General features: G+C 37.3%; 3 protein-coding genes across 6 annotated transcripts; all 3 read right to left on the bottom strand.

The window, feature by feature from the left end:
• Positions 1 to 16693: 16693 nt before the first annotated feature.
• LOC138892200 (uncharacterized) lies at positions 16694 to 17161 on the bottom strand. The gene has a single exon (XM_070175905.1). The coding sequence runs from the start codon at positions 17159 to 17161 to the stop codon at positions 16694 to 16696; it is 468 nt and encodes a 155-aa protein (XP_070032006.1).
• Positions 17162 to 26539: 9378 nt separating this feature from the next.
• Positions 26540 to 38160, bottom strand: LOC104102041 (uncharacterized). Of its 4 annotated transcripts, XR_011407765.1 has the most exons (14): positions 37864 to 38160; positions 37174 to 37787; positions 36544 to 36704; positions 35572 to 35632; positions 35056 to 35121; positions 34856 to 34941; positions 33940 to 34003; positions 30331 to 30543; positions 28963 to 29028; positions 28629 to 28708; positions 28424 to 28547; positions 28058 to 28117; positions 27890 to 27951; positions 26540 to 27304 (listed from the first exon to the last, which is right to left on the bottom strand). XR_011407765.1 is itself a non-coding variant. In XM_070174827.1 (12 exons), exons 1-11 carry the CDS (start codon positions 38003 to 38005, stop codon positions 28433 to 28435), a joined length of 1668 nt encoding a protein of 555 aa, XP_070030928.1. In that variant the 5' UTR covers positions 38006 to 38160; the 3' UTR covers positions 26540 to 27304; positions 28424 to 28432. The 4 variants fall into 4 exon arrangements, 1 of the variants encoding a protein (XP_070030928.1); XR_011407766.1 differs by lacking the exon at positions 27890 to 27951; XR_011407764.1 differs by lacking the exon at positions 28058 to 28117.
• A 27837-nt stretch (positions 38161 to 65997) lies between these two features.
• LOC138892199 (uncharacterized) lies at positions 65998 to 66590 on the bottom strand. The gene is made up of 2 exons (XM_070175904.1): positions 66440 to 66590; positions 65998 to 66347 (listed from the first exon to the last, which is right to left on the bottom strand). Exons 1-2 carry the CDS (start codon positions 66588 to 66590, stop codon positions 65998 to 66000), a joined length of 501 nt encoding a protein of 166 aa, XP_070032005.1.
• Between the last annotated feature and the right edge of the window lie 5499 nt (positions 66591 to 72089).

The raw sequence follows: 72089 nt of genomic DNA, 5'->3' as shown, positions 1-72089 counted from the left end.
TCTCGTGAGCCTTCCCCAGATGTTAATCCTTCAAACCATGCCGACGATGAAGCTTCTAGTAGTGAATATGGAGGTAATGCAATACAAAACACTCATTGAATGATGTTTGAACTTTTAAGTTAAAAACGTTTTGTTGTTGGGTATGATGTTTTGTTAATATAGTTTAGTGGAGATGGAGATGATATTTTGTTAATAATAGTTTTGATAGTTATTATTGTTGTTGTTATTGTTATTATTATTGTTGTTATTGTTGTTGTTATTGTTGTTATTGTTGTTGTTATTGGTTGAATGGCAGCAATATAATGATGTCATTATAGGTGATTAGTTGTTGGTAGGTGGTGAAGCTATAAAACATCTCTATTCTGCCTAAATAAATACCCGAAAAACCGACTGCCTACCAACCGACGTCGGTCGGAAATGTTCATTTGATTTCCCAGAAATTTAAATTAACCTACCGACTTCGGTCAAAAATGTTCATTTGATATCCCAGAATTTAAATTTACCGTTCGACTTCGGTCGGAATATTTGATTTTAAATATTAAATATTTTAATAATACCGACCGACTTCGGTCGGAATCTTTGATTTTAAATTTAAAATATTTTAATAATTCCGACCAAAATCGGTTGAAATTGAACAAATTTTTAAAAAAAATGAATAACTAAAATTCCGACCGACGTCAATCGCTAATGTAAAAATAATTAAAAATTATTTTCAAAAATACCGACCGAATCCGGTCGGTAAGATTATTGTGTCAGATAATTGGTCAAAGTGCATTGACAATTACCGACCGACTTCGGTCGGAAATATCGACCGATTGCGGTCGCTCCCTAATTGCGACTATTCTTTTTTCGACGAATAGAAAACGGTCAGAAATCGGTCGATTTTTGTTCGATTCCGGCTTCTGAACACTTTTTGACAGTTTTTTAGTAGTGAAAACGATTTTCCTAAGCATAGCATAGATAGTAAATAGAACTCAATTGTTGGCCAAACAATTAAGTAATTAAGCAAAGAATTAGATAAACAACCAAAGACGATAACTCGAATTAATGTAATTAATAAACTTCAGTATTCATAACAACCACAACCCTAGAATACGAAGTTTAGCTCCCCATAGACATGGTATCAAAATAACAAATCATCCAAAGAAATGTTAAGATTACTAAGTTTGATGGAAGAAAGATGGAATCTGATGAATTCCGGCCTCCACGGCGGCTCTATGCTCTCCCTTGGTCCAAAATATGTTAGCTCTTCTCCAAATTAGGTTTAGAACCCTTTTATACATGTTGGGAATGTGTAAGATTAAAATCACCAAGTCCCAGCTGAACTAGGACGAAATCTGCCCTTGGGCGTCACGTTTTGCGCCTGGTGCGAACCTGGACAGTGCATATTTTATTTTGATGTCAACGGCATTTTGGTTTGTGCCTGGCACTAACCTGGGCACCAAAGTCATACTTCCTTCAAATTCTTCCATTTTTATTTGGTAATAATATTAGGGACCCCCTATACTTGACGACTTTTATTTAGTTCCCCCTTTTATTATACGGGATCCTAAATACCTCCCTTCGCTTGATTTATTATCTTATAATAACCCCTTTGTTGAGGTAGTGGGTATATCGTGTATATACATGTTGTACACGGTGGAAAACATGTCTAAGTGGCTGTCCACGTAGATATTGGCGTGCGTTGGACTCCACCGTTTAATAAAACTCATTTCCCCCAAAATTAGTCGAGTAAAAATTACAATTCTAGAGTGTTCTCTTAGACTTTATCCAGTTCTCTCTCAAATGGTTCTCTCACTTCGCACTATCTGGTAGAGAGGGTTTTGGAAGTGTTGAGTTCTCTCACGTAGATATTATCGTAGTGGTTTTGCTGATTTCTCACCGTTTAATCTACTGCTTTTTGGTTTCGATTTGTGTCTATTGGGGTCTACTTTAACCGATGAACATCAATAGCCTTTAGTCTCTGTCACAAGGAATATTGTTGTTTGAAATTCCAATTAGGTAAGTAGTTCTTTATTGAAAATGGTTTAATTTGCTGGTGCATTTTACCTGCATTTGATATTGTTTGCACAGATTAGGGTTTCGATTAGGGTTTCGATTGTAGAAATAATGACTTAGGATTTTTTAAATTGAAGGTAGTTAGAATGAATTTCTACATCTCATGCATGCATGGCTACTAGGTTTTTTAGTAACAACCTCATAAAATAAGGCTTAATCTTTTAAATACTTTATATGTATCTCAAATTGTCGGCTTGTGATTTTTTACTGTTAAAAATTGGGGCTTCTTTGATAAATACTTTATTATCCTATTTCTAATTGTCGGCTTTTGCTTTTTGATTATTAAAAGTTGGTTCTTTTCTTACACACAGTTTTATCTTTGTTTCACATTGTCAGATTGTATTTTTTTAAGTTGGGGCATTTCTGTAAAATCCTCTTATGTTATTGTTTGTGGATGTAGAGTAATCTATAGCTTCAAAGTATTTTAACCTAAGGTGGAAAATTGGAGGGATGATGGTGAGTGAGGTGGGGCCTGTCTATATTGGGGGTAGGACAGAACATGTTTTCAATGTTGATAAGGATCATTTGTCAATTCCTGAACTGCCAGATTATGCTAGGAGTTTTGGAATTACTAAGTTAGGAAAGACCTTGGTGGTTCCATCTAAGGGGGTAATTTGGTTGAATTGAAAAATGATAGGGACATATATGGCCTTTCATTATTACTGTCTGGTGGAAACACAATAGACATTTATGTGGGTGAAGACTCAATTATGGAGGAAGGGGTCCTACTGGTTTGTCTAGTAGTCAAATAACAAGTATAGATACCATTTAAGTACAGTGGGTGAGCCTTTTAATGCACCTGTCAGCATTGAAATAGGCAGCTGTGAATCTGATTGTCTTCTTGCTCCATCTACTGTTTCTTTAAATATTGGAGTGGGTGAACAAGATGCATATGTGAATGAAGATGGGTATTCTTCAATAGACTGGACAAATACAGATGAAGAAGAAAGTGCACAAGACCTAGCTATTGTAGAGAACATTGCACAAGACCTAGCTATTGTACAACAATCTGCAGGTAGTGAAGAAGACTCCGAAGATGATATTGCAGGAAATGATGGTGCTGAATCTGACCAGTCTATAGATAATGGAAGTGATGTACGTGAGGAGTTTAGGATTGTGAAGCAAGATGTGAAGCAATTCAAGAAACAAAAATAGGAGGGGCAGAAAAGGCAAGAAGGGAAAAGGTGGTGGTTATCTAGTGAAGTGGGGCTGGATGAAGGTTTTGAAGATATAGATAAAGAGAGGAGAACTCTGAATGGTAAAGTATTAGCAGATGAGCCATACTATGATAGTTTTGATTGTGATTCCTTTGATTCTGATGAAGAGCCTGAACCTGTATCTGATGATGAAGGTGAAGGAGGACAGTTAAATGGTAGAATAAAGACTAATAGGGTAATTTATTATCCAACATGCAAGATTGTGACGTGGTAGTTGGGTTTGTTATTTGAAAAAGTGTCTGAGTTTAGGACAACATTAACAAAGTATGCCTTGAAGAAGGGAGTTGAGTTAGACAAGTATGTGAATGGGCCTACTAGAGTAAGGGTTAAATGTAAAGGTGGCTGCCCATGGTTGATCTTTGCTAACAAGGAAGGAAAAAGTGAAAACTTCACTGTCAAGACCTACAATACAAGACACAAATGTCATAGGACCAAAACAGCTTCCTTTGTAACTCAAAATATCTAGTAGTATACCTTAAAGATAGAAGTATCTCACAACCTACAGTCAAAGGGTCAAGATTGGGTAAGGAAAGATCTAGGTGTGTATGTAGGCAAGGTTGTGTGTTTAAATACAAAGAAGTTAGTGTTTCAGAAAGCTATGGGAGATCATGTGGTAGAGTTTAATAGGATTCATGACTATAGAGATGTGTTGCTCCAAAGTAATCCCGGTAGCACATGTGTGGTTAAGTTGACAGACACAGAAGATGGGAAGAAACAGTTCAACTCTTTCTACATTTGCTTTGATGCTATGAAAAGGGGATTCTTGTAGGGTTGTAGAAAATATATAGGTCTGGATGGGTTCTTTATTAAGGGAATTTGCAAGGTCAGCTCCTAGTAGTTGTTGCCAAAGATGGAAACAACCATATGTTTCCAGTGGCATGGGCAGTAGTTACCCAGGGGAAAAAAGAGGCATGGAGATGGTTCCTGAAGATTGTGTAAGAAGACATTCACTTGGGAGATGGTTCACAGATCACTATCATTAGTGACATGCAAAAGGAAAGTCTTTTTCTATGGTAGTTTTATATTGAATTTGCATTTTATTACTATTATTATGTTTCTAACTACATGTTATTTGTCCTTGAATGATAGGGATTGATATCTCCAGTTGATGAAATACTACATGAATGTGAGCATAACATGTGTGTTAGGCACATTTTAGCAAATTGGGCATACAAATGGAAAGGGATAGAAAGAAGGAAAAGATATTGGGTTGTGTTAGGGCTACTTATGAGGCAGATTTTAAGAGAAAGCTAGATGGTCTAGCTCAGCTAGGGAATGGGATTGTTGAAGTGTCACGACCCCAATTTTCCACCTTAGGATGTCGTGATGGCACCTAGTCTCTAAGACTAGGTAAGCCTAATACATGCTGATTTAATAACAGAATTGAACAATTTAATCATTTATCATACATCATTAAATGACATACATAGCCGCAAGCGGCCAATAGTTATACATTTTCCAAAACCGGTAGTACGGAGTCATAAGCACTACTAAAACACACTAGAATTTCTAAACACTACACTGCTTTGAATTACAATTTAACATAAGCATAATGAAGTAAGATGGTGACTTAAAGGCCTGCTAACGTGAAGATTTTATACCTTGAAGTATCCCGCCACGCAGAAGCAACTCTCAACAACACAATCAGAATACCTGAATCTGCACAAAAATGCGCAGAAGCATAGCATGCGTAGCATGAGTATACCACAACGGTACCCAATAAGTATCAAGCCTAACCTCGGTAGAGTAGTGACGAGGCTAGGTCAAAACACCTACTAGACATAGAAACATGTTCAAGATATATATAAGTTAACAATGGAAATAATATCAATGTAAGACCAACGGCAGAAAAATTATTGATTTACAACCAACAATGAAGTAATAGAAACATAAATGACAGCAAGTAGTAAACGAGTAATAAAGAAACAATATAATCAAATACCGATGAGATGTAGTTGAACTCAAATAAGGAATAAACGGATGACAACTCAAATAATGAAACTGCCTTCTAATGCATGGACTTACAACAAGAATTACCCCGAGGCACCACACCTCATAAACTACAAGTCATGAACCACAATTTCCAAATCTTACACATATGGCACCTCGTGCCTACAATAATAATCACCTTCGCATGGCAAAGCTCACGTGATACCATGTACTTTGAAACTGTAATAAATATTAATTTAGATGAACGAAAGATATATTTAGACATCATAAAACATAATAACAATCTTGAATAAGGTAAGGTGTCAAATGAAATAATGAGTTTATTTTAGAAATCAAGTAAAGTAAAATAATATACAATTTGTACGAAACAGAGTATAAGATGGGTTTAGTTTAGAAATCAATAAAATTGAGTAAAAGTATCATTTTTAAACAAAGCAAAACATAAGTTAAACTAACGAATTAAATATAGAATTTGTTAAAGAAAAACATGATAACAATTTTAAATAAGGTAAACATCTAATAGGGTGATGAGTATAATTTGAGAACCCAATTATAGTAAAAGTGTGACAACCATTTAGAATAATAAGGCACTGAGTGAGATAACGAGTTCTATCTTAAGAGGCACATAGAATAAAGCATGTTAACAATTCTTTTATTTAAACCATTATGTTACCAACAACTCAACAGAATATGACTCCACGCAATTAAATTCATATTGACAATCAATTCACCAAGTTATAATGGAGGCACATATTGGCATGTTAAAGTAACACAACAAATCACGTAGAATGCATGACTCACACAAGAAACCACAATCGTTCCAACACCAAGATAACAACGAATAACTAAATACAATCAAAATGCGAATGAAATATTGAAGAAAGAACAATGACCGTTCAAATCAACAAGTTGTTCAAACATAGAATGTACAATAAAAATCAGAACTGAGGTACTGCCTCATATTCACATTTCACAATTTCAATTACAATATTTTTTTATTTTACCGCGTGAGCCTTACATTTAGTTTTGAAAATCATTTTTGTTCGAAATAGTTACACGCATTTTAGCCCATCTTATCTCACCGTGTGGCTTCAAGTAGTTCCCCTACTAGCAACACGTGTATCAAGGCCACCTTATCTCACTGTATACATATCAACCACTAGCCTTATACCACCGCATGTGTATCAATATCACAACTTGCACCACAAGTGCCCGTATGCCACAACTTGCCACAAAATCAACAACACCAACATTTCCACAATAAATATCCCATGGCTCAACCGCAATGTGTACAGGAATTTTAACAATAACAAAATGAATGAGAATGCTCAACAAGGAAAGGTATCTCAACAATTAACAACTTCGCCTCAATGTGATAATGGCTATTACAACTTCAACACCAATAACTCAACATGATGATATTCCACGAAATAATAACTTCAATTAAAAGTGATTCAACAATTAAGATGTAACAAGACAATAAGGAAGTCAATAACTTCAACTAAAGCATATAAGAGCAAAATAACAGGTAAGAGGTAGAACAAGTGCTAACAACGTCAAATAGAGCATGTAAGAGTAGATTGGTAATTGGAGATATAACATGTTATGACAATTCAATTAAAGGCATGGAAAGAGTGTAGACAATGTAAACCTGCAAATACCACATATAGCCCGTGCACCCACTCGTCACCTTGCGTACACGACTTTCACATAATACAAATAGCACAATCAACCCAAATCCTAAGGGGTAGTTTTTCCCCCACACAAAGTTAGCCAAGATACTTACCTCGACTAGGCCAACTCAACCCTATGAAATAGCTTTTCCCCTAAAATTCACCTCCACGCGGCTTAAATCTAACCAAAAATAACTTAATAACATCAAACAATGCAAGAAACCAATTATAATAAATAGAGCTATGATCTTTACATTTTTCCCAAAAAGTCAACAAAAGTCAACATTAGGCTCGCCATGGATTCTGAATCCAAACATACCCGAGCAAAGCCCGAACCAATACAAGATAACACTAATAAAAACCAACTCAATTCGAGTCCGATAGCTCAACCAATTTTCCAAAATATCGCTCTTAGGTGTTCATAACCCAAGAGTCCAACCTACACTAGTTCGGTCTCATACCTCCAGAAATACTCCTCCAAAAGTCGCCAAATTCAAATATGTTATTCTCCTAATATAGGAGAACAAAACGCCAAAAGGAATCGGGAAATAAGCGCCTCTAACTCATTTTCAATTTTTAAAATTTAGGACATAACCCTAGGTCTTGATTTAAAGAATTAAATGAGTTTTCAATTAAAATCAAGGATTAAAGCTTAAACCAATGGAATGAATCAAAGAAAAATTCATAGGTTATGGTTTAGACCTTACCCCATGGAAGAAACTTGAAGAACATCCTCGAATTCTCCCAATCCCAAACTTTCAAGATGAGAAAAACCCCAACAACATTAATAGCCAAAAACACTCAGCTGTTCTGCCTCGTTTCTTGTGCGAAATGATCCTGAAACTCTCTTTTGATGTCTCCAATGGATTTCTCGTACAATTTCAGTCAAGTTAAGCTTTTGAATCACTCAATTTGACCTTATACTGAAGGAGATATATTGGTTTCAATATTTGAAAATAGTGCAGATTTTTAAATACGAATTCAGTGGCAATGTCGTAATTAATATGAAAAATCTAGCAACCCGATTCTTAGCAAAATGACCATAAATTCCGCATACGATGTCGAAACTTAATGATTTCAGTTGCTATGGTTCCAAAATTACGATACGGATATAATGGTTTAGTCAAAATACGAATCAAAGGTTGTTTGCTCAATATGGTAACCTTTATGCTCAGATCGACGTCGAAACCGAAAACAATCACCATACAACCCAAACTTATTCAAAACTCATCGGAATTTAACCAAACATTGTGGACATATCCAAAATCATCATACAAACGTATTAGAATAATTAAAACCCGATTCCAAGTACATTTACTCAAAAGGTAAACCTTGGTCAACTCTTCCAACTTAAAGCTTCTAAAATGAGAATCATTCTTCCAAATAAATTCCGGATCGCTCGAAAACCGAAACCAACCATACACGCAAGTCATCATACATAATATGAAGCTACTCAAAGTTTCAAACTATCTAATGAAACACGAAAGCTCAAAACGACTGGCAGGTCGTTACATTCTCCTCCACTTAAACATACATTCGTCCTCGAACGTGCCAAGAATCATCCCAAAGTCATCAAATCGCCATATACCCTTACCATACACATAACTATGGGTGATCCCACATCACTCCAATCTATATAAGCAATACAACACCACCTAATAAAGGATTTTTACTTCAACCTTAGTCCATAAACCTTAAAACCCAAATCCCCAACATTTGGAACTCATATATAACATGATTCTTGCATCTATGCACCGTATAACTCTGAACAAGTTATATCAATCCATAACCACATCTCAAGACATAATCATATGATATACTACATAACTTAAATACTCATAGCAATAACTTCCGACCGCAATAGTTGCTCGATAACTAACTCGACACCGGTAACAAACCTCATATCAACTAAAAACTTGTTCTGAACCTTCGTACACTGCCAATGATGAAAGAAACATACAGAAACTCATAACCACACATCAGATTAATAAGTCGTGGAGTTCTCTTTCCTGATAAGAACCATAGCAAAAATCTAAGCCGACTAGTGACACAATTCTTGCAAATATACCATAATCAAATCTGATGGAACTCATTTCAGGCCCAATAAGCTCACCTCATCCAATACAAGCTACTCGACTGACCTGTCATACAAATCCTACTTAGAGCCACATACCATGCAATCCGCGTACCAACGAATAATAACTCAAATATACCCAATGGTGGAAAGATAATGGAAATGAAGAAACCATCCCACCAGCTCAACAGATACCACCACAAAGCGCAATGCTACCAATCCACAACAAAAGGGGACACATAACACACGAAATAAGCACAAAGGATCATATCCTAACATAACATTATTGCGATCCATGACCCAATTCAACACTGGTCCACCTCGAATACGTCGAGCCATGATACTCATAATCAACAACCATAAGCATATCAACATCAAACACATGAAGCGTATGACCATAACTATGGAGATATGGACATTACTATATACCAGAAACAAGAAGACCATAACCAAGGCACAATTAACCATTCAACACCCCAAGAGAAATCCCACTCGAATTTCTCTACAAAGCCCAAACATAACCGCATCGGTGTGCAGATAACCAATAGATCACAACCCATCGCTAAGAGAGTAACACATGAGATATATCAAAACACGAATGTGATCCACCCTAACCGATAACATACCCCTCCATAGTATTGTGCTGACTAGATAAATCTGACCCGATTTATAACACACATCCTTATTAGACCTACTGGTAGTCTCCAAATCAATTTTTATCCTTCCGAAGTAGGTAGATAGCCTCCGAAAAGCCCACAATAACATATCTATAGTACATACCATCAGTTGCCAACCTCTTAACATACCTTCACCGTTCACAACCATGAAACAATCTGCCTCGAGAACCCTCTTAGTCTTTAAATCCCTAGAATACTAGAATCTCCAAATCTGATCCCAATTGCACTACTCAAATAACTGACATTTTCCTCCCATACTGTCAATCGATGAGAAGTACTTTTATAATTCTTTCATACCATAAAGCAAAATCTGGACATCAGCAGTCGATCAACCAGGCGATTACCGTAATACCAGTCAAGCATCTGCAAGTCGAAACACAATGCGCCTTCTGGAGTGCACACCCTTCTTAGGTGGTATCAAATAATGCTAGCATTCTTCTAAAAATCTGAAATCGTCCATACTGTTTAGAACTTGTGACCCCATCCAGGCGAAAATCGTAACACGCAACATGTTCCTTATGCCGGTAGCAGACATCTAGCTCAAGCCGTGGTCGACACTATCAATAACTCTTCGAGGCCAGTCTACACACCACCAAGCCATCAGAACTAAATGTCCCCAACTCAACCAAGTCACGCAACCCATCAAACCCAAAAGTAATTCCATAAAATGCTTGTGAAGCATTACCACACCAAAAGACCAGTTACCTTTGTTGCTATGCTGATCCAACACCACCGACCTGACCCATTTCTTCTAATCCTCCTCGACTTATCTTCAGATCAACATTTTCCCTTATCGGTACACAATGATCCTAAGTCAAAGCTCGCTGTAGAAGACCCTAGCACGAACCACGACATCCAAAAACCCATAAATCGTTGTATTTCCTCTGAAGCACCCAACAATGTTGCAACCGAGATACCCACTCCGAAGAGACCTTCTATAAATCTAAAGATATTTCTCTAAACTCTTGATACTGGAATGTAGATTTAGCAATGATACAGATATATCGCAAGTTCCAGCACCACCCATGAAAATCTCATATCTTAGTCATGTACAATTCCGGGGAACCCCTCAATACTGCATATATACCTCAGACCCAAGACTAATATTACACTTTCCCATGCAATCTGATCGTCGATAGTAGACTCCCCCACTTGGCGCGGAGTCATAGGGCATAACATCCGATGATCCACATTACCAACCTTCATAAGCTCGTACAGCACCAGTTAGATATATGAACCAGTTGCATCCCACAGTTGAACAACTGAAGATCTACCAACACGTCTACGTCCTTAGTATGGACAATACCTCGTGACAATGATCGAGCATCTATGGCACCCTCGTAGCTCATTCACAACATTACAAACCATTGGACCATAGCTGATACTGAGCGCGCAACATCATATACTAGTGGATGTAAATGGATATAAGATATATGCTTCAAGCTGAATCAATGTCGCACGATAAGGAATGAAAGGAGTGGTTCCTAATAGTTCTGTAGCCTCTCGAAGATAAGTACAGACGTCTTCGAACTGATCCGCAAGACTCTACCAAATTTGCTTATGACTCGTAGTACCTATAAACCTAGAGCAATGATACAAACTTGTCACGACCCCAATTTCCTACCTTAGGATATCGTGATGGCACCTGGTCTATAAGACTAGGTAAGCCTAACACATGTTGATTTAATAAAAGTATTGAACTATTTAATCACTTATCATAAATCATTAAATGACATACATAGCCGCATGTAGCCAATAGTTATACATTTCCCAAAATCGGTAGTACAGAGTCACAAGCACTACTAAAACACACTAGAATTTCTAAACACAATATTGTTTTGAATTACAATTTAACAGTAGTATAATGAAGTAAGATGGTGACTCTGAGGCCTGCGAACAAGCAGGTATACCTTGAAGCCTCCCGCCGTGCAGACGCAACTCTTAACAACACAATCAGAATACTTGAATCTGCAAAAAAAAATGCACAGAAGCATAGCATGAGTACACCATAACGGTACCCAATAAGTATCAAACCTAACCTCGGTAGAGTAGTGATGAGGCTAGGTCAAGAAACCTACTAGACATAGAAACCTGTTCAAGATATATTGATAAGATAACAATGGAAATAACATCATTGTAAGACCAATGGCGGAAAAATTATTGATTTACAACCAATAATGAAGTAATAGAAACATAAATGGCAGCAAGTAGTAAACAAGTAATAAAGAAACATCATAATCAGGACACCCTATGAGATATAAATGAACTCAAATAAGAAAAAAACGGATGACAACTCAAATAATCAAACTGCTCCCAACGCATGGACTTACAACAAGAATTACTCCAAGGCACCACACCTCATAAACCACAAGTCATGAACCACAATTTCCAAATCTTACACATATGGCACCGCGTGCCCACAATAACAATCTCCTTCGCACGGCAAAGCCCACGTGCTATCATCTACTTTGCAACCATGATAAATACTAGTTTAGATGAACGAAAGATATATTTAGACATCATAAAATATAATAATAATCTTGAATAAGGCAAGGTGTCAAATTAAATAATGAGTTTATTTTATAAATCAAGTAAAGTAAAATAATATACAATTTTTACGAAACAGAGAATAAGATGGGTTTATATTAGAAATCAATAAAATTGAGTAAAAGTATCATTTTTAAACAAACCAAAGCATAAGTTAAATTAACGAATTAAATATAGAATTTGTTAAAGAAAAATATAATAACAATTTTAAGTAAGGTAAACATCTAACAGGGTGATGGATATAATTTGAGAACCTAATTATTGTGAAAGTACGACAACTATTTAGAATAATAAGGCATCGAGTGAAATAACGAGTTCTATCTTAAGAGGCACATAGAATAAAGCATTTAATAATTCTTTTATTTAAACCATTAAGTTACCAACAACTCAACAGAATATGATATAGTGACTTTACGCAATTAAATTCACATTGACAATTAATTCACCAAGTTATAACGGAGACACAGATTGGCATGTTAAAGCAACACAACAAATCACGTAGAATGCATGATTCACAAAAGAAATCACAATCGTTCCAACACGAAGATAACAACGAATAACCAAATACAATCAAAATATGGATGAATGATTGAAGAAAGAACAATGACCGTTCAAATCAACAAGTTGTTCAAACATGGAATGTACAATGAAAATCACAACAGAGGTACCGCCTCGTATTCACATTTCACAATTTCAATCACAATCTTTCCTTATATCACCGCGTGAGCCTTACATTTAGTTTTGAAAATTATTTTTTTCCGAAATAGCTACACGCATTTTAGCCCACCTTATCTCACCGCATGGCTTCAAGTAGTTCCCCTACTAGCAACACGCGTATCAAGCCTACCTTATCTCATTGCATGCGTATCAACCCCTAACCTTATACTACCGCATGCGTATCAATATCACAACACAATCACAACTCGCACCACAAGTGCCCATATGCCAGAACTTGCCACAAAGTCAACAACATCAATACTTCCACAATAAATAGCACATGGCTCAACCGCAATGTGTACAAAAATTTTAACAATAACAAAATGAATGATAATGCTCAACTAGGAAGGTTATCTCAGCAATTAATAACTTTGCCTCAATGTGATAATGGCTATTACAACTTCAACACCAATAACTCAACAAGATGATATTTCACAAAATAACAACTTCAATTAAAGGTGATTCAACAATTAAGAGGTAACAAGATAATAATGAAGTCAATAACTTCAACTAAAGCATATAAGAGCAAAATAATAAGTAAGAGGTAGAACAAGTGCTAACAACGTCAAATAGAGCATGTAAGAGTAAATTAGCAATTGGATATATATAACAGGTTATGCTAATTCAATTAAAGGCATGGAAAGAGTCTAGATAATATAAACGGGTCAAATACCACATATAGCTTGTGTACCCACTCGTCACCTTGCGTACACGGCTTTCACATAATACAAATAGCACAATCAACCCAAATCCTATGGGGTAGTTTCCCCCACACAAAATTAAGTAAGATACTTACCTCAACTAGGCTAACTCAACCCTCCAAAATAGATTTTCCCCTAAAATTTGCCTCCACACTAATCAAATCTAACCAAAAATAATTTAATAACATCAAATAATGCAAGAGAAACCAATTACAATAAATAAAGCTATAATCTTCATATTTTTCCCAAAAAGTCAACAAAAGTCAACACCAGACCCGCCTTGGATTCTGAATCCAAGCTTATCCGAGCGAAGCCCGAACCAATACAAGCTCACACGAACAAAAATCGACTCAATCAGAGTCCGATAGCTCGACCAATTCGCCAAAATATCGCTCATGGGTGTTCATAACCCAAGAGTCCAACCCACACTAGTTGGGTCCCATATCTCCCGAAATATTCCTCCAAAACTCGCCAAATTCGAATATGTTGTTCTCCTAATATAGGAGAACAAAATCCTCAAAAGGCATCGAATAAATGCCTCTAACTCATTTTTAATTTTTAAAATTTAGGACATAACCCTAGGTTTTGATTTAAAGAATTAAATGAGTTTTCAATTAAAATCATCGATTAAAGCTTAAACCAAAGGAATGAATAAAAGAAAAATACTTAGGTTATGGTTTAGACCTTACCCCATGAAAGAACTTGAAGAACATCATTGAATTCTCCCAATCCCAAACTTTCAAGATGAGAAAAACTCAAATATCATTAATAGCCAAAATATGCCCAGCTGTTCTGCCTCGTTTATTATGCCAAACGATCCCGAAACTCTCTTTTGATACCTCCAATGGATTCCTCGTAAAGTTCTATTCAAGTTAGACTTTTGAATCACTCCATTTGACCTTATAATAAAGGAGATATGTTGGTTTCAATATTTGAAAATAGTGCAGATTTTTAAATACGAATTCAGTGGCAATTTCGTAATTAATATGAAAAATCTGGCAACCCAGTTCTTAGTAAAATGATCATAAATTCCCCATACGATGTCGAAACTTGATGATTTCAGTTTCTATAGTTCCAAAATTACGATACGGATATAATGGTTTAGTCGAAACACGAATCAAAGGCAGTTTGTTCAATATGGTAACCTTTATGCTCAAATCGACGTCGAAATCGAAAACAATCACCATACAACCCAAACTTATCCAAAATTCATCGGAATTTAACCTAAATTTGTGAAAATGTCCAAAATCATTATACAAACTTATTAGAATAACTAAAACCCAATTCCGAGTCGGTTTACCCAAAAGTCAAACTTGGTCAACTCTTCCAATGTAAAACTTCTAAAACGAGAATTATTCTTCCAAATATATCCTGAACCGCTCGAAAATCTAAACCAACCATACACGCAAGTCATAATACATAATATGAAGCTACTTAAAGTCTCAAACCACCGAATGAATGCTAAAGCTCAAAACGATCAGTCGGGTCGTTAGATTCTCCCCACTTAAACATACGTTCGTCCTCGAACGTGCCAAGAGTCGTTCCAAAGCCTTCAAATCGCCATATACCCTCACCATACACATAAGCATGGGTTATCCTATGTCACCCCAATCTATATAAGCCCGACAATACCACCTAACAAAGGATCTTTACTTCAACCTTAGTCCATAAACCTTAAAACCCAAATCTCCAACATCTGAAACTCATTATATGACCCGATTCTTGCATCTATGCATCGTATAACTGTGAACAAGTTGTATCAATCCATAACCATATCTCAAGACATAATCACATGATATACTACATAACTCAAATACTCATAGCAATAACTTCTGACCGCAATAGTTGCTCGATAACCCACCGGTAACAAACCTCATATCAACTAAAACCTTGTTCTCAACCTTCGTATAGTGTCGATGATGAAAGAAACATACAGAAACTCATAACCACCCATCAGATTAACAAGTCGTGAAACTTTCTTGCCCGATAAGAACCATAGCCAAAATCTAAGCTGGCTAGTGACACAATTCTTGCAAACATATCTTAATCAAATCCTATGGCACTCATTTCAGGCCCAATAATCTCACCTCATCCAGTACAAGCTACTCGACTGACCTGTCACACAAATCCTACTTAGAGACACATACCATGCAATTTGTGCACCAACAAACAATAACTCAAATATACCCAATGGTGGAAAGAGAATGAAAATGAAGAAACCATCCCGCCAGCTCAACAGATACCACCACGAAGCCCAATGTTATCAATCCACCACACAGGGGGGAAACATAACACACGAAATAATCACAAAATCAATCAATTATCATGTTGATTTGGCGGTTCTAAAAAATACTTGTTTGACTTTTCTTGAACGTTTCTTCAATAGATTTTATCAACGAAGGCCTTCATCGACCTTTTTTGTTAGCTGTTGCAGACCGGTGGAACCACCACGGCACCACCACCATCGCGCGCTAAAAATTTGTCTCTAAAAATTACAACTTCGTCTTGAATGTGAACCAAAAATACTTGGAACGTTAATGATACTTCTGTTGCATCGACAGAAAGGCGTTCTACAAAATTGTTCTTGAAAATAGAAGATGAAGGTTAATTAACAATTGAAAACCCATCTCTGCAACTGCAAATTGTAATGAGAGGAGAGGTGAATGGGTTTAGAGATAGAAATGAATCCTGAAAAAGTGGGCTTTAGCTTTTAGATTATTGATAAGATTTTGTTGAATGGACTAAAATGTCCTCAAATTTAATCCGGTGGCAATAACTAATGAGGATATTTTGGGGCATTCAAAGATTTATACAATGTAGTATGTTTGCAAGACTAATATATATATATATCTTTTTGCTTTCTTCTTTTTCGAATATTGCTTTCCTTTCTTTTCTTTTCTTCATTTCATTTCCCTACAAAATATGCAGAAGCAAGTAGTAGATTGTCTGCTACAGGGCATCCAACCTAATTTACATCGTCAAAGAACTGTGAAATATTTTATCTCCTCTTTTTGACAATCAAGAAAAAAGTTCAACAACTTGAAAAAGAATAAAGAGAAGAAAAATGTGAAGAATAACATTAGAAAATGTCAAGGATATCATCAATGGTGTTGTTACAAAGAGGGCACAAGCCTCTATTCAACCAAAGCTTTCTTGAACAAATCCTACAATAAGTATGTCCGCATGGAATAAAAGCCGCGCCTTTATTCCTCTCCATGCACACGCAACACACCGCATCAATGCCGCCCCCTTCTTTATTGTTCATCTCATCTTTATCGTCCATTTCCTCGAATAATCTCATCAACGTCTTGAATTGCATCGTGGGAGTCACGCTCCCTATTCGCTCCGCCGCCAACACCATCGCCAAATTCAGCCGTCCTTCTATCATGAGCTCTTCTTCATCCCCGTAAATTTGGGTTTCCTCCTCTTCTTCTTCGACGTCTGATGCTCTCATATTCCAAGAAGGCCCACAACAAGCCAGCCCAGTAAATCCTAGCCGTTTCTTCAAGATCTTCCATAACGTCTTCGGCCTGTTATCACCGTTCATTTTTCTTCTCGTCAAATCTCTTTTTTCTCCGAAGGTTTGTTTATTCCGTTCTATGTTGATATTATATTTTTTTGGGCTTGGAACCCAAAATTTAATAGGAGAAAGACAAAATGAAAAATACTAATCAATTACACCTCAATTCCGAATTAATTGGTTTGAATCTTTTGATCGTTTAACCTAGCCTGCTGTGATCCTTCTTCGTTGGAAACCGAAAATAAGATAAAGTTTTGAAGAGAAGGGCATTACCTACGTGAATGACAAAAAGTTTATGTATATGGAAGAAAAGCTTGGGAAAATGATGAAAATTTGATGGTTTTTTGTTTCTCCACAAAGAATACAAAAAGTATTTCTTCTTCTCTTCTTCGTATGTTTTCTTCTTTTCCTTCTCTGTGTGAGCAGGAGGAGAAGAAGGAGATTGATGAAGAAGAGGAAGAAGATTAAAATGGAGGAACAAAGAGAAGGCTATGTATGTATGATTATGAAGAGGTTGAAGAACTTTGAAAATAAAAATGGGAAGATTTTGTGGTTGGTAAAGAGGGGGTTACAGCTCATGCATGGACTGAAAAATGAGAATTTGGCAAAGGTTTCACCATTAGAATAAGGGGCATGTGGTGAGTGGTTTAATGGATTTTACGATACATAAAACACAAATTCGGATCGTGACATACAATTACTTTTTTTTAAAAAATTATATAGAACTAATAGGGATACAAAATTGAACTTGGGAAAAATTGTTTTTGTTTATAACTTTTTGTTTCTGATATTTGACACAATTAACATGTGAAAGAGAAATCGACAACAATCATATCTCACAATAATTAGAGCATCTCTACATTAATATTAAAAGGGAAATATAACTAGCTAAAAGGTAAAAGCTAATGTCAAATGCTCCATAAATCACACTGTGCATGAGTTAGTAGCACATATGAAAAGGTAAATATTTTATTTGATCCTTTTTTTAACAAAGAAAATACCAGTTTTGACCCAAAAAAAGTAGCTTCGCTTTCTCAAAAGAATGTATATATAATAATATCAGAAGAAATAAATAATCTCAAGACATTAACAGCAGGAAAATAACAAATACAAAGTCAAATGAATGTCACATTCTTTTTTTTTTTTCATCCGTAATGAATATAATATTCTGATTACTGATCGATAAAGAAATTGTCATATTCTGATTCAATGTAAATTAAACTTTCATAACATTTGGACCTAAGTTTCTAATAATTCGATCGGCCAAGGTCTCATTGACAAGAAAAATAACTATTAATTGTTTGATGACTTCAATTGTCATTCTGTCAAAGATTGTTCTTGATTGACGGACTGAAAATATGACCATTCTTAAAATATAATTGCTTTATCCTATTACAAATTTAACAAAAAGATTAATATTTTTCTCTTCTTAAGCCGTCTCAAGATGAACTTCATAGTACATGATATATTTTTTTTTAATAGTACATGATATAAAAGTCTCCTTATGCATATGCATTATATAAACAAAATTACATGAAATTCATACTTTTCCCTTTTTCAAAATTTTTTGATAAGATATTTTAGGTCTCTACAAAAAAGGTTGAAGTCCATTGCTTTATGTTATGAATAATGATTTTTCAAAGAGAGCGTTCTATTAGAAAGGGAGTAACTATTTTCTCTCAAATAAAAGGAAAAATTGATCAATCATCTTTCTTAAACCATATGTGGAGCTAGCTATGCAACACTCACATGGACAAAATTATAAATCAAACAAATAACCACATAAACTCTAAATGAAGGAATGTCGTTTGGTGGAGTTAAACTTCAATTATTGTACTGTAATTCTAATCCTTGCTAAACTTAACTGGACTGAGCTAATTATAACTAAACGTTGTACTGCTTAGATTAGGCTGAATTGGTAATTACTTCAAGACAGTAATTGCTGTAATTATAGTCGAAGAATTTTCGTTTGTGGTTTTGATTTGAGTGAAAACTAATTAAAGCTGTAAACTGGAGCCCAAAATTTTTGAAAATAAGCATGCTTGAACCATGATTATTATGATTGGATTTCATTTCTCCAAAGAAATAAAGAACTCTTATGAATTATGAACCAAATGCTTAATTTGTCATGATACAAGTCAAGCCTCAGTTTTTTGACAAAATTGTAATCATCCAAACATGAGGGTCCCAACTCCCAAGGGCCCTGCAACCATTAGGCATGTCTAATCATTGCTCAAAATTTTCATTTTCTCAACATATTATTAGTAATAGTTGCAAGATCATTGGATTTGAACTTGTGAAACTATGATAACTTTGGATATACTTGGTATCAAGAGGTCATTTCTTTAAAAACAGAATTTTGATAAATGGGTTATCTCAAGAAAACATTTTTTTACTGCTTGGTTCGACATAGGAAAATATTTTCGAAAATATATATAGAGAGAGAAGACTGATAATTATAATATTAGCATACATGATAGTGTTTTGATAAAAAGGTTTATTATTAAGATTGATAATATTGTCCAAACAATTAAAATTGTGATTTAAAGTTAAGAATTACGATACTTATAAAGGAAAATAACTTCTGCCCAAAAGAGGGAAAAATTATTGGGCTACTTTCATTAATAGCAGACTATTAAAAATATAATTGTAACGATCCGACGGGTCGTTTTGAGCATTTACGCTTTTTCTCGGTAGTTTGAGGGCTCGAGTATCTCCGCATGATGTATTATGATTTGCGTAAATCGTCAGTGTTGGTTTTCAAGTTATCCGAAATCGATTTGGAAGAATGAACTTCAAGATTTAAGCTCTAAGTTGGAAGAGTTCACCAAATTTGACCTTTTAGCATTTGATCTCGGAATGGAGTTTCGTTAGTTCCGTTAGCTCCGTTGGGTGATTTTGACTTAGGAGCGCGTTCGGATTATAATTTGGAGGTCCGTAGTCGAATTAGTCTTGAAATGGCGGAAGTTGAATTTTTTGGGAAGTTTGACCGGGAACGAACTTTTTGATATCGGGGTCGGATTCCTATATCGGAAGTTGGAGTAGGTCCGTAATATCAAATGTGACGTGTGTGCAAAATTCGAGGTCAATTGGACGTGTTTTGATAGGTTCCGGCATCGGTTGTAGAAGTTGAAGTTTTAAAGTTCATTGATTTTTACTTGAGGTGCGACTCGTCGTTTCGAGGTTGTTATGTGTGATTTGAAGCCTCGAGTAGGTTCGTTTCGTCATACAGAACTTGTCTGCAAAATTTGGCGCCATTTGGAGTTGATTTGATATGGTTCGCACGCTCGGTTGCGATTCTAGAGGTTCTTGAAGTTTACTTTGATCTTCATGCGTTTTGGCGTCCGATTCGTGATTCTAGAGGTTATTTTGATGCTTTGATCGCTCGAGCGAGTTCGTGTTATGTTTTTAGACTTGTGTGGGTATTTGATTTGAAGCCTCAGGGGCTCGGGTAAGTTTCGGATTAGCTTCGGAGTGTTTTGGTAAGAACCTTGAGTGTTGTTCTGGTTTCATCACATTTGCGATGTTTTGGTCGCAAATGCGACTACCGCATTTACGAGGTAGTGTTCGCATTTGTGAACATGGACTGCTGGGGACTGGATCGCATTTGCGATGAAGTTATCGCTTTTGCGAAGCCTGAAGAGTTTCGCATTTGCGAACTCTATATCACATTTGCGATGAAGGCCTGGTCTGTCAGGGGTCGCATTTGCGATGTTTGTACGCATTTGCGGAGGTCGCATTTGCGAACCCCTTGTCGCAAATACGACATTTGCATCCTGTTAAATGCTGAGAATTTCGAGACTTAGCTTCATTTTGTTATATTTTGAACCCTAACTTCGATGGGAGACGATTTTGTGAAGGAATTTTCATACCAAATCATTGGGTAAGTACCTCTAATCAATTCTCAACTACATTTCATGATTTTACATAAGATTTAACATCAAATTCATGAGAATCTAGGGAAAGTTTTGAGGATTTTGTCAAAACTTTGAAAAATAAAAATTTAAGATTTGAGAGTCGAATAGGACTCGAATTTGGAAACAAAATACATATTTGGACTCGTGAGGCTATGGGTATTCAAGACCTACCCTTGGACCCGAGTTTTGACCGGATGGGCCCGGGGGTTGATTTTTGTTGACTTTTTAGAAATTGTATAAAAATCACAGCTTTATTAATTGAAATTATTTTTCCTTATATTGTGTGATGTATTTAAGTCGTCTTTGGCTAGATTGAGCCGAGCGGAGGTAAAATTATAAAGGAAAAGCTAAATTGAGTATTGAGTTAGCCGAATTGAGGTAAGTGTCTTGCCTAACTTTGTTGAGGGAATTTTTCCTACTATTTGATATTGTTTGCTACATGCGGGGGTGATACATATATGAGGTGACGAGCATATATGCATGTGCCAGGGTTAACCATGCTCGAGGGTAAATTATGTTATAAATTGTGTCTTGTAGAATCACGTGACCTTCTTGCATCATGCCTTACTTGACTCCTAGATACTAAGAACATAGTATTAAATGTTAGAAACTAAGACTTAGCTTATTATAACTTGATCAAATTTGATGGAATTCTGAGAATATATTGGTGTGTTTAATTCGGTCATCAATATGCATAATCATTAATACATTGATACGGCCGATATTCTTGAGATACTAGATTCTATACTTGTGTTGTAAATCATTTGTGAGATTTGTTGGAATACTTGAATAATAAGGTTCTTGTGGGTTTATTGAACTATTGTTGGCTTGAAAAGTTGTGATTGGGATTCATTTGGAATATTCGTTTAAACACTCTCCTTGACGATATTTATGCTTCCTGCCTTGTTTGTCATTGATATACATATGCTTGGTAAGGAAGAGTGTAAAGCACAAAGGGTGATGTCATGCCTTTGTTTATACATTATAATGTGAGGGAGAGTGTAAAGCACGAAGGGTGATGTCGTGCCATATTATTGAGAGTAAAAGCACGAAGGGTGATGCCGTGCCATATTATTGAGAGTAAAAGCACGAAGGGTAATGCCGTACCATATCATTTGTGAGTAAAACCATGAAGGGTGATGCCGTGCTATGTTATGTGAGTGTAAAGAACGAAGGGTGATGCCATGCCATTTTATTTATATTATCATGCTTTAAATTATGATGAGTCCATGGCACGATGGGTGTTTCCGTGTAGGTGAGGACGAGGGACATGCATTATGTTGTTATATATTTCCTTTGTGTATACGTTCATGGTGTTACATTGAGCTGTTATTGTTGTATTTATGGTTCTTATGTGACTTGTCCTTAATGACATGTTCTTGTTCTTTATCTTATTTGTTATTGTGTTACTCATGCCTTCTACTTGCTAAACTTGCAAATATCATGCCTACTTCCTGTTGTCATAATTATATCTTTGTCGTATCTATTTTAGTTGCACTTTGTACATGCCTTCTACCGTATTAGTCATTCATGCTTCTACTTGTTAACGCATAAAGATCATGTGTTCCCCTCTTATTCGTTATATTTGTATTTATGCCTCCATCATGCTAGTTAGTTGAAGTTACATTTCTTTTCCTGATTGTTATCATCGCCTCTATGCTTTCCGCCTAGTATGTTACTGATGCCCTTATGTACATTCTCGTTCATTATTGCTACTTGCGTATTTCCTACTTTGTCATTACTATTATCGGCATTTCTGCCATCCGGTTGGTACTGTTGTATGTATATTTGGTGAGGATGAGATAAATGCACGAAGGATGTTGCCGTGCAATTGGCTTGATATCAGAGTATATTCCTCACGTTATGAAAGTTATGGGGTGACTATTGTGGTTTATTGGTTTCGCTCTATGGAAAAGATTGGTTGAGATATTGGAAACTGTTGAATTGTGATCTCTTTTAGTACTTCGTTACTGTTTTGTACATTCGTTTCGTGTACTCTATCCTGTTATACTGTAGTATAGTTCTATTGCTAGATTTCGGTACATATTTTTATTAGTGAGCATCTTTTTACTAAAAAGTCTCGTCACTACTTCGACGAGGTTAGACAAAATACTTACTGGGTATATGGGGTCGGTTGTACTCATACTACACTTCTGCATCTTGCGTGCAGACTTTTAGAGTGGAGCTGCTGGTGATGTCGGGAGCTGACCCTGAAGATGTTCGTGCATTCCGGATATAGATGTCACTTGTCCTTGGTGGCTTTAGATTTTGTTAATCTGTTTATGTAGCATTCAAACAGATCGTGTAATTATTTGTATCAGCTTTGTAAATTCTAAGTTTTAGAAGTTCATGATTTGTACTACCAGTTTTTGGGTTAATTTATAAATGTCCAGATAATTATTCACTATTTTCCTATAATTTCATTTGGATTGTATTGTCTGTTAGTTGGCTTACCTAGCGGATCAAGTTAGGTGCCATCACGGCTAGTAATTTTTGGGTCGTGACAATAATACAAAAAATTAGCATTAATTAATGATTAACAAATATGGCAGTAAAATATTTATACATATAGCAGATTTATTCAATTCAAATCAGCAAGAATCAAGCTGCTTAAAAAGGCAGTTCTAGAATTTAATATTTTGCAAAATGGACCTTTTTATTCAACTTAATCCTTGCAAAATTATATATCTGTATATTCTAATGAACTAAAATACATATATTTCGTGAAAAAAATATAATGTATATTTGTGATATATTATAAATCATGTGTTTTTTTTAGGAAAAATCATGTATATATGCATATGTTATTTATACACTTATTTATATTTAAATAGATATTATTAATATACCATTTATATTTTGCACTAATATAACGTGCATATTTGTATAAATTATCTATATATAAACAATATATGTGACATATTTTTTTCTATATTCATATTAGTGGCATGTTAATATTTTAGATTAAATTTTATGTAAGGTATTTGCTAGCAATATACTTTGAATAACATCAATATAATTATGCATTATGATGTATATATATATATATAAGTTATATATGTAGTATAAATACATATAAAAAATATATATGACATATTTATGGAATATTTACATTGTAAATTATCACAATATAATATACTTGAAATATATTAAAGGTATATTTTGAGTTAAAATAAAATTGTACAAGAAAAAGTTTAAAACTCAAAAAATTAAATACTAAAATTCTCATTGTGCGGAGGGAATTATTTTTGAGATATTCTTCTTTCAGAATCTTTGATATATTTGGGTAAGTGTTATTTATGGAAGAGAAAAAAGAAATTATGGAAGAGTGAGGGAAATGAAAATATAGTAAAAAGTGTATTAATGTAGAGGGATTCCTTAGTTAATGGAGTTATCAACGTGAAAGTGCTAAAAAGGAAAAAAAATATGCCGCTTTTGGAATAAACAAAGTCGACTACTCATTTATGAGAATAGTTTTTAAAAAAGGAGCAATCATGTAAAAATCTCGAAATTTATTATTTTCCTTTCCAGAAAATAAGTCCTTTTTTTTTGTTCGCAATAAATATTTTTTTCATACCAAATATACCATTGAACTCCACAGGCGGGACATCTTTCTCCGCTTCATTTCGAAAAGTTTAACTATAATTCGTTTCAATTCTTTGTCTTTCTTTTAGGGGTGTACATGGGTCGGGTTGGTTCAGATTTTATCAAAATCAAATCAAACCCATTATATCGATTTGGATTGGTTCGATTTTGTCGAATTTTTAGGGTTTTTTAGTTACATGAATATTATTTCAATCTTGCATTATTAAAGTTATAGATAAAATTTTGATAAGTGAATATATGTTTACTAAAAATTAAAAAAAAAATAACAAACATATGATCTATTAAAGTGATCTTACGGGAGAATTTTCTTTAGTAACACATATTAGTTTATTTTCTTAGTCGTCTACCAATAATTTTTGGTTGATGTACGCTTTCAGGATTAACCAAATTTAATAATTAAACATAAAAATCAATATGATACCTAAATAATGATATGTTCTATGTAATTTTAGATTATCGAAATACCACTTCAAATTCGAAAAACATATAATACATCTTGACATATGAATATAAAAGAACAAATAAATGATTGACGCATTCCAATAGCACATAATAAGAAAGTGATACAATTTATTATTTAAAGTAAATAAAAATAAATGCACTTTATAGTTCTATTAAATATTATATCTCATGAGAGGATCTCAAATATTTCTAGACATCTTTTAAATAAAATTCTATATAAAGTCTTAAAATTATATATTTATATATCGGTTTGGTTCGGATTTTTTTACTCAATACCAAACCAAATCAAACCAAACCTAGTTGAGTTTTTTAATCGGTTTGGTTTGACTTTTCGATTTAGTGCTATTTTCCAGTTTGGTTTGTACACCCCTACCTTCTTTCTGTTAATAGACTAATCAAGCCTAGTAGTAAAATTGTATAACTTCCAAAGACAATAAAATCCAAAATTTTGAGTATTTAATGTCTCAATTGTTATTTTGAGAAACATTTCAACAACGCTACAAGAAAAAATTGCAAGAGTTCCTCTTTCTCTTTTCCTTTTTATTTTTTCAATTCGACTTCTGTGAACTTCTTTTGACTACCCAATTATTATGAATAATATCAACTCATGACTTATTGTTCTAGAGTAGAAACATATCGGAAATCAGATGTGTATTCTTATTTACTAGCAATTTAAGATTCGTGTTTGTTTCTTTGTGAATGATTTCTGTAGGGAAGGATTTTATTTTTTTTGGTTTCTCACCCAATGTCCGGTACCCGCATTAGAGCCCGATTATATCCAGATTCGCACCACGTAGGGCTCCATTCAAGGGGAAGCGCTCCCTATCAAGGATTTTTCCATACCCAGGGCTCGAACCCGAGACCTCTGATTAAGGGAAGAGCAACCCCATCCGCTGCACCACGTCCAAATACTTATAACCTTTGCTGCTTTGCTTCTCTGGACAGATTACCATTTTATTCTGTTCCTATTTCCTCCTTGTTCAGCAGAATTTGATTCGCATTTGTCCTTACCATGCTCCTTAACACAGCTACAAATTTTGTTCTTTTTTTTCGTAATGGAAAAAACTGAAACTTGTAATACTATTATCCTGTTGTTTCTAACTACTTAGATATTAATTTCTGAACAATTTCAATTGTTGTATGCTTGATCCATCTCTGGGGCTGTCATATTGAATTATTGACTGTCGAAACGCCAATAGGACAACTATATTAATTCTTTTCCTCAACCAAAATCAAGTTGCATAGGGAGAAATATGTTAAAGTGGTAAAGAGAAATATGCTAAGAGTGAAGATAGCTAGAACTACAGTGGCTCCAGAGAAGCAAGAAAATACTCTTAACAAACTGCAAAGCCAAGATTTTCCAATCCTCTTCCAGATTACACATACGAGAAATAAGAACGAATTATATCAGACCAAAAGAGAAATAAGAAAGAATTATATCAGACCAAAAGAGAGTATAACGCATTGCTTACAAAACCATCTGGCCAGCTTACCTATCAACTTTATAACTTTCTCAATATATTCAATGATCTATAAAAGAACTAACGAGCACCCTTAAATGAAATATTAGAAGGAAAACAATGTTCCCAACTTGCTTTTTCCCTAGCAGATTGAGAAAATTAGATGTTCTACAACAATAAATCTCAACTTTCTTCCCCTACATGCATAAATGCAGTCCTTCCTAATGGTATTTGTGAAGCCATTAGTTGTGGAAGCACCAAAACAAAATGAGCCTCCACGGGTTGGAGAAAGGTTGTTAGAGTCTTGGTATATATTCCTTTCATAAATCAATGGTAAACACTATTCATGGATGCCCGTGTAAGTGAATCGTTGCAGGCTGATCTTCAAGGTAACAGTCTCTCTCCCTTTTTCCACACAACGCCCGAAAATGAAATAATAGAATCTCCCATACCAATTGGGAGGAGTAAATAAAAGAAATAAATGAAAAGGCCAACTTCAAGTACTGAAGGGAGACCACCAGCTCCAATAAGAAAAGCACCCACGAGTGACTTCAAAAATGTACAATAGCTCTGGATGTCTCTAGGTGTATTCTTCATCACTCAAATCTATGGTGGAGATGGAGATGTTACATTCAACCGAAGATGGGGCGAGCTTAAAGGATCACAGACGATGAATGCGAACAATATAGCACTGAGAAAATGTAACAGCTCCAACCAACAGTGCACTGCACAAGTAACTCTAGCTCAAAGAATATACGACAACAACAACAATAAACCCAGTGTAACGCGACATAGAAAAGAGAGAATCCCAGTATTCTAGAAATCAACTGTAAGTAAAAACCAACGGTGAAGCACAACTTCAAGCCAAGAAGAAACTAAAATACCTAGAACCACAACAAGCATATGAAAAATGTCACTGATAAAAGAATCATAGCAAGACTAGTCATAATTAGTGTTTAAAAGCAAATTATTCTCAATTTCCCAAGGGGAAGGCCGGTTTACAGCATAATATGTCAACGAAACAATATGTAGTTTTTATTATAGCACTAGGGCTTTGGAAGCCAAGAAGCTTTAGCACAACTATATTAGGCAATATGTGAGAGATGGTTTTCCTTCTTGGGAATTCTAATCAGTTCTGTAGAAGGAAGAAAGCAGGAATATCCTCTCTTCTTCCTTCCTTCAAACTTAACCATTGGCATTTGCAATAACACATGTTTGATGGATATTTAGATTCAGTGGCAAGCTCTCAACAGAAGACTAACCACTTATGCAGAGAAGGGTACTTATGAGTGTTTCCAAGATTAACTTACAAATTATTTAATGATGAAAGGACAACTTCACCATTGTAAGCATGAGCTTGACCCCAAATTACCTGAAATGCAGCAATAAAAAGCTCTTATTTACTTTTGATATCAGATGAAAGAGTTATGTTCAAACTAGAGTGTCGCTCCAGAAAACAAAAACTATTGGAGTCTAACCTTAAATAAAGATATATCCATCAAAATGCTTGACCAACAGTAACTAATTCACCACAGCCCCTATTAGACCACATGTCGCACATGGTATGTTAGCCAACAAAAAGCATAAGGAAAACAAACTTAAGGTTGAATACCACATTTAAATATACAATTGAATAACAATAGCCATAGCATTCTACATTGCTTTCTTACAACATTCTTAGTGAGCAGGTGAATTACTACATAAATGTATATCAGACATCATTGACTCAGTGATTCTAAAATATAAAGAAGTGAAGTAATAACATGAATGAGACTATCCCATAGATAAATATTCACAAGACCCTTGACCAAACAAATTTTAAAAGTTTCATTAGCAATTATTACCTTGATGAGCTACTTGTATCCTACTTCTAACATCAGATGGCGATAGCTGCGCCCCCGTATGACTCGCTGCCAAAGATGCTGGAGTGAATTCTTTAAGTTCAGTTCCATTCGCTTTTGAACAAGCCTGTATTGAAATGAAAAGACTAAACATATGGGAGCTTCTACGTTTTTCCAAAGCCAGGCTGAATGTAAGTACAAATCTTACCATCTTACAAGGCATCTCTGAATACCCCGAGAAACAGGACGAATGAATGATGGATCCCGTTGTGAATACAGCAGACCGACCTAAAAAGAGTAATCATAGCATTTAGATAGTGTAATAGGCAGAGCATTGATATTTTGATTCTTTTGATATCTTTTCTTTCCCCTTTGGACAGGTCTTTAATTACATCTTTTTGCCGCACAGTGCCTTTACAAATTATAGCAAGAATATTGTGCAGCAAATATCCATAGCAACCACAGGGATAAAAAACAGAATCAGGACAAAAATGAAAAGCACAGATCCTGATGAAAAGGTGGAATTGACTTATACATAGTACCTCTATTAATGCAATAGCAGAGGGATCATCAAAGATTTCAAGACTACAATCAGCTAGATAGTTTACCTGCAAATTGGAGCAAAGTAAAAAAGCAAGGAAAAAAGAATGACTATGTTTTGCTTCATCCGAAAAAAAAAAAAAAGAATGACTAAGTATCTATGATGCTAATGGCTCTAAAAGCGGTAATCATATTATATCTACAAAATTTAGGTGGCAACTTTTGGAATGTCTTCTTTCCCAATCACAAAAGCACAAATACATGGCATCAACTTTTGTTTTTCATTTTATCCTTTTACACAGCAATTTACCTAATAAGAAACCAGTGTAAGGCCGTTGATCACATAACACATTACATAAGGAGACATGTGGACCATCACAAAGAGAATGATTCATACTCCTATATTTTGCTGTTATATGATGATCCATGCAAATTCATACTTTTCACAGGTTTTGATAAGTTATAGCCTGTTTGGCCAAGCTGGAAAAATCAGGTTATTTTGAAAAGTACTTTTTTCAAAAGTGCTTTTTGTAAAAGTACTTTTGGAGAGAAGCAGTTTGTGTTTTGGCTAATCAATCCGAAAAGCACTTTTAAGCAATAATGTGTGTTTGGCCAAGCTTTTCAAAAAGTGTTTTTAAGTATCAAATTACGAATAAGGACATGAATAGATTTACTTACTAGTTAATATTATAAGTAAATATATAATCTCAAAAATTTGTTATTAAAGACAATTAAATCTTTTCATTTTATTTAAGTAAAATATGAAAATAAAATTAAAAAGCACTTTAATTCTTTTAAAATGATTTAAATATATTAAAAAATCATTCAACTATAAACGCATTCGCCTCTGAAGTCGCTAAAAATAAGAAGAAATACTTATACATTAATATCCTAAGTATTACGTTTAAAATAAGTAAGGTTATTTTGGTATATACTTTATTTTGTTAAGGGTATTTTGGGTAAGAAGGAAAGTCAAAACTGCTTCCGGGAAGAAAATACTTTTTTTCTGCTTTTCTGAAACTGTTTCTACTTCTTCCCAAAAGCAACCCCCCCCCCCACCCCCCCCCAAAAAAGCTTGGCCAAACACCTTGAATTGAGAAGAAAAAAAAAAACACTTTTGGCCTTTGGAGAAGCTTGGCCAAGCCGGCTAATAGACTAGTAAGCATCGCAAAGAGGCATCATTTACATGATTTCTAAGTGAAAACATAAAACAAGAGTAGCATGCAAATAATAGATCCACGGTACTTGCACCAATGGAAAGAAATGAACCTCTTTAAATTGAATAATTTAGTGCAATGCTCATATGATATTAGACAGTTACAGCTAGCACCTGCTTATATGCTTATAAAATAGAACAAGATGAATGATACCCCAAATTCTGCATTCACGAGAGACTGAACAAAGTCCATAAGTTGAATTTTAGCCCACTGACAACACAATACAGGATCATCAGAAGATGGAGGGTGTCTCCAGGGAGCACCAAAACATAGCTTGTCCTTCAGAATTCTTCCACTTCGTGCATCAACTGCAAACTTCTGTAGAAGTGACAATGCTCTATCCATGGCAGGATTAACTACTGTTACCTACAGTACAGATAAGAATAGCAGATGAGGGCTTAGACTTCATTGAATATTTTAAATATTTGGCGGTTCTAGTATGCTGCACTTTCAGAATGAAATTTTGAATATTGTACAAATTTAAGAAGTCTGCTCCATTTCATTGCAGTGCTTACACACCTACTGATGACTTGGTTATTCTCTTAATTACTTATGAGCCCCAATCCAGAGCGTTTCTGCATTTACTTTTCTGACTATTGTTTTAATTCAATTAAAAGTCCTAATTCACGTGTCCTTCCAAATAAAGCACCCAAACTAGAGAAATTTCCTCAACTACTCATGATATCCCAAGGATGCAAATTGTCAAAACTCCATGAAATTCAGGATAGTCTCTCTATAATGTATGAGATTGCATTTTGGATCAAACAAATCAAGATGCAAGGCACAACTCTCTCTAGGTTATGCAATACATAACTGTTGGACATTTAACCATACAACAACAACAAACAAACAAAAAAAAACAATAACAACAAACCTAAGGTAATCCCACAAGTGGGATCTGGGGAAGGTAGTGTGTATAGAGACCTTACCCCTACCTTCTGAAGGTAGAGATCTTGGACATTTAACCTTATGAAAAAGAAACCATTTTGACTTGGTAGATATAAAAGAAGATCAACCAAGTTTCTTGACATAATATATTTACTCATTCATATCAATTCTCTTCGCATGTATCTTGCCTATTCCTACTTGTAGAGTTGTGTACACTATGTAATGGGAGACAATACTAACGGTAATGTGCCAATAAGCTTATTATTACACTAGGTCCATAAAGTAGAAACTCAATAGCTTGCATGAAAGCTAACTTTTGACCTTATACATGAATACAATACGGAAAACAAAATAAGACTTGCATAGTGACTCATCTGCAAGCTCAAATAGTTACAAAGTCCAACGCACCTACAGGCTAGCGGGAGAAACTGAAGCATGCCTTTGCTTTTTCAAATGAACTCAAAAGGTGCATCCTGATCAAAACCAATAGGTTTAAGATAATCCCAAGATTCAAAGGTGAGGTGTTGGAGACCATTGAGGAGTTTCAGGAGAGGGGAGAATTTGAAAAAAGCCTCAACGCATCTTTGATTGTCATTATTCCAAAACGCAAGGGTGCAATGAGCACCAGGGATAACAAACCTATTAATCTAGTGGGCAGCATCTATAAGATTATATCTAAGGTGCTTTCCAATAAACGTACGAAGGTTTCGGACGAGATTGTGTCTACTTCGCAAAATGCTTTTGTGGAAGGTAAACGTATACTGAATGCAACATTGCTGGCAAATGAAGTGGTAGATTCTAGAAGAAAGCAAGGAGTGTCAGATACTTTGAGCAAATTGGATCTTGAGAAGGCCTATGACCATATGAACTGTGAGTTTCTGGATCTTATTATGTTGCAAATGGGCTTCAGAGTAAAATGGAGAAAGTGGATCAAATTTTGCATTTCTACAATTGAATAAGGTAGTCGATTCTTGTGAGGCAGTTTGAGAGGCTCGAGACAGGGTGACTTGTCATCTCCTATGCTTTTTATTTTAGTTATGGAGGCTTTGAGTAAGATGATGGATAGAGCAGTGGCGGGCGGATATTTAAGACGTTTCAGTGCAGCAGTTGGGACATGGTACCGTGCGGATTTAACATTTATTGTTCGCGGCTAACACTTGGGTTTTTGTGATGCTAATAAGACTCCGTTGGAATACTTGGGACATGTGCTAACATGGTTTCAGGTGGTGTCGGGCCTTAAAATCAATCTGAGTAGTGCGAGATCATACCAGTTGAAGAGATGGAGGATGTTGAGACTCCAGCACACGTTTTGAATTGCAAGGTTGGGGCTCTTCCCACTTCCTACCTTGACTTGCCACTAGGTGTTTCAAATAAAGATCAAGTTGCATGGAATTCGGTAATTTAAAGGGTTGAGAAAAGGCCTGCAGGTTGGTAGAAAAGATATTTTTCCAAAGGAGGAAACTAAGTGTTTCTCAAGAGCACATTACTGAGCATTCCCACATATTTCATGTCTATGTTTCAGGCCCCGATCAGTTGGAATGACTTCAAAGGAACTTTCTACGGGATTCAACAGATGGGGCGAGGAAGTTTCACTTGGTGCAGTGGGAGACTGTTACGTCTCCCAAGTGCTGGGGTGGGCTTGGTGTTAAAGATTTGAGGGCTTTCAATAAGGCCAATGGTTGTGGAGATTTGGGATAGAGGAACATGCTTTGTGGAGAGAGGTGATAGCGGAAAAGTACCAGGTCTTGAAGGGCTTGGAGGACTATAAAATATTACTATGCCTTATGGATGCGGGTTGTGGAGGAACATTCTGAAAGGATGGGAAGAGTTCAGCGGTTTTGTGTCTTTCAGGGTAAGGGGTGAAAGGAGGGTAAAATTTGAGGGACAAGTGGGACAATACCTTGTGACTTGCATTCCCAAACATTTTTAGAATTTCATGCCAAAAGGAGATGACAATCCAACGAGTCAGAATGATACAAGATAGAGAAGACTTTTTGGGATTTGAGGTTTACAAGGATCTTTCAGGATAGGGAAGTAACAAAATTCAAAAACCTAGTTGAGTAGTTTCATAAACATGGAACACTACAGGACAACCACGATGTACGGAGGTGGGGCGGAAAACAACAGGGTATTTTCTGTTAAATCATTTTATGAGAAACTTCTGGTTAGGGAGGAGGCTGCATTTCCACACAGATCAATTTGGATACCTAAGGTTCCGAGAAAATTGTGCTTTTTCACATGGCGAGCTACAAGAGGGGTGATGTTCACGGCCGAAGGTGCTTTATATGTAAGGGCTTGGGTGAAGACGTTGACCATCTCCTTCTTTATTATCGAGTAGCCTCGAGGCTATAGTGCGAAATTTTGTGTTTGTTTGGAATGAATAGGTGATGGCAGGCACCATGAAGAGCTCATGTTCGGTTGGAATTGCAGTAGGTGGATGAGAAGACGCGGGGTTTGGGATGTTGCTCTATTTGTGCTTATGTGAGTTATACGGAGAGAAAGAAATAGGAGAGCTTCTGAAAGATATGAACTTTGTTCAATTAAGAAATAGCCTTTTATCCCTTATTTCCTTTTGGTGCACCCATAAGGATCCTTTTGGCATAGAAGATTGGGTGTCTTTTGTAGTAACCATATCTTTCTATAGGTTGTTCTACTTTTTGATTACTTCTTGTATACGGGTGTTTTGTACCCAAACATTTCGATAAAATTCTTACTTTATTATGAAAAATCGAGATTTGGTTTTACTTTGGTCTTTTGATTTAAATTTATCTGCCTCACAAACATCAGCTTGTATACTTTTTAAGATAAAACCTCCACCACTGAAACAAGTTAAAACCAAATGCAATGGAAATTGTAACTTATTCTGGAACTTACTTGAAGATATGCCAAGTATGCATCCACGATATCCTCAAATTTACTGCTCTTCTCACTCATGACCCTAGATTCAAATAAATATGAGAGTGACTTAGTTTGTGATAATCATTTAGAATATGGCTCACGCACAAAACTGTTTATCGTAGAATACCACATATGTTATCAGAAAATGAGAATTTTTGACATATTTAACTCTCTTTTTATAACTGAGAAACCCCCGAGGTCCGTGATGCATGGTTCGAAACTAGGTAGGTAATGAGTCTGCTCCTCTACTCTTCTCCACTTAAATACTAGGCTTTTGTCTGCGCCTTGTTTCAAACCCATGACGTGCGCACAATCCACACATCACAAGCTGCGTTCTTACCACTAGACCAAAGCCTTGGAAACCAATTCAAAGAAAAAGTACTATGTAGCCCCACCTATGATGACTGGTTTAGAGATAACATTGGAAACATAAAGATAAAGAGAGCACTTGCTTTCCTCTGGTAAAACATGTGAAAGATTAAGTGTTATATGACAATGATCCTTACATTAGTCTACTTCCCCCCGAAACCCTTTCTTTTTCTTTCCCAAAGGTTAAAGTAATAGGTAAATTGCAGCAGATCACATGCCATAGGAAGCTATTTTGGAAGTTAAAATATCTGTCCTTAGGCATATGACAACATATTATCACAAAATGACCAGTGCTCTTAGCTTCTCCTAGAAAAATGGTTTATACTAATATACCTATGAAACTGGTCAACCACATTCCCCTTCACTGTGGAGTGCATATATTGAATTTCTATGTTCTCATAAGAAAAGCAAGCCCAGATAAGCAATATATTTTATTGACTAAATTTCAAGTTACGTGACAACTGCCAGACTCTATTGCTGCAGATCAATTATAATACATGAACAAGCACCTATAAGTACTTACTTCTGGTAGTAATTACTTAGCTTGAGTGCATAAACCTCAAATAGATGTCTCGGATTCGGCCCTAGCACCTCAACAATCACATTCCACTGCAGAATAAGTATGATCAATATTAACCCAACAAAAAATCATCTTGATGACATAACTTAAGCTAAAAAGCATATTTTTATGATTGTATTTTTCTGGTGTAAAGAAGATCATACCTCTGACTGACTAAAATAGTTGTCAACCATATGCATTTTAGCTTCTGCAGGGGTCCACCCAAATGTCTGCATTTCCAACAAAGTGAGATGTACCATAGTTCACATAAAATAAGCTAGTTTTAGCTAGACCTGTAAGACAAACAGAAACCATGCATACACAAATTAATTTGCAGAATAAATTTAACTACTGCAGAGAAAGATGACTCAGGCATCACTTCAACGAAGAAACCTGTCATTTAATAAGTAATATGAAGAGGTAAAGCAAAGAAAATCATGCAAGAAGCACGCAATTGAGAAAATCCTTTTATATTTACAGATCCCATCAAGACAAGGCAGGAAATATAGGTTTAAGCTGGATCAAGTGCACCTTAACAAATTTACAATTTACAAGAGCATAATATTGAAACAAGTGCACAAAAGGTTTACATCCTTTTGTTTTCATGATAAGCTATAGGCAAAAGATTCGCACTCATTGAGAGATGGAGTAGCAAGTTCGAATAATTCTGATGTGTTTACCTCACGTGAGATGAAAATATCCGGAAATCCAAAATCCATATAGGCACGATATGAGTAGTAGCTGCAATAATTTTCTTGTTAAGTGTTGAATCTCCAAATTGAATTAAAAGGAAATTAAAGATAGTTCCTCAGAGCATATAACAGTCACAAATCTGAAAACAACTACTGTAAGGCTGGTGAGATAGCTAGTGTAGTTTTATTCTGCAAATGCAAGATAATTACATTGCAAGTGTTATTACATGGTGTTACTTAAAAAAGAAAACATGCTGTTATTGATGTGTCCTACACGGGCATCAATTCCTCCTGTCAGACCAAAGTAGTTATGAATCCTCTTATGCTACGGTTTATGAGTTAAGTTTCATTAATGATGCTACAATGAAGTTCCACCACCAAACCATCCTATCTTTTAAACTTCTGAAGCTTACACAAAATTCACATTTACCATTCAAGGGATGTATGTCACGCAAATGCAGGGATGTAGACCATTCTTTTAGAGCCTACTGAATGAAAAACTGCCTTATAGTTTAGCTCCCTAATTCATAAAACATACGAAGCATGCTTCCAGGTTCAAACATACATGATATGTGCCAACGAGGATAATTAGCACCTCAAACAGACTACCCCATGTCCATCACTACTCTACACTATGTGCACATTCAACCACAAACAACATACTATCACCTTTTCAGCATTCCTTTTATTGAATAAGGAAAAAGAAAGGAAGTTGGAGTGCTGCACTTCTTTTTATCAGTATTGTGTGAGTACAAAACCTGAAATTTCTGAACTAAGAGAGACAGCATACCAAATCTAATTTTGTACGAATTATGTGGATTCTAGTTATAACATTGAGGCAAAATGCATACATTCAAACCACATGATGCAACTAATCATTATAAAAAGGAAGTTTAACAACTAGGTCCATTGAGATGTCATGCAGATCCTAGGCTAAAAGAAAAAGTTAAGTTGCATTACCTATCAGATGTTACAAGAATAACTGGAAGACATCTCTCATTTGCACCCAAGGCTATCATTCTCCATATCAGACTATCGTGATACATGGACCCACAGACAGTAGAATCATCCTTCAGTATTGCATTCTTTAGAACTTCAATATTGTTTATCACCAGCTTCGGCTACTTATTTTGACATGTCCAACAAAGAAAACATCAATATTATATAAAGCACAAGACACAAGCTAAGTCAAAATGAAGACCATTTAACTCTGGGTCGTGTTTCAGAGACTTTTTACTGTGAGATCACAGGGTAAAGAACATGCTTATTAGACACATATCACTTTTAGCTCCCTACTACTACTTCTCATCAGTAACTAAAAATTATAAGCTTTTTTCATGAATCCAATCTTAGGTTCAAGCAAGGGGGTCAATTGAATACCCTTCACCGGAAAATTATACTACAGAAATAGACAAAAATTCATTTTTTTGTTTATATATAAACTGTCAGAAAATGTTCTAGTGTAATGGCAAAGGGGATTTAAAAATTGCTTTAGGTCACAAGTTTAAATCCTAGGTGTGACATTCTAGTTTCTTGAATCCCCTTATATGAAATCCAGGGCTCCGCCACTGCCAACTTCATTTGGATTACCTGAAAATAATCTATTTCAGCGGCGGATGAAAGGAGTTCCAATAACAAACAGGGCCAATCCGTGGCTGAATTGGCCAAAGACCTCGAAAACCCACCAGTCTGATTCAAATGCTTGATCGCATTAGCTCTCCACTTTTGCTGCACACTTATAACCTCTTTAGCCAAATTCAAAGCTGCCATTGCTTCCTTATAATACGTCTGTTCCTCCAAACTCAACCCAGAGCTCTCTTGGGCATTTAATCGAACACTTGATGCAAAAACTGCCCTTTCCCATAAATTCAACACCGAACTATTCCTAATCGAAACAGCCTTCCTGGAGTTAGAAACACTGCCATTTAGGATCTGTTTAAGGGCTGTATTAAGTCCATGCCATTTACTCAAAACAGTGAAAATTTGATGAGAGCTTATAGTTCCAAGCTTAATACCCTTTTGGGCCATTGATTCGAGGCAACATTCGAGTCGAGCTGTAAGAGAGGGCAGTAAAGGAGGTGGGCAATTGGACCAAGAAGACCAAGGAAATGATTGGCCGTGAATTGGGTGATGATCTTTAATGGATTCTGCAAAGTCCACGTAGCCTGTTACATGAGGGCCACTGTTCCATTTACCCATAAGACCTGTAAAACACAAATGTATAAACACACAGAAAAAAACGATGAGTAATTCATGTTTGTGTAATTTGATGATGCTTACGTTCGAGGATTAGAGTGGTTTTGCCGACGCCACGAGGGCCGTGAAGAATAAGGGGTTGAGGGACACGGTGGTGTTGAGCGTGGTTGTTGAGGACGGTTTCGAGGAGGGGCCGTGGGATTATTTTCCATGCCTTTTTCACCATTTTTGCTGCACTCAAGTTGAGAATGTAATGAGAGTTTCTTCAGGGAGCAGAAGACAAGTAAAGTGTAAGCAGTGTTCTTCACAGACGACAGGGAAATTGGAAGTAAAATGAAATTTCTATTTCTATAGAGTAAACATAGAGGCTAAAATTAAATATTTTTGTTCGAGAACGGAAGTTATTTTGCATGTTGATGGTACTCCAATGGATGATTCAACTCAATTAACACATTATGTCATGCTCAATCAAAATTAACACATGTTGTGTTTTTGAAGTATTTGAGAAAATATATTTATATTCTTAATATATACGGTGAAAAAAGATGACGAGATAGTCATAAAATAATTAAAACTCAAACAAAATATAAAAAACCACTCATACACCTAACCCTACCCGTTAAGTAAAAACTCACCCAAAAATAAATTATTTTCTATGTTCCTCGTCCTTGCTGAAAATACCATTTTAGATACATCAGTAGAAACTAGAACAATTAAGCATATCACGAGCAATTACGTCAAGTAAAAAAAGGCAATTGGTCTAAATATGCCCTTGTACTATACGAAATTGAGTACATTTGCTTTTTGTTAATACTTTAGTTCAAATATGCACTTACCGTCATATAGTTGGTCCATATATGCCCTTAGAGTTACACAGTTGGCCCATATATGCCCTTAGAGTTACATAGTTGGCTCATATATGTCCTTTTCGAAACGGAATTCACCCAAACTAATTAGCTCTTTTTTTAATTGTATTAAATTATATTACAAACACTATTTCCTTTTTATTATTACTTTTTTTCTTTACCTTTCTCTTTTCTTTCTTCTTTTTTCTTTTCTTCTCTTTTTTTCCCCCTTTTTCTTTCTCTCTTATCCGATTTCCTCCATTAATAATGTTTTCTCCATTTTCATCACCAATTTCACTTGACAAAACTCATGAATTCCAATTACTAAGAAAATTCTCTCATAAGGTAATCAAGTTTCAATTTCACTAGCCCTCCAAATAAATGAAATTAAATTGTTCCAAAAATTATGGTTTAAACTTTAAAATAATAAAAACATCTCAACCTTTAATAATACTCAAAAGACCAAAATATTTAAATTGTTTACAGAAAGATAATTTAATGATTAAAAGCCTAGAGTTCAAGGTGTAATGTTATAAATTTGAGTTGTTAGTCTTTTTTCAGCTAGACATTTTCTATTTTTTTATTAACTATGTAGATTAGGGGTGTACATAGAACGGGTTGGTTCGATTTTTATCAAAATCAAACCAAACCAATTATATCAGTTTGGATTGTTCGGTTTTGTTGGATTTTCGAATTTTTTGTTACATAAATATTATTTCAATCTTACTTTGTTAAATTTTTAAAAAAATTGACAAACATATGATCTATAAAAATATTCTTATGGGAAAATTTTCTTAGTAATTGGAATTCATGAGTTTTGTCAAGTGAAATTGGTGATGAAAATGGAGAAGACATCATTAATGGAGGAAATTGGATAAGGGAGAAAGAAAAGAAAAAAGAAGAAAGAAAAGAGAAAGGTAAAGAAAAAAAAGTACTAATAAAAAAGAAATAGTGTTTGTAATACACTTTAATACAATTAATGAAAGAGCTAATTAGTTTGGGTGGATTCCGTTTCGAAAAGGGCATATATGGGCCAACTGTGTAACTCTGAGGGCATATATGGACCAACTATGTGACGGTAAGGGCATATTTGAGCTAAAGTATTAACGAAGGGCAAATGTGCTCAATTTCGTATAGTATAAGGGCATATTTAGACCTTTTCCGTAAGAAAAATTATCTTAGCTTTCTCTTATTATTCAAGTCCATGGCACGTATTGTCCGTTTTGGGCCGAGACCCGCATGAATTTGTTTTTCGAGTTATGCCACATTGAGCTCCAAAAGCACGCATACCATATAAACTTGTGTCATGCCTTATTAAGGGTTTTTTTAACTTTTATTTCTCATTCCGATGTGGGATTCGCCTAAGGTGACATGTGCAGCTCTTCTTCGGAAGCTTACCAAGCTAGAAGTCTGCTTGACCCGCCTTCATCAGTTTGCCCTCCGTCATGGGCATCATATTCATCCTCCCACTCCTTTGGAACTCAGCGTCCTCGCTGAGGTTTGTCCCATCATTGTACTGAGGGAGATCCCAAGCCAATGGCACGTATTGTCCGCTTTGGGCCTAGGTTCGCACGGATTTATCTTTCAGGCTACATCACATCAAGCCCCAAAGCGCGCGTGACATGTGAACTTGTGTCGTGTCTTATAAAGCTCTTTTGTTTACTCTCCCATCCTGACATAGGATTCGCTCAAGATGACATGTGTACCTTTTCTTCAAAAGTTTGTCAGCTTAGAAGCCTGTCAGTCCTGCTTGACTCGCCCTCCGCATGAACATCACACTTTCTATCAACCATGATAAAATATAAATATTATATACAATCTAAACTATATTAATACCTTCGGTAATTAAAAATTAAGTAATTTAATTTACACACAAATTTTTACTTCATTCTCGACCCCAACTTAATAGAAAGTCAAAGCAGAAGACACAAAAATCAAATAACTTTTCCCAACATATAACATATGCGAAAATAAAGCCAAGATTGAGTAATTTTATTTCTAATTAGAGAATATGAATTACAATACAAATTGAAGATTACTCCTTTTCGGGTGAATTTTTACTTTAACGAATCGGGTTAGGTGTATGGGATTTTTTTATGTTTTATTTAAGTCTTAATTATTTTATGTAATCCAAAAATATAAAAAAATTATGTGGACTATCACATCAGTCTTTTGGCCTTTTAGACCAAAAAGATTAAAAATTCTAGTTGAGCGATCATGAGAGGGCAATGGGAATAATTGAGTGATTTTTTTCTTACAATGAAAGAAAAATAATTTTATTCTATAATTTCATATAGTTGAATGATCATCAGAATAATGGACTCATTCCTATCTCATCTCACTTAAGAAAAGAGTTAATACCATAAGCCCCTTAAATTATCACACTTTTATCAGTTTTCTACTTTAACTATTTGGTGTCTCTAAAATTTTTCTGAACTATATTGGCTTTTATATTTAAACTCCCTCGTTGTTTAACTGGCATAACATATATAATAACTCACTCGGGAGGGTGTGACACCTGAAAAAAGTTATCAAATGGCCCACGTAACAGAATGTAATGGCTAATTAGCTTAACCTTCTTTCAATTTTATTTTATTTTTTAATACTTTCCTTATTTCTTTTATATCTACCTCTCTCCCTTAATTTTTCACCATTATTCCTTATTTTTCTTTATTTTTCACTTTTTTCTTCTTATTATTATTTTTTACTTTTTTACTTGAGTCCTCCATATGGGTTTCCTTTGAAAACTTTTCTCCCTCTCTCGTTTCCTCTAAAATAATTTATTCTCTTTCTTATTTTAGTCTTCTTTCATATCTTACGCATATTGCTGAAAAAAACTCATTTAAATATTCTTATTAAACACAATACTTTGCAAAGAATAAAGTTGAATATCTTGAACCTTTTTTCAAAAAAAAATTTCGAAAAAGGGTAAAAAAAAAAATACCCCTTTACTATTCGAAAATATTCATTTAAATCCTCAGTTATACTATTGGTCGACCAGAGCCCCCGACGTTATAAAACTTATACAAAAATACTCATTTATCGTTAGGACCCTCCACCATGGCAACATTATCCCATGTGGCCTTACATAACACTAGGGTGGATACCACGCGACATGCTACCTCATTGCACCTATCCCATCTTATCCCCTCCCCTGCTTCTTCAACCCCCACCTCCCTCTTCACTCAACCACCATCACCTTCTTCTTGAGCGAAGATTTGCAGAAAAAGAATGTCTCAATAGATGCCTTAAACATGGGGGTAGGCTATGTTAGTAATCTGTATTAACTATAATATTATAAAACAATAAATTTTCTGTAACAATAAACAGAAACAGGAAAAATAGAAGTAAAGCAGAAATAAAAATAATCAGAAATAGAATTTGAAAATATATTTTGAAACAAAATCGAGCCCACTAAATGCACAGTGTGTCCTTAAAAAAATTATTTCCTTCAAGTACTCGAGGTGATGGAATATTATCCTCCCAGGATAGAACGATTTAACTCACCAGAGTATCGGTACCTAAAACGCTGGTGAACTGCGAACCACTTAATGGTTGTAAATCACACTGAAATTTATTTATGTAGAAAAAGGAGAAGAAGTTGAGAAAATTGCGTAAGGAAAAATTTTGGGATCAAGGCGTATTTATAGCCATTTTTTACCACTGTTTCTGAAAATCTGCAACCTTTCAGAAACGGCCATGGCTGTTGAAACAGGCAAAAACGTTTAAAATATTTCAGGAAAAGAATTTAAAATTATTCGAAAAAGGAAACAAACCGGGTCGCGTCGCATGCGGGTCCTGGGTTATTTCGGGTTGACTTTTAATAATTAATTAAATAATTTTAATCGATCTTTGACCAAATCTGAATTAGAATCCGAAGCCAAAACCAAAACCGAAGCCGAGCCGAGTGAGCGACGACGGTGACGGCACGATGCTTACCTTCTTTCCAACCCATTTAACACCAAGAGAAATGCATTTTTAATATAAGCACATTCTCTTTCTTTCCACTACCAATGACGGATAATTGCTCTTTCCAAAGCATAAGGGAACAACTCACTTTTCCTTCATATTTCTTCCCTTCATTTCTCATTCACCAACTTCCAATTCCAACAATCCCCCACATGAATGGGGAATGGCTATAATACAAAAGAGTGCACAGACGAGTATGTGATTTACAAGCAAGGATTAATTGCATCTGGATAAGTAGGTTTTCCTTTGAAATTTCTGTAGTAAACTTATATCGGAGATACTCGGTCAATCGGTAATTTGACATCTTTGAAATATAGAGCTTTGTTGTATACCTAGACAACATAAGTCACGCAATCAACCCTTAACCATCTATGGTTCTCACTGTTGTGTTCATTTCAGCCATGAATACCGCCTGGTTTTATGAGTGCTTAGTGTCACGACATAAACTGATGGGCCGTGACGAGTGCCTAAGTGCTACTTATCGAACACCCCTAAGCATATGTCTAAGATATAAACATTAAATAAGTGTAGGTCATGCCTAACGTCTGGAATTAAACTACTGATTCATATGAACAATATACGTGGGAAAATATGCCCAACACACACACACACACACACACATATATATATATAATATGATAGGGCGATCCGACAAGGCCACATACTATCCAACTATACATGACTGTCTAGAGACCTCTAACATAGTGTACAACTATATAGAGGACGGGAGCACACCAACTCTCGCTGAGCAAGGATCCTAAGATGGGGGACTGTCAGCCTGTCTACCTGAACCTGCGGACATAAAACGCAGGCCCCCAGGCAATAGAGACGTCAGTACGAATAATGTACCGAGTATGTAAAGCATAAAAATTAATATATAACAGACATGAAAGAAACATGGAGTAAAGGACTCAACATGTAAGTCTGAATAGATCTGTGAATCATGAAACATTTATAATGTCATGCATATGCGCATAAATGTCATATCATGCATAGGTATATGTGTACATAACATCATCAAGCCTATGAGAGAATCCTAACATATCATCTCAGCCTCTGTGGGCGAAATCATAAATGTATACCAGCTGATCAGGTGGTGGTGCATATATAACGCCATAACCTTTCCCCATACCCTATATACATATACTATACACGTATATAACGCCATCTAGTCATGGGTTAGTATACATGTATAAATGGATGCAATGCATAATGAAGTAAGTCAATAATATCTCTCGGAATGTCATGAGACCCATGGACAGACAATATGAAAGTAGGACATATGGGGAATCCAGAACATAGGAACCCCTAGTACTTCTATGAATAGAGTCATTTATGAAAATTCAGCATTTTGTATCATATGGATCATGCCAAAAGGAAAGAATGGATAGCCTTAACATACATCAAGTCATCAATGCAACTCAATAACAAGCTTATGACAACTAGCACGCCAACCCTATAACAAAGAAATACGTGTAAAACTTAGATGGCGGTGGTATATCACGTATCTCAAATGATAACTCGATTCTAAAATAAAACGGGTAGCATTTCCCCTGATTTCATTGCTCCCTCAAGCCTACTATAGGTGAGATACAAACACAATATAATCAGCAACTCAAAAATAACCCAACTACAATTCGGGACCTTCAATACAACAAAACTCCCAAATATACCATAACATACCCAATCAATAAGTTATCAATTAGCCTGAAATTGCAACGACGAGCGACCAGCCTACTACCCTACCACATGTGGAGTTTCTCCATGCCCTACATACTTCCAAACTCCATAAATCAGTAGCACAATAGGCCAACACGAGTGGACTACAAAACAGTCCACTAAAAGTGAAATAAATCGAACTTACGGCTTTTGATCACCGTCCCGTGAGTTCTAAATATTAGGAAACTAATTTATCAAACTTACTTGATATTTAAACACTTAAATACAGAAATTAGACATTTCTTAACTATGAAGAACCTTACAAAACTCGAACTACAAAGAAAAAATAGAGGTAGTCTAATGATACTTACGTCGTAGGGATCGTTCTGATGTTATCACTTCTCGAATTCGTACCCGGATGTTAGTATTCTTTGAAACACTATTAGAGAGATCAAGGATAGGTTTTATGGTATTCTCTGGTCGGGTTCTATGTAAAAATGAAGATAAAGACGAGTTAAGACCTATATATCAACTTTTGAAAAGTCAAAGAGGTGCTAGCTTGACGCCCTCTCATTGGCCCATCTTCCGATGCTTATATCTTTTTATCCGGATGTCATATGAATGAATGGTTAAGAAAGTTGGAAACTACATTCCAAGACCTTCAATTTGGTATATAATATGTCCCAAAAAGACCTCATATAGTACACGAAATTTATTTCTCAAAAAGCTATATTACAAGGCAAATCCTTAGTCGATTTTTCCGCAACTTAAATCAGATTTTTCTCAAACTTTATATTTTCTATCCAAACATCATATATAGACATATTATGACTTTAAACGCATTTAAATCATGACTAACAAGTTTCATATTTATTATACATCACCTTGGGACGCACATGGTGTAACAATTTTCCCTCTCTTAGAAACATTCGTCCTCGAATGTTAAACTCCCAGAGATCTATAGAAAGTTTTGGCAGAGTCTCCTCTATAACGGTACTACTACCAACTTGTCAGACAGAAAACCCAAAAACACAAAAACACACATGGCCACAATCATTAGTAACACCAATGGCCTCACATGACCAATGAGAATAACTAACATAAGAATCAAGTACCATATACGTACCTAAAGGCTGTGATATCTTAGTCCGATCCTTCTCCAGAAGTAGAAACAAGTGAGGATACCTAGACTTCATGTCTTCTTCAGCTTCCCAAGTCATCTCCTCCACATTCTTGTTCCTCCAAAGTACTTTAACTAAAGCTACGTCCTTAGTTCTCAATCTCCGAACTTGTCTATCTAGTATAGCAATGGGAGCTTCCTCATATGATAGCTGCTTTGTGACCTGAACATCGTCAACTGGAACGACTCTAGAAGGATCTCGAATACACTTGTAGAGCATAGACACATGAAAAACTAGATGTACCGACTCCAAGTTGGAAGTCAAGTCTAACTCATATGCTACCTATCCTACTCTGCGTATAATCTTATAAGGTCCAATGTACCGAGGGCTAAGCTTTCCTTTCTTACCGAATCTCATAACGCCTTTCATAGGTGATACCTTTAGGAATACCCAGTCATCTACCTTAAACTCCAAGTCTCGTCGTCGATTATCTGCATAGGACTTCTGACGACTCTGAGCTGCAAATAGCCTTTCCCGTATAAGCTTAATCTTCTCAACTGCCTGTTGTACCAACTCTGGTCCTACTAACTTAGTTTCCCCAACATCGAACCATCCGATATGTGACCTACACTTCCGTCCATAAAGTGCTTCATATGGATCCATCTGGATGCTTGAATGATAGCTATTATTATATGCGAATTCAATAAGTGGAAGATGATCATCCCAGCAACCCCTAAAGTCCATCACACAAGCCCGTATCATATCCTCCAGTGTCTGAATAGTACGCTCCGCCTGACCATATGTTTGGGATGAAATGTTGTACTTAGACTTACTTGAGTCCCCAATCCTTTTTGGACGGACCTCTAGAAATTAGTTGTAAACTGAGCACCTCTATCTGAGATAATAGATATAGGGACACCATGAAATCGTATTATCTCCTTAATGTAAAGCCTTGCATAATCCTCTGCTGAATACGTAGTCCTGACAGACAGAAAAAGGGCTGATTTTGTAAGTCTATCAACAATAACCCATATAGAATCAAACTTACGCTGGGTACGAGGTAAGCCTATGATGAAATCCATATTAATCACTTCCCATTTCCAAGTCGGAATCTCTATAGCCTACAATAATCCACCGGGTTTCTAATGTTCAATCTTAACCTGTTGTCAATTAAGGCACTGAGCAACAAACTCGGCTATATCCTTCTTCATTCCATCCCATCTATATATTTCCATGATATCATGATACATCTTCGTCGCTCCTGGATGAATAGAATACCGAGAATAGTGAGCTTCTCCCATAACCTGCTGGCGCAACCCTGCCACATTAGGAACACATAATCGACCTCGATATTTGATGACTCCATCTCCTGTAATCTCAAATGGTGTCTTCTCTTTTTGAGGGGTTGTATCTCTGTAGTGAGCTAGCACATGATCTTCATACTTGCAATCCTTCACTTCAGTTACTAGAGAGGATGTTGCCGTGTCCTGATTGGTAACTCCGGTATCACCTGAGTCCAGTAATCGAACTCCAAGACTAGCTAGCTGATGAATCTCATGGGCTATCCCACACTTCGCTGGCTGTAAATATGACAGGCTACCCATAGATCTATGGCTGAGGGCGTCGGCTACTACATTCGCCTTCCCCAAATGGTATAAAATATCAACGTCATAGTCTTTCAGTAGCTCCAACCATCTCCTTTGGCATAAATTCAATTCCTTTTGCTTGAAGATATATTGAAGGCTCTTATGATCTGTATAGATATCAACATAAATGCCATACAAATAGTGCCTCCACATCTTTAGTGCATGAATCACCGCGGCTAACTCTAAATCGCGGGTCGGGTAATTCTTCTAATGGTTTCTTAGTTGTATAGAAGCGTAAGCAACAACCTTACCATGCTGCATCAATAACCCAATCCAATGTCCGAAGCGTCATAATAGATAGCATAACCATCGGTCCCTTCTGGAAGTGTCAGAACCGGTGCTAAATTCAATCTGTCCTTCAATGTCTGAAAACTCCGCTCACAAGCATCAGTCCACTGAAACTTAGTTGCCTTCTGGTTCAACTTTGTCAATGGTGCTGAAAGTGAATAAAAACCCTCTACAAATCTCCTGTAATAACCTGCCAAACCCAGGAAGCTACGAACCTTCGTTGGTGTCGTGGGTCTAGGCCAAGTCTTCACTGCCTCAATCTTTTGTGTATCAACCCAGATACCCTCACCTGAAATAATATGTCCAAGGAAAGATACATAATTCACATTTGGAGAATTTTGTGTACAATTTCCTTTCTTATAGAACTGTGAGCACAGTACGTAAATGATTTGCATGCTCAGCCTCTGAACGAGAATAAACAAAAATATCATCTATAAATACGATGACGAACAGATCTAGAAAGGGTCTGAACACACGGTTCATCAAGTCCATGAATACTGCTAGGGCATTGGTCAATCCGAACGACATAACACGAAACTCAAAGTGCACGTATCTGGTCCTGAATGCTGTCTTTGGAATATCTTTCTCTTTAACCCTTACCTAATGGTACCCTGACCTCAATTCTATCTTCAAGAAACACCTGGCACCCTACAACTGATCAAATAAATCATCAATCCCCGGAGCGGGTACTTATTCTTGATCGTCGCCTTATTCAACTGTCTGTAATCAATATACATCCTCAAGGAATCATCTTTCTTTCTCACAAATAACACATGTGCTCCACACGGTGATGTACTAGGTTTGATAAAGCCTTTTTCAAGAAAATCCCTCAGTTGTTCTTTCAACTCTCTCAGCTCTGCAGGTGCTATTCTATAAGGAGGAATAGATATCAGCTAAGTATCTGGTAATGTATCAATAACAAACTCAATCTCCCTCTCTAGTGGAAGGCTTGGAAGCTCATCGAGAAAACATCAGGAAACTCATTAACCACCGGGATAGATTGAAGGGTCGGTGACTCTGCTTTCACATCCTGTACCCAAACTAAATGATCAATATAGCCCTTTCTGATCATCTTCCTTGCCTTGAGATAGGAAATAAACCTACCTCTTGGCGATGCAGTATTACCTTTCCACTCAAGAATTGGCTCCGCTGGAAACTGGAACCGAACCATCTTTGATCTACAATCAATGTTAGTATAACAAGAAGCCAACCAATCCGTACCCATTATAACATCAAATTCTACCATATCTAGCTCAATTAGGTCTGCTACTGAAGAACGACTAAGAACTACTACTCTACAATCTCTATATACCCATCTAGCTATCACTGGATCCCCAACATGTGTAGACACCTCAAAAGGTTTAATTAACTCAGGTTCTATCCCAAACTTGCTAACAACCAATGGAGTGACATATGATAAGGTGGAACTTGGATCAATCAATGCATATACATCATATGAGGAGACTAATAATATACCTGTAACAATATCAGGTGACGACTCTTGATCTTGTCAATCCTCTAATGCATAAACGCGGTTCTGAGGACCGCTCGAGCTAGATACTCCACTTCTGCCTCTACCACGACCGGCTGGTGCCTGTGAACCTTGTTGATAGAATATAAGGGTCCACCGAACTCTATAGAGAACCAGGTTTTCTATTAGTTCCCACAGATATAATTTCGCACAGAAACCACGCACACTGAAGTAGGTAAATGACAAGAGGAATTTTACGTGGAAAATTCCCAGCTTAACGGGATAAAAAATCACGACCTACCCTTGTAGGATTTCAACTTCACTACTGAAGAACTTTCAAATTACAACCTATGTAACCTAGGAATTAACCTCTTAATCCCTCACTAACTTGTAACAACTATAGTACAAGACAATTTGTAATAACTCTATTACAAAGACTCAATCCCTTACTAACTTGTAATACACCTATTACAAGCCACTTTGCAATATACCTATTACAAAGACTTCAACACATGACTAACTCTAGCCATGACATAAACACTGAAGTTTATAGTTTACAAAGGCTTCCCACACAATGCTTCTAACTAATCTAAGTTAAAATTACAAGTAAAGAACTTTAACAAAGGTGCAACACAACTAAGGACATGTGATGACTCAATGATGGAAACTGGTCCTTCGTTATGTTTTTCTTTGTTCTTGAGGCCTTGAAGGTCATTTGCAGGTTGGCAATATACTTGAGAGAGATCTTGATAGATTCTGAAGTATGCCTATGTTGTTTTGCCTTCCCTTCATGTTAATATAGCATATGTGACCTCACTTTAAACAAAGGCATTCCCCATAAAGTTGACTCCTTCACTGTTTACACTATTGCTGTGTGCAGAGGAACAATTGCAGTCACTTTATAGTTGTGGGGAGTTGACTGGTACTGTCAGTAAGGGAACTGGTAGCGGCCTATTCCCTCTGCTGTTCCTTTAACTTGGAAGAGTTGAATTGTGTCCCCAACTGGAGACTTGTTGACTTGTACAGTCACCTCGGGAACTGGTAGCTATTTGTTCCCTTTGATGTTCCCTTTGATGTTCCTTTGACTCTCAAGAGTTGAACTGTGTCCCCAACTAGAGACTTGTTGATCTTTAAGTTCTTGAGGATGTGTATCAATTTCCTTATCCAGTTCTTGACAGTAAGTTTATTAGATCATCAAAATGTAATAGGGATACACATGTAACCTATCAATTTCCCCCCTTTTGATGATGACAAACTTATAATTCAAGTTCCCCCTAAGAACCAGAGTGAACTGTATTCCCCCTGAATCTGTTCCCCATCTCTGTTCTCTATCTTGTTCCTCCTCAATTATTTTCCCCCTTTTGGCATCATAAAAAGATCAGTAGCAAGCAATAAGCAAGAAGAAGTCTAGCTTGGTTAACTCATGCCACACGTGTGCACACAATCATGACTAAAAATAGAGCAGAAGAACAACGTATGCACAACAAAAGGATGAGAGATTTATTAATTTAGGAAATAAACAGGGAGTAGTTCCACTGATACACAATCACCACAAAATGAAAATAACAAAAAGGTACTAGTCATCAAACTATCCAAACACAGGAAACAAAAACAACTTGAACTTGAACTTGACACTGGGAAGGGAATGACTCTAAGGAGCACTGAAAGGGAAAGGCTTAGATGAAGAGGCAAGGGTGTTAAGAAGGATGTCCATTCGAGCATTAGCTGACATTTGCTCATTGAGTAGTTTCTCCTTCAGGTCCTCAACCTGTTTCCTAAGGTCGGCATTCTCTTTGGTCAAACGGGCAACCTCTGTGCTGTGAGAGCTGCTGGAACCAGGTGCCTCCTGAAGCTGACTTAGCTGACCCTCAAGAATGGCATTCCTTGCCTTCAACTTCCTTATCTCATCAGTGGCACTGTTTTGGGCGTTGATCAACTGGGAGATAGTAGAAGTGCTGCCAACCCCTCCAACCTTATCAATGCACTCACATTCCTCGAGGGTGGTCTTGGAAAAGGTTTGATTACAAGTACCCACTTTAGTTGTTCCCAAAGGGACTTTGAAGAATTCAAAAACCTTAGTGAGGTGGAACCCGTAAGGCAGCCCATGATTACCATCCTTGAACTCTGCCACCTTCTGCATGTGTTCTATCATGATGCTAGGCAGGTTGATAGTTGTGTAGCCATCTAGTGCTTCCATGAGAACCAGGTCTGCTCGAGATGTAATTGACCTTCTCTCAACACGAGGGAGCATGACCTTGTTCACTAACTCAAACAATAATTGGTACACTGAAAGGAGGGCCTTTTTGTGTAACCGTTCCCCTTGCTGAACTGCCTTATCCTTCACAATAGCATTTCTAAAGTTTGAAGAACAAGAGCCTTGTGTAGAAAACAACCCCTCAGTAGGAACACCCAGAATAGATCCCAGCACAACAGAGTCCGTCACAAAATCGACCCTATTCACCATCATGCAAATATGATCATCCTTATCTGTGAAGAAGTCAGCATTGAAACTGCGCACTTCTTCCTCACAAACTCTGGGACTGTCACTTGCGAACATGTGTGTCCACTATTGGAATTCACAGATCTCCACCAATTGGCGCATGCCAGCCATGTCCAGAATATCAGGGGCAAAAGTTTTGCCCCAAAGCACCTTCGGTTTCCTCAGATTTTCCCTTCCAACATCCTTGGTCACACTGACCTTGACCTTTTTCAAGGAACCAGGTCCCTTACTTGCACTATCCTTCCTCTTCACAAATTTCTTTACACTGTTTCTTTTCTCAACAGGTTTCCCAGACACCTTCTCAGACACGTTCTTACCAGACCCCTCAGCCACTTTTTCTCCAGAATTTTGAACTACAGGTTTCTTCGAGGATTTACGGATTAAGGGACTGGGTTCCTCATCCACCTCATCATCAATGTCCACAACAAGAGCTGCAGGCACCACCTCTTCATGTACTAACTTTCCACCCTTCACTAACCTTCTCCTCTTCTTTTCTTTCTTGCTTTTCTTTAGAGCTGACTCAAGAACCTCCTTCTGTTTCACCCTAGTAGTAGGTCTTTTAGGAGTGGGTGGTTTGGGAGCTGCAATGCTATTCCTAGCACTAATAAAGCTTGCAAGAGCCACATTATCATAGTCTTTTTCACTACCGTCATTCTCCTCCTCAGACAGAGATCTCATCTCGGGATCAACAATGGCCAATGGCTCAGCATAGAAGTGAGGAGAAGGAGTGGGATCAGTACTTACCTGGTGTTCTTTAGAAGAATAGGGAGTTTCACACCAAGTAGGAGCATAGGGCTCCTCTTATGTGAAGGGATCAGGTCCCTCAGTAGGTTTCCCAGTAGTACTGTCTGGTGCCAGATTTTCAACAGGCACCGGTTCCCTTCCTTCTTTTAGTAGACAGTCACCTTCCCCCTGAGACCCATTCGTTTCAGACACACTTTCATAACCACTATATACACAACCCTCAACAACGATTGACAACATATTGTCTATGGCCTCTTGTTCTTGCAATCCCAAAGTGAACTCAGAAGACATAAGAAGAGCATTACCTGTAGAATCAGCGACATTCAAATCAACCCCTAGGGTAGTTCTTGTTGATTCATCATTATTATGACCCACGCCTTGCTGTATCTCAGAACTTTCTTCCACTGGCAAACTATAAATTTCCTGATTTTCTTCTTCCTCAACAGTATCTTCTTCATCCATTTTTTTCGGCGAGTCAGAAGTAGAGGTCACAACCACAAATTTGTTGGGAGTCAAAGTTTTACGACTCCGATGAGAACATGTACTCGACTGGGTTGGAGAGGAAGTAGAGGGTGGTTGTGACTCTTGGTTAGGGTTTGGACTAGTCGGAGTGGGGACTAGTTGGTGCTTCAATAGATGAAGACACAACCACCTCTCACAGTCATTCTCATGCACAATGAGAGGAGAGTGTTTGGTTAGAAGAATGAAAAAAGGAATTTTGGAATTTTTTATGTGAATAGTTATGAGAGTGACTGTGAGAGGAGTTATTTAATAGGGATGAGGGACCGGTTAGGAATGGGTATCAATTTTGGGCAGTCGGGTCGCTTCAGGTGAGACGTTTGGGTTCAAAAAGTGGGAAAGAGAGAAACTGACAATTTAATGATGTGGCACCATTTCAGCCGTTTAAAAACAATTGTGCATGAGAGTATAGAGGAACTACTAACCTGTGTCAAGGGAACCAGATTCCCTGACAGATTTTGCAAATATAAGCCTCATCCTTTGACCAATGGGAGTATGGGCTCTATTATTGGTGCTTCAATAGATGAAGACACAGTGGGACGACACTTGGAGTATTCTGGGTTTCTTGATTATTAGACATGTTGGAAGAGGAGAGTGTTTGGTTAGAAGAATGAAAAAAGGAATTTTGGAATTTTTTATGTGAACAGTTATGAGAGTGACTGTGAGAGGAGTTATTTAATAGGGATGAGGGACCGGTTAGGAATGGGTATCAATTTTGGGCAGTCGGGTCGCTTCAGGTGAGACGCTTGGGTTCAAAAAGTGGGAAAGAGAGAAACTGACAATTTAATGATGTGGCACCGTTTCAGCCGTTTAAAAACAATTGTGCATGAGAGTATAGAGGAACTACTAACTTGTGTCAAGGGAACCAGGTTCCCTGGCAGATTTTGCAAATGTAAGCCTCATCCTTTGACCAATGGGAGTGTGGGCTCTATTATTGGTGCTTCAATAGATGAAGACACAGTGGGACGACACTTGGAGTATTATGGGTTTCTTGATTATTAGACATGTTGGAAGAGGAGAGTGTTTGGTTAGAAGAATGAAAAAAGGAATTTTGGAATTTTTTATGTGAACAGTTATGAGAGTGACTGTGAGAGGAGTTATTTAATAGGGATGAGGGACCGGTTAGGAATGGGTATCAATTTTGGGCAGTCGGGTCGCTTCAGGTGAGACGCTTGGGTTCAAAAAGTGGGAAAGAGAGAAACTGACAATTTAATGATGTGGCACTGTTTCAGCCGTTTAAAAACAATTGTGCATGAGAGTATAGAGGAACTACTAACCTGTGTCAAGGGAACCAGGTTCCCTGACAGATTTTGCAAATGTAAGCCTCATCCTTTGACCAATGTGCAATGCATTAGCTACTTGTTTGTTCTGTAATCATCATGCTTGTCTACCTGTAACAGTATAGAGATGAGTTAGACTTTGCCAGAAAACACTTTTTAGCTATTTTACCTGTACATTTCTTTCATACCAATCATCGAGCGACCAGGTCCTCAGCTTGACTTTATCAATCCTAGTGTCATGCGATTCTTTTCAAAGTGCTCTCTGCTCAGTGCTTTGGTGAAGACATCTCAGAATTTTCTTTGCAACCTTTAAATGAGACTCTTTTGGATTGGATTGAAACATGGAACAAAGACCCACATTGTTCCTCTCAAACTGATGGAGCTCTTCTTGCATAGATGTAATCCAGTCTGCATCTTTCAATGCTTCCTTGATATTCTTGGGATCTATTTGGGAGAGAAAGGCTGAGAAGGCAAGTGAGTTTCTTGTATTTGACCTGGTTTGAATTTCTGAATCAAGAGGAGTGATTATGTTTTGAAGAGGGTGTGAGCTCTTGTGCTTCCAGTTGGACACCTGAATCTTATTAAAAGGGGATCCAGGTTTTCTGAATATGATTCTCTCTCTGCATGTGGGGTCCCTTGATCTACATCAGTAACTCTGTTTTCAGCTTCAGTTGTTGGGATTGAGGAACCAGGTTCCTCTATGTTAGTTGGAGATTCAGATGTGCCATTGTCATTTGAATCCTTGACCTGACTCATCATATCAGTTTTTCCATTTGCCATGTCAATGAATTCACTAGGGACAGTTGAACGTTCTCCCTCTTGATCAATCTTATCATGTGAATCCTTCCCACACGAGTGATGAGATTCATCAAGGATCACATGTATACTTTCCTCAACACATTGCATCGCACACCTTGTGATCCTTGAAGCTTGAGTTGGGCAGGCCACGAACCATGTCCTTCTTGACAAGCAACGTGAAACTTGCATGACCCAGCCTTCTGTGCCATAGTTCAGCATCATCCTTAACAGCACTCAGACATCTGAGATCACCACTCTTGTTTCCCGTGTCACAGATTTGGGAGACACTTAGCAAGTTGTACTTCAACCCATTCACGTAGTACACATTTTCAATTGAGTGAGAAGGAGACTTCCCAATTCTTCCAATTCCCAGAATGTATCCCTTTTGCCGTTTCCAAAGGATTCACTCCCTCCTTGCAGGGCTTTGAGTTAAAGGAAATCATTTATGCTTCCACTTATGTGCTTCGAGCAACCACTATCCATATACTATTCTTGGCTGCTCCCTTTCACTGCTCCCTGCACAAAGAAATCAAGGTTTAGACTTAGGAACCCAAACAAGTTTGGGTTCCTTGTAGTGAGAAAAGGGTTGAATTAAACTTCCTTTTGTCCAGGCAGGCAGTATACGTTTTTTAACGGAGGGACCAGGTTCTTTAGAAGTAGTTACTTTTTTAACAAACACTTTATTTTTCTATTGGGACTGAATTCTAGCCTTAGAATTTTCTTTAAAGTGCCCAGTGTTACCACAATGAGTGCAAAGCCAGTTATCAGGTACAGTAACATACTTGCTATGAGGATTGTAAGGAGTCTTTTCCCTTTGGAACCTTATCCCTTTCCTATTTCCCCCATTGTTTTTATACAAGGCAGTGATAGCATCAGAGGACCGGGTCCACTTGAGTGATTTTTCTAGATCATTCTTAACTCTACCTAGATCTTCCTGAAGCTGTCTGTTTCTCTCAAGTTCGGCACACAGACTATATTTCACTGATTTTAGCTCGTCTTCAAGCCTAAGGTGTGCCTCACTTGCAACTTCCTTTCCCTTTTGGGTGAACTCATGCCTACCTTCCCTTTTTAGTTCCTCAATTGTTTCCTTTAGGTCCACGACTACTACTAATAGGTCATCTCTATCAAGCTATATGTTTGCAATTCTCTCAATCAAAGTATCTTTTTCCCTTTTTAAACTATCAATGGTCTCTCTTAGATCAACCGCAACCACCACTAGATCATCTCTTTCGTGTTCTATTTCTCCTAGTTCCGTGGTTAGCATATTTTTATCATCAATGAGACTGTGATAAGCATCAATTAAAATATTAGCCAAAGATATAAGCTTCTTTTGAGAATAGGATTTCAAATTTCTTTGAATATTCAGAAAGTTTACCTCATCTTCATTGCCATCTTCCTCATCCTCATCTGAATTAGCCATTAGAGCAAATATGGAATCATATTCAGTTGCTTCACTTTCTACTGCCGTCATGGAGTTGTCACCTTGATCATCATCACCTCCAGATTCGCTGGAGGAGTCTCCCCATGCAGCAAGAGCTTGTTTCACAACATTGTCAGTGACATCTTTTCTCTTGAACTTTTTGTCAAGAACCTGGTTCTTTTTTCCTCCTTTGTTTGTGTTGTGCTTGTACTGGTCTTGCTTAAGGAGAGGTCAATCCTTGATGAAGTGTCCTGACTTGCCACATTTATGACAGAGGTCATAATTGCTTGGCTTGCTAGAACTTCCCCTTTTTTGAATGCCTCCATTCGTGTGAACCATCTTCTAGAATCTTCTTGTCAAGTAAGCCATATCACCATCCTCACCACTTGAATCATTGTTGTCTGTCTTGAGAACCAGGTTCTTCTCCCTTTTGGGTTCTCTTCTTTCATTGTCCTTCTTCTTCTTCTTCTTCTTCTTCTTCTTCTTCTTCTTCTTCTTCTTCTTCTTCTTCTTCTTCTTCTTCTTCTTCTTCTTCTTCTTCTTCTTCTTCTTCTTCTTCTTCTTCTTCTTCTTCTTCTTCATTTCATATGTTTTCAGATTGCCAACAATTTCATCTATGGTCAACTTCTGCAAATCCTTTGCCTCAGTGATGGCGTTTACCTTACTTTCCCAGGAACCAGGTAATACACTAAGTATTTTCCTAACAAGTTTGTTTCTGGAAATGATTTTGCCTAGTGAGTGAAGCTCATTGATGATAGAGGTGAAGCGAGTGTGCATGTCCTGAATAGACTAATCGTCCTTCATCCTGAATAGCTCATACTCAGTGGTTAGCATATCAATATTCGATTGTTTGACTTGAGTAGTCCCTTCGTGTGCTGTTTGGAGAGCCTCCCAGATCTCATTGGCAGATTATTCATCTGGTCCAATACCACAGACGAGGATCTTTTTGGCTCGGAAGTTCTTCTCTGTAGCCTTTCTGTCAGCATCGTTGTATTCTTTCCTAATCTTAGGAACTAACGCTTCTGGTTCTCCAATAGTCTTCACAGGAACAAAAGGACCATTGCAGATGACATCCCAAAGTTCTGACTCTTCAGCCATGATAAAATCATGCATCTTGGTCTTCCACCATCCATAGTAATGTCCATTAAATCGTGGTGGTCTGTAGGTTGATTGACCTTCTTCAAAGTTCGGTGGAGCAGCCATGAGGATCCTTTCTAGGTGTTAGCCTGATAGAAAGAACCTGCTCTGATACTAATTGATAGAATATAAGGGTCCGCCAAGCTCTATAAAAAACTAGGTTCTCTATCAGTTCCCATAGATATAAGTTCGCACAGAGACCACGCACACTGCAGTAGGTAAATGACAAGAAGAATTTTACGTGAAAAATTCCTAGCTCAACGGGATAAAAAAACACAACCTACCCTTGTAGGATTTCAACTTCACTACTGAACAACTTTCAGATTACAACCTATGTAACCTAGGAATTAACCTCTTAATCCCTCACTAACTTGTAACAACTCTATTACAAGACACTTTGTAATAACTCTATTACAAAGACTCAATCCCTCACTAACTTGTAATACACCTATTACAAGCCACTTTGCAATATACCTATCACAAAGACTTCAACACATGACTAACTCTAGCCACGACACAAACACTGAAGTTTATGGTTTACAAAGGTTTCCCACTCAATGTTTCTAACTAAGCTAAGTGGGAATTACAAGTAAAGAACTTTAACAATGGTGCAACACAACTAAGGACATGTGATGAATCAATGATGGAAACTGGTCCTTCGTTATGTTTCTCTTTGTTCTTGAGGCCTTGAAGGTCATTTGCAGGTTGGCAATACACTTGAGAGAGAGCTTGATAGATTCTGAAGTATGCCTATGTTGTTTTGCCTTCCCTTCATGTTAATATAGCATAAGTGACCTCACTTGAATGATTTAAGCATGTTTGGTACAAAGGCATTCCCCATAAAGTTGACTGCTTCACTGTTTACACTATTGCGTGTGTGCAGAGGAACAGTTGCAGTCACTTTACAGCTGTGGGGAGTTGACTGGTACTGTCAGCAAGGGAACTGGTAGCGACCTATTCCCTCTGCTCTTCCTTTGACTCGAAAGAGTTGAACTGTGTCCCCAACTGGAGACTTGTTGACTTGTACAGTCACCTCGGGAACTGGTAGCTATTTGTTCCCTTTTCTGTTCCTTTGACTCTAAAGAGTTGAACTGTGTCCCCAATTGGAGACTTGTTGATCTTTAAGTTCTTGAGGATATGTATCAGGTTTCTTATCTGGTTCTTGACAGTAAGTTTGTTAGATCATCAAAACATAACAGGGATACACATGTAACCTATCACTTGCCCTGATGGGCGTACTGATAATGACGAACCAACTACAGATCCCGCTGGTTGAACTATACATACACCACCTCCCATCGAACAATCTCTCATAGCGTGGCTTGGATAACCACAAGTATAACAAACACTTAACCCCACGAGGTACTGCCCGACATGCTGCTTACCACATTGAGCACATCGTGGAAAGGGTGGCCTCATCTGACTTGACTCATCCCTATACTGAGAACTAGAGGCCTTGGAACTCTGACTGGGCCCTGGATAGGTGGAACGATCAAATCTCTTACCTTCAAACTGAGGGGGTGCACTAGCCGATGGTTGGGCTGGATACCTACTGTCTCTGACCACCTCGAAACTCACCAGAAAGACCTGAAAATATTGCTCTCTTACTCTAGACCCTATCATGGTCACGATCGGCCCTCTGCTTTTGCTTACGCTCCTCTACACACTAAGCGTATACCTGAATACGAGAAATATCTATGCCTAGCTGAAGTGAGACCGACATACAATCATTAAGCAGGTACGACTCCAACCCCATCACGAATCGATGAACCCGATCCTCCATCTTAGCTACAATAGTGGGAGCATACCTAGCCAAAGAATCAAACTGAAAGGTGTACTCCCGAACACTCATATTACCCTGCCGAAGGGTAAAGAACCTATCAACTCTGGCCCGTCTAAGCTCTGGTGGAAAATAATGATGAAGAAAACCCTTTGTAAACTCCTGCCATACTACTGGAAGGGCATCCTCACCTCTGGACAACTCCCAAGACTCGTACCAATTAACTGCAACATCCCGAAGTCTATAGGAAGATAGCTCAACTGACTCGGTCGCAATGGCCTTCATTACCCTTAAAGTCCTATGCATCCTATAGATAAATACTTGAGGGTCCTCGTTTGGATCTGCTCTAGTGAATATCAAAGGGTCCAAATTAATGAAATCATGAACACTCACAATGATGGCCCTATCTGCATGACCAATACCTACCTCCTGGCGCCGAGCCTATGCGGCCACTAATCGAGTCAATAGCTGAATAACATCTCTCATCTCCTGACCTGGTGTATCTGGCTGAGGAGTTGGGCGTACTAGGGTTGGTGCTGGAGCTGGTGCACCTCGAATCTCCTCCGGAGAGGGTAGGGTATGTGAAGTCTGAGATGGAGTCTCACTATGTGACTCTCCCTGAGCCCTAGTAACTCGTGGCGCTCGACTTGAAGTCACATCATCCACGGAATTTCCCTTCTAAGCTGTTGTAGCCTTCTTGGGCATCGCTGAAACATAACATAACGTTAGGAAAATAAATTCTTATATCGCACGATCTAAGATAAGAAGGGGGGTAACATCCTATATGTCCTGCAACGTCCTGTTTATAAGTGTGGTACACAACACACTCATAAACAAGACTCTACTAGACACGGTCTGTAGACAACCCTAGGATGGAACTGCTCTGATACCACTTTTGTCACGACCCAAACCGATGGGCTGTGACGAGTGCCCGAGTGCTACCTATCGAATACTCATAAGCATATGTCTAAGATACAAACATAAAATAAGTGTAGGTCATGCCTAACGTCTGGAAATAAACTACTGATTCATATGAACAACATACGTGGGAAAATATACCCAAAAGACACACACACACACACACACACACACACACACACACACACACACACACACATATATATATATATAGCCAACAAGGCCACATACTATCCAACTATACATGACTGTCTACAGACATCTAATAAAGTGTACAACTGTATAGAGGATGGGATTGGGCCCGTCATGCCCATATGTATACAAAAGTATCATACCAAAACTTAATAGCAGCTCCAAATCAAATGGAGCACACCAACTCTCGCTGAGCAAGGATCCTAAGATGGGGGACCGTCAGCCTGTCTACCTGCACCTGCGGGCATGAAACGCAGGCCCCCAGGCAATAGGGGCGTCGATACGAATAATGTACCGAGTATGTAAGGCATAAAAATTAGTATATAACAGACATGAAAGAAACATGTAGTAAAGGACTCAACCTGTAAGTCTGAATAGATCTGTGAATCATGAAACATTTATAATGTCATGCATGTGTGCATAAATGTCATATCATGCATAGGTATATGCGTACAAAACATCATCAAGCCTCTGAGGGCATCCCATCATATCATCTCAGCCTCTGTGGGTGAAATCATAAATGTATACCTGTTGATTAGGTGGTGGTGCGTATATAATGCCATAACCTTTCTCCATACCCCATATACATATACTATACACGTATATAACACCATCTAGTCATGGGTCAGTATACATATATAAATAGATGCAATGCATAATGAAGTAGGTCAATAATATCTTTCGGAATGTCATGAGACCCATGAACAGACAATATGAAAGTAGGACATATGGGGAATCCAGAACATAGGAACCCCTAGTACTTCTATGAATAATGTCATTTATGAACGTTCAACGTTTGTACATTTCATTTGTATCATATGGATCATGCCAAAAGGAAAGAATGGATATCTTTAGCATACCTCAAGTCGTTAATGCAACTCAACAACAAGCTTATTGTGCTTACTCTATGTGTTTGTTTCTCCCTTGTGGGATAGATTCATAGCATTGTGCCTCTGTGGTTGTATCTGTTGAACTTATTGGATAGTTCTCTGTCATGACCTAAATTCCACCATCGGGATCATGATGGAACCTAATCTCTAAGACTAGGTAAGTCTATCACTTAACAACATTAAATCAACAAAATATGATTTAATAATATAAGTTTAATATAAAAAGCAAAAATAGAGTTAACACAAGCCAAATTAGCAATACGCAATACATCTTTCCAAAACTAGGTAGTACAGAGTCATAAACTCTAACTGAATACATATGGAACATTCAAAATAAAATATTATTTTAATATAAAATTAAGAGTATCAACATAAAGGATGACACTCCAAGGGATTGTGACAACATGCAACTCTATCTTCAATCCTCACGACCGATGCAAACTCTCACTCTCAAGACCCACTGCCTCCAATACCTGGATCTGCACAAAATGAGCAGAAGTATAGCATGAGTACACAACATTCGGTACCCAGTAAGTATCAAGACTATCCTCGGTGAAATAGTGACGAGGTTCAAGTCATACGATACTCACTAGTCAAACATAGTGTTCACTATATCAACAACTAGCAACAGAATATATAACGGAAAGCAATATCAACAATCTCTTTAGAATATGTGATAACAACTCAACTCAAGCAAAAGTTCGGTTTTGACAACAATTCATAAAATAGAAACACAACCATATAACACCCCGTATTTCGTCACAATAACAAAATCCACCGTTGTCACTTCGCACCCGACACAATAGCAATGTCCATCTGTATCGCTCTACATCTGACAATAATAACAATATCCACGTGTGTCACTCTGCACCCGACAATAATAATATCCATCTATATTGCTCCGCACCCGACAATAATAATAATAATAATAATATCTATCTGTATCGCTCTACACCCGAAAATAATAACAATATCAATCACAATCGATTGGAAGAAACCTCGTGCCAACACCCAACCAAGCCGCCCACATGTTCACATGTGCCACAATTATCACAAAATAATAATGCCAAATTTTCATCAAAGATATAAGCTCATAATTTATTAACAAGGTGCACAAGAACATGACAATAGTAAAAATGCTCACGATGTTCAATATACAAAGCATTGCTATGGCTAGATCAAGTGAAGTGATCATGTTCATGTAGCCACAAAGTAATTAAGCTTGTTTCATAAAAATCACATCCTCAAATTAAGGCATATTAATAGCCTGAAGTCCAATCCGTTCATAAGCCACACATAGCACCCGTGTACATGCTCGTCACCTCGTGTACACATCGCTTTTCACATAACACGAACAAACAATTAAGGCCAAGTCATAAGGGGTATCCTCTCACACAAGATTAGGCAAGATACTTACTTCAAACAAGCCAAATCAATACTCTAAAAATCCATTGCCTCTCAAATCGGCCTCCGAATGGGTCAAATCTAACCAAAATCAACTCAATAACATCAAACACGACTATAGAAATCAATTCCAAGAAATAAAGCTCCAATCTTTATCAAGTATCAAAAGCCAACCAAAAAGTCAATTGATGACTGCCTCCCGGAGCCCAACAAAAGTCACAAATCTTGACTATCCATTCGAATACGAGTCTAAATATACAAAATTCATCCAAAACAGACTCCAAACTGGGGTTCCAATTTCATTTTTCACTTTAGAAAAGTATTGCCAAAATCCTTTATTTTTCTCTCTTAGATTCACCAATCAAATGGAAAAATCAAAGATAGAATCATGAATAATAATCAAATCCGGGTCAAGAACACTTTCCCAATCCAAGTGGGAGAATATTTCCTCAAAAATAGCCCTAATCCGAGCTCTCAATCTTAAATTATGATAAAATAAGCTCAAAGTCCAGAAAATAATAACTTAAAGGTCTGCCCAATGATACCCTTCGCGAACATGACAAAAGCCTCGAGTTTGCGAAGCACAATCCAACACTGGTCTGAAATTAACCTTTGCAAATGTGATGCACAACATTCACTAGCCTACGCGAACGCGATCGCACACCCGCAAATGCGAAGGCCAAATGCCTGATGACCCAAACTGCCTTCCCTCTTCACAAACGCGATGCCTAGGTTGTTAATGTGAAGGGCACTACTCACCAAGCTTAGCGAATGTGACACACCAATCACAAACATGAAGATCAAAAAGGCACTTCCCTAAAATAGCCTTCGTGATCCGCGTAACTGCGCAGCACACTAGACATCAGCAACATCAGCAGTTCCAAACAAGTTCAAAATGATCTGAAATCCATCTGAAACAATCTCGAGCCCCTCGAGACCCAGTCCAAACATATTAACCAGTCCGAAAACATAACCCAGAACTACTCAGGGTCTCAAATCACACCAATTAACATCAAAACTATAAATCGTATCTCAATTCAAGCATAATGAACTAATCAACTTCCAACTTTCAAAACTCATACCGAACTGCTCTTAACTAACTCGGAATAACCCCAAATTTCGCGCATAAGTCCTAAATGACATAACTAACCTATTACAACTCGAAACCACAATATGAACTCGATAACATGTAAGTCAACTCCCGGTCAAACCTATGAACCTTCTAAACCTTCAAATTTTCAACTTTCGCCATTTAGAGCCAAATCAACCCAGGAATCTCCAAATCCAAATTCGGACATACGACGAAGTCCAAATCACCATACAAACCTATTAGAACCATCAAAATACTATTCGGGGATCGTTTACAAAAAAGGTCAAAACTTAGTCAACTCATATAATTTAAACTTCCAACCATGAAACTAAGTGTTCCAATTCATTCCAAAACCCTCCCAAGACCAAATCAACCATCCCCGCAAGTCACAAAATGATAACTAAGCATACATGAAGAATCAAATAGGGGAGCGAGACTCAAATCACAAAATGAGCGGCTCTCCAAAAATGCGATATAAATGAAGTGCCTCAATTCGAGATAATAGACATAGCCACAACGTGTAGGCGAACAATCTCTCTAAGATAAATTTAAGCTAGCTGCTCAGAAGTGTAGGAAGTCATGACCGAAATGAAATATGTAGACTTGGTTAGTCTGTCCACAATTTTCCAAACATCATCAAATCTCCTCAATGTCTGTGGCAGCCTAATCACAAAATCCATAGTGATACACTCTCACTTTCACTCCAGTATATCTAGCCTCTGAAGTAAACTACCCGGTCTGTGATGCTTATACTTAACCCGGTAACAATTCAAATATCGTGCAACATGCTCAACAATGACCTTCTTCATCCTTCTCAACCAATAATTATGCTTTAAATCACGATACATATTCATAGCACATGGGTGAATAGAATACCTGAGCAATGAGCCTCCTCAAAAATAAACTCTCTTATGACATCCACATTAGGAACACAAATCCGACCTTGAAGCCTCAATACCCATCATCACCAATAATCACCTCATTAGCATCACCGTGTTACACTGTGTCCTTAAGTACAAGTAAGTGGGGATCATCATACTGACGCGCCTTGATGCTATTAAACAAGGACGACTGTGACACAACACAAGTAATGACTTTGCTAAGCTTAAAAATATCCAATCTCATGAACCTGTAGGCCAAAGCCTAAATATCCATAGCCAAAGGCCTCTCCGTAGCTGGAATAAAAGGAAGATTCTCCATACTCTTTGCCTTTCTACTCAAGGTGTCGGTCACCACATTGGCCTTCCTCGGATGATAAAGAACAATGATATCATAGTCCATCAATAGATCTAACCACCTACGTTGCCTCAAGTTCAAATCCTTTTGTTTTAATAGATGTTGAAGACTCCGGTCATCCGTATACATCTCATAAGACACGCCATTTAAGTAGTGCCTAAAATCTTGAGCGCATGTACAATAGTTGCTAACTCCAAATTATGCACTAGGTAGGTTTTCTCGTGGGGCTTCAACTGGCATGACACGTAGGTAATTATCCTACCGTCCTGCATCAACGCACACCTTATGCCAACCCTCAAAGCATTACAATAACAGTATATGATCTTGATCCTGAAGGCAAAACCAAAATGTGAGTTGTAGTCAAGGCAATCTTGAGCTTCTAAAAGCTCTCCTCACACTCGTCAGACCATATGAATAGGGCACCCCTCTGAATCAACTTAGTCAACGGAGCTGCGAAAGATGAAAACCCCTACACAAAGCAGCGATAATACCCAACTAACCCTAGGAAACTCCAAATCTCTATAGCGGTAGAAGGTCTAGGTCAACTTTGAACTACCTCAATTTTCTTCGGATCCACCTTAATCTCCTCATTCGACACCACGTGGCCCAAGAATGCCATTGAATCTAACCAAAACTCACACTTGGAGAACTTAGCATATAGTTTCATCTCCCTTAAAGTCTGGAGCACGATCCTCAAATGTTGCTCATGCTCCTCCCTACTACGGGAATACACCAGTATATCATCAATGAACACAATGATGAAGGAATCCAGATAAAGCTAAAATATGTTGTACATCAAATGCATGAAAGTTGTTGGGGCATTGGTCAGCCCAAAATACATCACCAAGAACTCATAATGCCCATAACGGGTCCTGAATGCCGTCTTAGGAATGTCTGAAGTCCTGATCTTCAATTTATGGTACCCCGATCTCAATTCAATCTTCAAGAATACCCTAACACCTTGAAGCTGATAAAATAAGTCATCAATACACGGCAGTGTAGACTTGTTCTTGATGGTAACCCTGTTCAACTGTCGATAGTCAATACACATTCTCATGAAACCGTCTTTCTTCTTCACAAATAGAACCAGAGTACCCCAAGGTGACACTCGAACTAATGAAACTGTTTCTTAAATTCCTTGAACTCTATTGAAGCCAAGCGATATGGTGGAATAAATACGGGCTAAGTGCCCGGTAACAAATCAATACCAAAATCAATATCCATATCGGGTGGCATGCCCGGTAAGTCTGTAGGGAAAACATTTGAAAATCTCTCACCACGAGGAATGAATCAACCGTGGAAATATCAATATTAACATCGCACAAAGGCTAAGTATGCCAAGCACCCCTTCTCAACCATCCATTGAGCCTTTAGAAAAGACACCACCCTACTAGGAACATGACCCAAGGAGCCTCTCCATTCCAACCTCGTCATAGCCAACGTCACAGTCTTAGATGGACAATCAAGAATAGTGTGATATGGAGATAACCAATCCATGCCCAAAATTACATCATCCACCATATTAAGCAACAGAAGGTCAACCCTAGTCTTGTAGACCTCAATAGTGACCAAACCAGAACGATAAACATGGTCAACCACAATAGAATGCCCAACTGGTGTAGACACATAAATATAAGTATCTAGAGAATTATGAGACATATCTAAATATGAAGCAAAGTAGGATGACACATATGAATAAGTAGAAACCAGATCAAATAAAATTGATGCATTTCTATGAAAACCAGAACAATACCTTTAATGACTACAAGTGATGCAACTGCCTCAGTCCTACCAGGGAAAGCATAATAATGAGCCTGGCCTCCCCCTCTAGGATGGCCTTTACCCGCTTGTCCACCACCTCTAGCTGGCTGTGTAGGTAGAGTAGTAACTGGAGCAGGAACCATAGCCTGAGCACCCTACTGAGGTCCACCTTTTCGAAGTCTGGTACAATCTCCCACCATGTTCCTAGTGTCACCACACTCAAAATAACCTATTTGTAGGCATGGCTGCTATTACTGAGTGTGCCCCGGATGATTGGTCATGACTAGTAGAACCGATGAACCTAGAACTTCTACCAACTTGTAACGACCCAAATCCTACCATAGGGGTTGTGATGGCACCTAATCTCTAAGACTATGTAAGAATATCACTTAACAACATTAAATCAACAAAACATGCTTTAATAAGACAAAGTTTAATACAAAAGTGAAAATAGAGTTAATACTAGCCAAAATGGAAATACACAATATATCTTCCCGGAACTAGGAAGTATGGAGTCATGAGCTCTAACTTAATACTTATGGAACATTCAAAATACAATATTGTTCGAATGTAAAATTAACAGTCTCGGCCTCTCTAGCCATCTAAAGTCTGATGCCATATGTAAGACCCTCTATGAACCTCTACACTTCTCTCTCTCAATAGGGATCATGATAGTTGCATGGAGATACAAATCAACAAATCTAGTTTCATACTGAGTAATAGTCATGATACCCTACTGAAGGTGCTTGAACATGTTGTGCAGCTCATCTCTCTGTGTGAGGGGAATAAACTTCTCCAAGAACAACTGTGAAAATTGATCCCATGTGAGATGAGGTGATCCCGCTAGCCTACACATCTCATAAACCTATCACCACCTATTGGTTGACCCATGCATCTAAAAGATGGTGAAATATACTCCATTAGACTCACTAGTCCCAAGTTGGGAAAAATATGATGGCAACGGTCCAAGAAGTCATGGGCATCCTATAAAGGTACAAGGGGAAACAACTTGGTGAACCTGTCCAACCTCTTTAGCTCATCAACTGACATCGCGGGCCTATCCCCAGGCTATGTAGTAATAATAGGCCAAACCACCCCAACTGGTAGAACACCCAGGGTCTGATAACCATGGGCTATCTACTCTGGGGTATGGGTAGCTGGAGTCTGAACTCCCCCCTCCCCCCCAGACTGAGAAGAGGTCGGTGCCACAGGAAACACACCATCCTTAGCCATACTCTCCATGAAGCCAAGCATGCAAACTAAGGCGTCCTAAAGCAATTAGATAGCAATGAACCCCTTTGGGACCTGAGCCGGTCCTACTGGCTCAACCTTCTTTGGAACCTCATTATCCTAAGCTATCTAGTGCTCAACTACAAGTGTCGTTATGTGTGCTCTAGGCAGAGCTCTACCTCTACCTCTGCCTTTGCCCCACCCCTACCCCTGGTAGTGGATGCAATCTGGGGCTCCAGCTTCTAATCAGCTGCGGACGAAGCTCGTGTTCTCACCACCTGTGAGAGAATAAGAGAAGAAAGATTCAAACTTTATGATAGAAAAAAGACGCACAATAGAGAAATAAAGAAAGTGAAGTTTCTTAAAGGCTTATAGCCTCTAGAAGATAAGTACATGTGTGTCTGTACCGATCCTCAAGACACTAATAAGCTTGCTCATGGTTCTTTAGTCCTATGCAACCTAAGTATTTGATACTAACTTATCACGACCCAAATTCCCACCCATGGGGTCATGATGATACCAAATATTGCTTGCTAGGCAAGCCAACACTTAACAATAAATAAGGAGCTAGTCTAACAGGTAAGAACATGTTGAGATATAATAAAAGTAAACTCAGATACATATGATAATAAGTCTAAACATTACACCTTTTACATAACATCCCAAAATTTGGTGTCACATAGTGCATGAGCCACTAGAATATGACATATAGTGTCAAAAGAGAAATGCAATACTGCCTGATACAAGAAAACAACAATAGAGATAGGAAGGGGACTCTAGGGTCTACAAATTCCAAGAAGCACTACCTCAAGTTTCCTGAAAAAGACTCCAAGCAATCACCTTTGAACACCATTGGGACTAACAACGGGATCTGCACAAGAAGTACAGAAATATAGTATAAGTACAATCGACCCTATGTACTAAGTAAGTATTGAGCCTAAGTGACGAGGCTATGAAAAGTCACTCACTGTAAACTTATATGAGTAATAAGCAGAAAAGAAATAACAATATAGAGAAACGAGTAACTACATAATGAGCGGAATAAGAAAATAGATGACAAAGGGCCTAGAATATAATTACATCACAGCCTCATACACAACATGGTAGCAGAGCATATGTCACGACCCAAAATCCCACCATAGGCGTCGTGATGTCACCTACTCTCTAGGACTAGGTAAGCCGATTACCTTTCACAGTTAAACCTGTTAAATATGATATTTTTAAAGCAAAGTTTAATATAAATACTGAAATAAATATGACATAAGCCTACACGACAATAATCACAACAATCCTCTCAAGACTAGGTAATACAGAGTCATGAACTCTAGCTGAGTACATAGAAAAGAGATCTCAAAAACAAAATAGAATACTATACGGATATCGAATTAACAGTACAATCAAAAGGAAAAGGACTACAAGGGACTGCGACAACCAAGCAGCTCTACCTTGAATCCTCGTGATCAAGAATCTAACTCTGCCTAATGCCGTTTTCTCCAATACCTAGATCTGCACAAAAATATAGAAAAGTGTAGTATGAGTATACCACGGTCGGTACCTAGTAAGTATCAAGACTAACCTCGGTGGAGTAGTGACGAGGTACAAGTCAAGACACCTACTAGTCATAATAACTTGTGCAGTATATAAGTATAAAGCTAATAATAAAAGCGAGAATCAGTAAATGGCAACAAGTAATAAACATGTGATATAAATAGTAAAGCAATCAGAACAAACAATTGGCAACCAACTAGTCAAGCCGTTCTAACACAATTCTCCCAACAACATTACTCCGGGATATCTCATCCCAAAATCCCAAATCATAAATCATATGCTCACGGCACCTCATGCCCACATTATCAATCACGACTGCACGGACAACTCACGTGCTAATATCTCAATCCGCCCGGTATGGTCACAGGCTTACTATCATAACGTTAGCAGATAATACAAGAATACATGGACATGATCAATGAATGTCAAGTTTCATACACATGAACCAGTGTAAATGGCATGCTACGGTGTATGCTTGTGCGCGTGTACTAATACAGTCCAAGTCAACAAGTAATATCAAAGACATTAAATAGTTCATTGAAAACAACTCAACAAGTTACGTAAGGTGCATGACATACACATAGAAAAGCATACCATTACATGAATATCATCAACATAATTCCCCTAGTCCATCACATATCATCCCTGACATAACCACCCTTATCTCTCTGTATTGATAACACCATTATCGTTCCGCCTAGACATTTAACACAATATCCAACCATATCACTCTAATAGCCACCCGTTTCACTCCGCCCTGACAATATAATTAGCAACCCGTATCACTCCGCTCAGACAATAATACAATAGCCACCCATATCGCTCTGCACAATCATCAAAAGTGAGATGCCACCCTGGTGATCCACATAACAACAATCAATCCACATAACAAATTCACATGTGTTAACATCACAACGACATGACATATCAACTCACCACAAGACATAGCCCACAGATCAAACACGATGTGTACAAAATCTTAATAACAACAAAATGAATGGGTAAAGTAACTCAACAATGAACAACATCCCATTAAACAAAAACTTCAACTAAAACAGGTTAATGACTTTTAATAACTTTAACTTCAATTAATTGCTTAAGAATAAACTCAATAATGAAGGTATTTTTATGAAATGACAAGCTTTGAATTATAGTGTATGAAATAAGCTAATAATGAAATAGATGGCATGAACTAGAAACTATGTCTAAATGCAAGAGAATAACCCGACAACAAAAGGATATCATGTAACAACACTTTCAATTTAAAATAACTCAACAATAAAGGAGGTCACATGACAATAAAAGAGGTAACAACTTCAAATAAAGCATATAAGAGTAAACATGATGAGTAAAGGATATGACATGTGCCAAAAACTTCAAATTAAGAATGTGAGAGTAAACTTGATAAATAAGAGATATAATATGTGCTAAAAAATTCAAATAAATACATAAAAGAATCCTAAGAGTCTAAACCGGTCAATTTTCATATATAAACATGAGTTCACACTCGTCACCTCGCGTAAACGTGTTTCACTTAATTCAAATAAAACAATCAACCCAAATCTTAAGGGATAGTTCCCCGCACAAAGTTAAGAAAGATACTTACCTCAAAGAAGCTAAATCAATACTCTAAAATGACCCTCTCATATGAAAACCTCTAGACGGCTCGAATCTAGCCAAAATAACTTAATATCATAAATAAAAACCATAGGAAATAATTTCGAATAATAAAGATTCGATCTTTAATGAAAACCAAAAAGTCAACCACGGGCTCGTACCTCAGAACCCGACAAAACTCACAAAGTCCGAACACCCATTTCGATATGAGTCAAACCATACCAAAATTATCCAATTGCGACATCAAATCAGCCTTCAAGTCATCATTTTATATTTTAGAAAGTTTTTTTACAAAAATCCCCTATTTTCCCAATTCAAATCACTAATTAAATAATAAAAACAAAGGTGGAATCATGAAATATAATCAAATCTCAGTCAAAAAAACTTACCCCAATCTAAATCATGAAAATCCCCTCCAAATCGCTCAAATTCGAGCTCTATAACTCAAAATATGATAAAAATGGGCAAACCCTCGAAATATATGTAATCTGCCAGAAATTTCGCTTTTGCGGTCACATGGTTGCTTTTGCGGCAATAGTCTCGCACCTGCGAGAACCCAGCAACAGTCGACAGACAACATCTGCGATCATAAATGCGCTTCTACGCTCACGCTTCTACCAAATTCCACACCTGCACCTTCTTGGCCTCTTTTGTGGTGCCACAACTGCGGTCCTTTATCCGCAGGTGCGATGGCATCAGAAGCCAGACTCTTCAGCAATGCACCAAGGTTCCAAAATTATCCGCAACTCGTCTGAAACACATCTAAGACCTCCGGGACCCCGTCCAATCATACCAACAAGTTCCATAACATAACGCGGACTTGCTCGAGGCCCCGAATCACATCAAACAACACCAAAACTACGAATCGCACCTCAATTCAAGCCTAATGAACTGATGAACTTTAAACTTCTACAACTCGTGCCGAATCATATCAAACCAATCCGGAATGACCACAAATTTTGCGTGTAACTTCCATGAAATGGCAAGCTTTGAATTCTAGTGTATGAAATAAGCTAACAATGAAATAGATGGATTGAACTAGAAACTACATCTAAATGCATGAGAATAACCCGACAACGAAAGGATATCATGTAAAAACAATTTCAATTTAAAATAACTCAACAATAAAGGAGGTCACGTTACAATAAAAGAGGTAACTTCAAATAAAGCATATAAGACTAAACTTGACAAGTAAAGGATATGACATGTGATAATAACTTCAAATTAAATATGTAAGAGTAAACTTG

Source organism: Nicotiana tomentosiformis, chromosome 5 (genome assembly GCF_000390325.3).
Source record: "Nicotiana tomentosiformis chromosome 5, ASM39032v3, whole genome shotgun sequence".
Classification (NCBI taxonomy): Eukaryota; Viridiplantae; Streptophyta; class Magnoliopsida; order Solanales; family Solanaceae; genus Nicotiana; species Nicotiana tomentosiformis.
Note: the sequence above shows the minus strand (reverse complement) of the source record. Positions and strands in the feature narration are given on the sequence as shown.

Excerpts from the sequence above, each read along its gene's own strand:
- LOC104102041 (XM_070174827.1), bottom strand. The coding sequence starts at position 38,005 with ATGGTGAAAAAGGCATGGAAAATAATCCCACGGCCCCTCCTCGAAACC. Across the intron at positions 34,942-35,055 it reads ACTATTTTAGTCAGTCAGAG|TGGAATGTGATTGTTGAGGT; the intron begins GTATGATCTTCT and ends CTTATTCTGCAG. Across the intron at positions 28,709-28,962 it reads CTGCTATTGCATTAATAGAG|GTCGGTCTGCTGTATTCACA; the intron begins GTACTATGTATA and ends TACTCTTTTTAG.
- LOC138892200 (XM_070175905.1), bottom strand. The coding sequence starts at position 17,161 with ATGAACGGTGATAACAGGCCGAAGACGTTATGGAAGATCTTGAAGAAA.
- LOC138892199 (XM_070175904.1), bottom strand. The coding sequence starts at position 66,590 with ATGGTTCCTGCTCCAGTTACTACTCTACCTACACAGCCAGCTAGAGGT. Across the intron at positions 66,348-66,439 it reads ATCACTTGTAGTCATTAAAG|ATATGTCTCATAATTCTCTA; the intron begins GTATTGTTCTGG and ends CTTCATATTTAG.